Source organism: Procambarus clarkii, chromosome 23, assembly GCF_040958095.1.
Source record: "Procambarus clarkii isolate CNS0578487 chromosome 23, FALCON_Pclarkii_2.0, whole genome shotgun sequence".
Taxonomy (NCBI): Eukaryota; Metazoa; Arthropoda; class Malacostraca; order Decapoda; family Cambaridae; genus Procambarus; species Procambarus clarkii.
Genome location: NC_091172.1, coordinates 25,324,899 through 25,396,987, shown reverse-complemented (window position 1 = coordinate 25,396,987; position 72,089 = coordinate 25,324,899). Strand labels below are relative to the sequence as shown.

The window sequence follows — 72,089 nt, the reverse complement described above, 5'->3', positions numbered from 1 at the left end:
GCAGCTAACGTAGTCCCGATATACAAGAAAGGGGATAAACAGGAGGCACAGAACTACAGGCCAGTGTCCCTAACCTGCACACCATGCAAGCTGATGGAGAATATTGTGCGAAGAAAGCTAGTGGAACATCTGGAGCGAAGGAACTTTGTAACACAGCATCAACATGGGCTCAGGGATGGCAAGTCCTGCCTCACAGGGTTACTTGAATTCTATGACCAGGCAACAAAAATCAGGCAAGAAAGAGAAGGGTGGGCAGACTGCATATTTTTGGATTGTCAGAAAGCCTTTGATACAGTACCACACAAGAGGCTAGTGAAAAAGCTGGAGATGCAGGCTGGAGTGAAAGGGAAGGTACTCCATTGGATAAAGGAGTACCTAAGCAACAGGAGACAACGAGTCAATGTGAGGGGTGAGGTCTCAGATTGGCGAAACGTTACAAGTGGAATACCGCAGGGGTCAGTCCATGGACCTATACTGTTTCTGATATATGTAAATGATCTCCCAGAGGATATAGACTCGTTTCTCTCAATGTTTGCTGATGATGCAAAAATTATGAGGAGGATTGAAACAGAGGATGATAGTAGGAGGCTACAAGATGACCTAGACAGACTGAATGAATGGTCCAATAAATGGCTGTTGAAGTTCAACCCGAGTAAATGCAAAGTAATGAAACTAGGCAGTGGAAACAGGAGGCCAGACACAGGATACAGAATAGGAGATGAAGTTCTTAATGAAACGGACAGAGAGAAAGATCTAGGAGTTGATATCACACCAAACCTGTCTCCTGAAGCCCACATAAAAAGTATTACGTCTGCGGCATATGCGAGGCTGGCTAACATCAGAACAGCGTTCAGGAACCTGTGTAAGGAATCATTCAGAATCTTGTATACCACATATGTAAGACCAATCCTGGAGTATGCGGCCCCAGCATGGAGCCAGTACCTTGTCAAGCACAAGACGAAGCTGGAAAAAGTTCAAAGATATGCCACTAGACTAGTCCCAGAACTAAGAGGCATGAGTTACGAGGAAAGGCTGCGGGAAATGCACCTTACGACACTGTAAGAAGAGTAAGGGAAGACATGATCACAACCTACAAAATCCTCAGGGGAATCGACCGGGCAAACAAGGATAAACTATTCAACACTGGCGGTACGCGAACAAAGGGACACAGGTGGAAACTGAGTACCCACATGAGCCACAGGGACGTTAGAAGGAACTTTTTCAGTGTCAGAGTAGTTAACGGATGGAATGCATTAGGCAGTGATGTGGTGGAGGCTGACTCCATACACAGTTTTAAATGTAGGTATGATAGACCCAGTAGGCTCAGGAATCTGTACACCAGTTGATTGACAGTTGAGAGGCGGGACCAAAGAGCCAAAGCTCAACCCCCGTAAGCACAAATAGGTGAGGACACACGCGTACGCGCGCGCACACACACACACACACACACACACATTGAGGGCATTGAGATTGAGGGCGGTTACGGTGAGGAGTGAGACCTCATATTGGCGTGAAGTCACTAGTGGAGTCCCACAGGGCTCTGTAATCGGACCTATCCTGTTTCTGATATACGTAAATGATCTCCCGGAGGGTATAGACTCATTCCTCTCAATGTTTGCTGACGACGCCAAAATTGGGGTATGAGGAGCGCCTGAGGGAACTGTGCCTTACGACACTAGAAAGAAGAAGGGAGAGGGGGACATGATAGGAACGTATAAGATACTCAGAGGGATTGACAGAGTGGACATAGACGAAATGTTCACACGGAATAGTAACAGAACGAGGGGACATGGATGGAAGCTTGAAACTCAGATGAGTCATAGAGATGTTAGGAAGTTTTCTTTTAGCGTGAGAGTAGTGGGAAAATGGAATGCACTTCAGGAACAGGTTGTGGAAGCAAATACTATTCATAATTTTAAAACCAGGTATGATAGGGAAATGGGACAGGAGTCATTGCTGTAAACAACCGATGCTCGAAAGGCGGGATCCAAGAGTCAATGCTCGATCCTGCAGACACAACTAGGTGAGTACACACACACACACACACACACAGGCGGGGGTGGGGGGAAAGGTCCTAGAATGGATAAGGAACTACCTAACAGGAAGGAGCCAAAGAGTTACGGTAAGGGGCGAGAAGTCGGACTGGCGAACAGTAACAAGTGGAGTACCACAAGGATCGGTGCTGGGACCAATTCTATTTCTTGTATATGTTAACGACATGTTTACAGGCGTAGAGTCCTACATGTCGATGTTTGCGGATGATGCAAAGTTGATGAGAAGAGTTGTGACAGATGAGGATTGCAGGATCCTCCAAGAGGACCTGAACAGATTGCAGAGATGGTCAGAGAAATGGCTACTAGAATTCAACACGAGCAAATGTAAAGTTATGGAAATGGGACTAGGAGATAGGAGACCAAAGGGACAGTACACAATGAAGGGGAACAGCCTACCTGTAACGACGCGTGAAAGAGACCTGGGGGTGGACGTAACACCTAATCTATCTCCTGAGGCACATATTAATAGGATAACGACAGCAGCGTACTCTACACTGGCAAAAGTTAGAACATCATTCAGAAACCTAAGTAAGGAGGCATTTAGGGCGCTTTACACTGCCTACGTAAGGCCAGTCTTAGAGTATGCCGCCTCATCATGGAGTCCCCATCTGAAGAAGCATATAATGAAACTGGAAAAGGTTCAGAGGTTTGCAACGAGACTCGTCCCAGAGCTACGAGGGATGGGGTATGAAGAGCGCCTGAGGGAACTGTGCCTTACGACACTAGAAAGAAGAAGGGAGAGGGGGGACATGATAGGAACGTATAAGATACTCAGAGGAATTGACAGAGTGGACATAGACGAAATGTTCACACGGAATAGTAACAGAACGAGAGGACATGGATGGAAGCTTGAAACTCAGATGAGTCACAGAGATGTAAGGAAGTTTTCTTTTAGCGTGAGAGTAGTGGGGAAATGGAATGCACTTCAGGAACAGGTTGTGGAAGCAAATACTATTCATAATTTTAAAACCAGGTATGATAGGGAAATGGGACAGGAGTCATTGCTGTAAACAACCGATGCTCGAAAGGCGGGATCCAAGAGTCAATGCTCGATCCTGCAAGCACATATAGGTGAGTACATATAGGTGAGTACACACACACACACACACACACACACACACACATACACACACACACACACACGCACACACACACACACACACACACACACACACACACACACACTTGTATGGTAAGGTAACGAAAATAAGGCAAGACAGAGAAGGATGGACAGATAAGCATATTTCTGGACTGTCAAAAAGCGTTTGATACAGTACCACACCGAAGAATACAATCTTGAGAAGCAGGCGGGAGTAGAAGGAAACGCACCATCATGGGTAAGGAATTACCTGACAGACAGGTGTCAGAGAGTGACAGTGAGGGGGCGAGGAGTGGGACTGGCGTAGAGTAACAAGCGGGGTGCCTCAAGGAGCGGTGCTGGGTCCCACAATATTCCTGATTTATGTAAATAACTTGACTGCAGGAGTCGAGTCCTTTATGTCAATGTTTGCAGATGATGCAGAACTAATGAGGAGGATTGAGACAGATGGGGATTGTAAGATTATCCAGAATGACTTGAACATGTTGCAGAGATGGTCCGAGAAATAGCTGCTAGAATTCAACACTAACAAGTGCAAGGTGATGGAAATGGGGACAGGAGCCAGGAGACCGAAAGGCCGATATACGATGAAGGAAAACCACTTCCCTATAACAACTAGAGGAAAAGACCTGAGAGTGAACATAATACCGAACCTAACTCCAGAAGCTCATATAAATATAATATCGTCAGCCGCATACTCTAGTCTGACAAAAGACAGAACATCCTTCAGAAACATGAATAAGGAGGCTTTTAGATCACTGTACACTGCCAACGTGAGGCCAGTCTTTAGAGTATGCCGCCCCATCCTGGAGCCTCCCATCTTAAGAAACTTTAGGAAGCTCAAAAAGGTGCAGAAGCTTGCAACGAGACTCAACCCGGAGCTGCGAGGGATGAGGTACGAAGACAAACTTGAAGAATTAAACCTGACGACGGTAGAAAGGAGGGAGAGAGAGAGGGGATATGATACAGACGTATAAAATACTTTGAGGGATTGACAAAGTGGAAACAGAGGAAATGTTTACAATGAATAGCAACAGAACAAGGGGGCATGGATGGAAGCTTGAGACTCAGATGTGTCATAGAGATGTTAGAAAGTTTTCCTTTAGGGTAATGGTAGTGAGTAAATGGAACGACCTAAAGAAGCAGATTGTTGAGGCTCACTCCCTTCATAACTTTAAAAGCAGGTGTGATAGAGAAATAGGTCAGGAGTCATTGCCATAGACAACCAACGGCTAGAAAAGCGGGGTCCAAGAGCCAGAGCTCGATCCTGCAGGCACAAATAGGTGAGTACACACACACACACACACAGGGCGTCGGTGGCTGTGTGGATAGCACGCTGGACACGTAATCCTGTGGCCCGGGTTCGATCCCAGGCGCCGGCGAGAAATAATGGGCAGAGTTTCTTTCGCCCTAATGCCCCTGTTACCTAGCAGTAAAATAGGTACCTGGGTGTTAGACAGCTGTTATAGGCTGCTTCCTGGGGTGTGTGTGTGTGTGTGTGTGTGTGTGTGTGTGTGTGTGTGTGTGTGTGTGTGTGTGTGTGTGTGTGTGTGTGTGTGTGTGTGTGTGTGTGAAAAAAATAGTACTGTAGTTAGTAACAGTTGATTGATTGACAGTTGAGAGACGGGACGAAAGAGCAGACCTCAACCCCCGCAAAACACAACTAGGTGAATACACACACACACACACACACACACACACACACACACACACACACACACACACACACACACACACACACACACACACACACACACACACAAGAGAAGCATTTGATGACTGTTGGAGGAATAAACAAGAGAGAAACAAGTTACGAACAAGATAGAAACAAAAAAAAAAACGAGAATAAACAAGACAGAAACAAAGAGGACTTCAGCGATAAACACGAGAAAAAACAAGATAGCAAGAAGAGCTAAACAAGATGTTTAAAACAAGAGAGGAACAAGAAAGAAACGAGGAGATACTTGTGAAAACACCTCGAACCGCGACCCTCAGAGCTCTCTGCCATGACAACCATGTAGGACTCCCATTAGACGCGTCTCGACACGCACCGTTTATGGGGCTCCCGTTGAGTCCTCATAATGGCGCGAATCGGCTGCAATATTGCAAGCATCTTAATGCTTTTGAGGGTGACTTAGCCAATGATATCAGTGAAGCTGTTAGCTTGAGGGCCAGAAACGATGCTTGCAGGGTGTTGCAAAGAAAGTTGGCATATTAGTATTTTTTTTTCAGCGTTTGGTCTAAGTTCGATTATTAGTTAGTTAAAGTCCCCAGACCCATCTTGTGGGTGGCACCTGGTTGATGGGATTCTGGGAGTTCGTCTACTCCCCAAGCCCGGCTCGAGGCCAGGCGCGACTTTTTTGTTATTATTATTATTTTCTACCACAGACGTGGCCACACAGTTACAATGCTAACCAGCATATATGCATTTTCTTCTGTCCTCCATGGACAGGGTGAGAGATGTGTTAAACATATAGTTCAGGGGTTTATTGAACAATCAACCACATAAGGTGATTCGGTGCTTTTAAAATGCTAAGCTAACCTACATACGTAAATACATAGATACACAGATTTACGTATGCCCTACATAAAGAGTTCGATGTGTCTTTTACATAGTGTCATTAATGTGCATTTACAAAGGTGAAATGTAATTCTGATCAGCTTCCATATATACTTTATGCACATACATATACATACACACACACATGATCACAACCTACAAAATCCTCAGGGGAATCGACCGGGTAAACAAGGATGAACTTTTCAACACTGGTGGGACGCGAACAAGGGGACACAGGTGGAAGCTGAGTACCCAAATGAGCCACAGAGACGTTAGAAAGAACTTTTTCAGTGTCAGAGTAGTTAGCAAATGGAATGCATTAGGAAGTGATGTGGTGGAGGCTGACTCCATTCACAGTTTCAAATGTAGATATGATAGAGCCCAATAGGCTCAGGAATCTGTACACCAGTTGATTGACGGTTGAGAGGCGGGACCAAAGAGCCAGAGCTCAACCCCCGCAAGCACAATTAGGTGAGTACAATTAGGTGAGGTGAGTACACATGCATTCACATACATTTGTTACTTTTACTCTGACAGGGTGAGACAGCTGATAGAGAAACTAGTGTGCAATTAAGCACTTAATCACTGAAGGTGATTAAGGTGCTTTTACAAGCTGAGGTTATATAGTTACATTACATACATACATTGTATAATTGATGCATTACATGGTCAATCTAGGGTACAAGTCCAATATATCATCAAGTGTTCCAGTACTCATATAGTAACTACAGAGTTCAGCATACCTTAGCCCAGGAGGGCGAAAGTCAGACAATATGGGACATTCTACAATATAATGTTCAAGAGAGTGCATGTTTTCTCTTTCACAAAGTTGACACATTGTGTACTCGACATTTGGGTTTTGAGAAAGCTGCCAGATACGTCTATATCCCAGGCGTATTCTGGCCACTATAACATCACATTGCCGGGTTCTTGTTCTATTAGTCCCATATGTGAATGTCGCCTCACGATATCTATCATAATATTTAATGCTACAACTTTCCGGTCTTTGTGAATTTGTTAGGTCGGTGAGATCTTCATTAGATATTTGTTTAAGTATTCTCTTTGTCACTGCTAATGAAACACCCATATCAATTTCTACCACTGGTTTTCTACAGGCTGTCTTTGCAAGCATATCAACAGTGTCATGCCTTGAGATGCCAACATGTGATGGTATCCATAGGAATTCTGAATTCTGTGATGGAATCCATAGGAATTCCGCTCCAAGGCTGTTGCTTGGAGCGGCCCGCAGGCCCACATATCCACCACAGCCCGGTTCGTCAGGTACTTGTTGAAGAAAACTATCTAGTTTTCTCTTGAAGATGTCCACGGTTGTTCCGGCAATATTTCGTATGCTCGCTGGGAGGACGTTGAACAACCGCGGACCTCTGATGTTTATACAGTGTTCTCTGGTTGTGCCTATGGCACCTCTGCTCTTCACTGGTTCTATTCTGCATTTTCTTCCATATCGTTCACTCCAGTATGTTGTTATTTTACTGTGTAGATTTGGGACCTGTCCCTCCACTATTTTCCATGTGTATATTATTTGGTATCTCTCTCGTCTCCTTTCTAGTGAGTACATTTGGAGAACTATGAGACGATCCCAATAATTTAGGTGTTTTATCGCGTATTTATAATTTATGTATGCCGTATATGTTCTCTGTACTCCCTCTATTTCAGCAATCTCTCCTGCTCTGAAGGGGGAAGTGAGTACTGAGCAGTACTCAAGACGGGACAACACAAGTGATTTGAAGAGTACAACCATTGTGATGGCATCCCTGGATTTGAAAGTTCTCGTAATCCATCCTATCATTTTTTTCTGGCTGACGCAATATTTGCTTGGTTATGCTCCCTAAACGTTAGGTCGTCAGACATCATTATTCCCAAATCCTTTACATGTTGCTTTCCTACAATGGACAAGCTTGATTGTGTATTGTACCCTGAGTAGCTTACCCTGGGTGAGTAGCATAAAGGTTACAATCACATAATGGACTCGAGGACTGGGTCGCCCAGGTGCTTTAAGTTAAACGCAGCCCAAACGGTTTGGGGTGCGAGATAGATACATGGAGCCAAAACAGTTATCACAGCAGAAACTCATGGAAAAGTCGGAAGCTATTGTAGAGGCAACAGAATTGACTCGTCCAAATAATGATCTAACACCAGTGTGAGATGAGGACAGGTGTCTCTCTCTCTCTCCACACTGAAGGGACTATATTGCAACAAGAAAAGTGACCAGACCACACACTAAAAGGTGAAGGGACGACGACGTTTCGGTCCGTCCTGGACCATTCTCAACTCGATTGTGAACATACTTCAGCCTCGTTATTGTGACTCATCGCCTGCATAAGAAAAGTGAAAATTTTAACTGATATCAGTCCTCTGCGAAAAAAATTTATATTATTTATATATTATTTATATTTATATTAAATTTATATATTTATATATATATATATATATATATATATATATATATATATATATATATATATATATTAAATCGATAGAGCTTTGGCCTTGGCCTCACACGTATGGGGGTTCGAGGTTCGAGTCTCCAAGAGCCCAGGTGAATTGAATGTATATACACAAAGATATTGAGCAAGTTTATTGTTCAAGAACGAACGTGTATACACAACACCTTTTGGCATTTATATTGTTAAAAAAATACTTAAATTACACCATAATGTCTGAGCCAATTACAGGCTCCGGGGGGCGGACGCGGGATGGACGCGCCGGGGTACAGAGGGTGTGCCAATTACAACATATTTAAGAGGTTGTTGAGGACGCGCCGCTAATGTAGTCATTTTAACTGTGGGAAGCATCGCATTTTTTTCAATTTCTTTCTTTATTATGCACCCCATACCCCCACACACCGTGGGCGGTGGTGAAAAGGGTTACAGAGGCACATAATCAGTTCGAGAACTGAGACCCATAGTTCCTTCAGCTCAGCCGACGCCATTTCTTTCAAGATGGAGTATATAATCTTTAGATGGATGGACAACGAACCCCGAACGCTGTCCACTCAGCCGTCAGGCCTCCCCCCTGTCGACCCCACTAACCCCTCCCTCCCTCGCATCCCTCCCATTGGCATATTTTCGGTATGAAACGTCGTAATTAGAAACTGAAAATAGGTGCAGAGAGTCAGAATTCGGCTCAAAAATCACGCTCAGGAGTCAAATTTCCGACATTTCAGACATTTTAAAAACTGCAGGGGGGTTTCGGCAAAATATGACCCATCGCCGTTTTCAGTTTAACATCACTGTCTGCTCGGCCGCTTAATCAAAGTTTCGTTTTTTTTTCATATAAAATTTTTATTCGGGCATTTTCCTGGTTGTAGCTAATTAGGGGAAGGTCTCGTGTTACGGTGCGATGTTCCCGCGCAGGGGGGGGGGGGGGGGGGTTACTGGGGTCGACAGGGGGGGGGAGGCCTGACGGCTGAATGGACAGCGCTCGGTGTTCGTAGTCTTAAGAATCCGGGTTCGATCCCGGGCGGAAATAAATGGGTAGGGGTTTCCTTTACCCTGATGCCTATGTTCACCTAGCAGTAAATAGGTACCTGTGAGTTATAGACAGCTGCTACGGCCTGCTTCCTGGGAATGTGTGTATGTGAGAAAATTAGGATTAAGGACCTAGACGCTACGCGTACCAGTGGCTGAACAAGAATGTAAGAACTCATATATATATATATATATATATATATATATATATATATATATATATATATATATATATATATATATATATATATATATATATATATATATATATATATATATATATATATCAATAAAAACAAACAAACAAAAGACAGTAGTTATGTGTATTCCCTTTGACGCAAGAGCGAACTCCTTCGTGATTAATTGGCCAAGAGTCCCAGCCTCTGATGTAACAGTATTCTTCTTGCGTGATTGGCTGGGTAGGCGACACCCGCAGTTCTCTGACGTCTATACACGTTCAGAGGCTGTGATTGGTTCACTGGCCGGGCCACGTATTTGCGTACCAGCCAGTGATTGGATGATGGAAGAACGGAAAGCTTCTCGACCTTGGAATCCATACGGTCAAAATTGAGAACAAAAAACAAAACACACTAAATAAATATTTTTTGAAGCAAAAATTTTGAAACAAAGGTCCAACAGATGAGCTAAAATATCTATACAACTTGTGGAATATTTCGAATTACTCATTCCCGGTTAATATAACAGGAAAAAACTGATGATTATAGCCTAAATCTATGGGAAGTATTGATGCTAGTGACGATTTTGTTTCTATAATTAGAAAGTCGTTAGTCAAGGTCAGTACAAGCAGGCGGTGGGTCCGTATGCGTGTATAGGAGCACTGGCAATTGTTCTGGCGAACAGTAAACACAGGTTTGTCTTACTACACAGACGCGAGAAGCAGAGTCGTTAGTCATTATAGCTACAAAGACTTGCTTGATGTAGTGGACCCATTAGACCAAGGCAACGGGGGGGTGTCTCGGGTATTGAGTTGGGAGGCTCCCACACTCACACGCTCACTCACACACACTCACTCACTCACTCACATCCTCCCTCACAACTGCTGTCTTGTTTCCGATGCAATGTTGCTAAGCGGAGAATATGGATAATGCCTCATGCAGCTTCATACTGACGCAGGTCTTGCAAAGGTCATGAGAGGTGGTGAGGAGACACCTCACACTCTCCTCACCTGGGGACACCTTACACCTGCCCTCACCTGGGGACACCTCACACCTGCCCTCACCTGGGGACTCCCCTATCCCCTCCACTCCGTTCGTCCACCCAACCCCCACCTCCTCCCACCCGCCTAGCCCGTTTTTTTCCCTCCCTTTCATAAAATACAATCCCTTCCCCTCGTCCTCCCCTCACCTGGCCCTCCCCATCCTCCTCCCCACTCCCAACCCCAGCCTCCCCCACCCTCCCGCCCTTCACCACAACTCTATTGTCCTCTCTACCTCTTCTTCCGTCATAAAACATAATATCCAGATGACCTCCTGTGGGCCATCAAAGCCTCAACCACTAACACTTAATTTTAAATTTTGCTCCGAGGGGCGAGTTTATTGGGCAGCGCCACTCATCCTGCGAGTGGACACACCGCCATAGTGACAGTATTGGGCAGCGCCACTCATCCTGTGAGTGGACACACCGCCATAGTGACAGTATTGGGCAGCGCCACTCATCCTGTGAGTGGACACACCGCCATAGTGACAGTATTGGGCAGCGTCACTCATCCTGTGAGTGGACACACCGCCATAGTGACAGTATTGGGCAGCGTCACTCATCCTGTGAGTGGACACACCGCCATAGTGACAGTATTGGGCAGCGTCACTCATCCTGTGAGTGGACACACCGCCATAGTGACAGTATTGGGCAGCGTCACTCATCCTGTGAGTGGACACACCGCCACAGTGACAGTATTGGGCAGCGTCACTCATCTTGTGAGTGGACACACAACATAGTGACAGTATTGGGCAGCGTCACTCATCCTATGAGTGGACACACCGCCATAGTGACAGTATTGGGCAGCGTCACTCATCTTGTGAGTGGACACACAACATAGTGACAGTATTGGGCAGCGTCACTCATCCTGTGAGTGGACACACCGCCATAGTGACAGTATTGGGCAGCACCACTCATCTTGTGAGTGGACACACCGCCATAGCAGCATGTTCAACACTCCCCAATAGGAAGAAAACCCGCTGGGTTGTTCATCCTGTCACTTGTACCCAGACACAGCTGGGACTTGCTTAACTGTCTCAAGTGAACAGCTCCTCAAACAAGAAGATTAACATCTATCAACCCTTAAAAGCTTACGTTATCTTGCGGGTGCAAAATGGGGAAATCTTTTAAGAATATTATTTATTCACTATTTGTCAATATTTGACAAATAGTGTTTTCCTAACTCAAACAATGTGGGGTTTATTATTCTACACATACTTCTGATGTCTCTCAGGCGTTCACATTCACGTAGATAGTGGTCAAGGCGGTGTCCATCACTCTCACCACAGATTCTGCAACTTCGCTGATAAACTGTTGTTTCCATTCCATATCTCCATGGATATTTGTATCCAAGACAGATTCTCGCTATTACTGATTCTCTCCCTCGTCCTCCTCCTCTTCGGCCATAACGATTGGGATTGCCAGCTGCAACCATGTTGTACCATCGTACAGATTCACTGGTTTGCGCTTCTATCCTCCTTTCCTCAGTTACCTTGTCACGGTGATGTTGCCTGACAATACCTCTAATTTGTAGTAGAGTCTTAGGTATGAAGTATTCAATATGGTCTCCTTCAGCGCCTTCAGCAGCCAGCACATCTGCTCGTTCATTCCCACATATTCCAACATGGGAGGGGATTCACAGAAACTTGATGACTCTTCCCTGATTGGTAAGTACTCTCACAGCTCTCTTAATTTCAGCGACTATTGCAAGATTTTCTGCCCGATTTTTACTGAAGCTTTGCAGTGCTGCTTTTGAATCGGTGCAAATCACTGCACCGTTAGTGTTCCGTTCAAGGAACCTTAACGCCATAACAATGGCAGTTAGCTCTGCTTGTGTTGAAGGGGCATAGTTCTCAATACGTGCTTTTTCTTCATTTCTGCGTTGGAAAGCATTATTCTTAATTACCGTGTATGCTGCACCAGCCCTACCATTGACAGGATTAGATGACCCGTCAGTGTAGATTTGATCTAGTTCATCTCCGGCATCTTTATAAATTTCCTCGAGATACTTGTGCCTTATTTCTTGTGGTAACATGTTGGATTTTTTCGTTGCCATTTCATTGATGATAATCCTGCATGAGTCATCCTCCCAGGGAGGTAACCTCTCTACAGGCAGGAGCTCACGGGCTTGCTCAAGCAGGTGAAGCTCTTCGAGGTAGCAGACTGATCTGTGATGCCATTTTTTGCTTCTCCTGTTTCCCCCTGAAAGTAGCACAGAACTCAGTTTTTTCTTAGCAATATCATTGTAATGGGGATCTCTGGCTGTCCTAATTGCAAGCTTAATATTCAGCTCCTTAATTCTGCTTTTAACACTGGGAAGGGACAACTCCTCTCGTAGATTAGACGTTTTGGCAGTTCTTGGAACTCCAAGAATGATGGTCATGGCTTCATTCTGAATGCTCTCAAGCCTTTTCATATCGCTTTGAGAGTAGGTGCACAGAACTGGTGCGGCATAGTCTATGACGGAGCGCACATAGACTGTGTACATCATTTTAAGCACGGCAATAGAGGCTCCATGCCCATTCCAGGTCATAGCTTTCAGTGCCCTGAGTCGACTTTTGCATGTTCCTATGAGTTGGTTGAGCTCCTCTTTCTTCCCCTTGTTAGAGCCGACAGTGACGCCAAGGTACCGATAGTGGTCAACCCATTCATGCGTTACACCATAAATTTGTAGTTCTTCATTTTCTCTTCGCTTGTGATGAGAGTTTGCTTTTGTCTTGTTTGTGGAGAGAGTGAAACCGAGCTCAATACATTTCCTACCGAGGAGTTCAATGGAGTGTTTAATTTTTCCCAAGGTGGAAGCTTGTATTAGGACATCATCTGCATATCCCACTTGTTGTGTTCCTTCCGGAAAGTCAATATTTGCAATGGCGTTCATAAGTACATTGAATAGTGTGGGGCTTAAGACTCCTCCTTGGGGGGTCCCGAGTTCCATATTCATTGTTCTTGAGATTACTCCATTGAAGCAAACCTTGGCTTTCTTCCCTGTGAGGTAGTCTTCAATTCATTTCATGAGTCTCCCCTTAACACCCATGCATGCAAGCTCGTCCAGGATCGCAATCTCCTGTGCTTTGTCGAAAGCTCCTTTGATGTCGACAAATACAGAGTACTTAGCTGTGTCATTAGCCAGGTAATTAACTATACAATTTGCTGTGCTCCGTCCTTTAACAAATCCATTGACCCCCTCCCCTAACCTGCCTATTTTGTGCAATAGTCGGTTTAGGATGATCTTTTCAAGCATCTTGCAAGTGCATGACATGAGACTGATAGGTCTGTAATTACCAGGGTCATGGGCTTCGGTATGGGAACAATTATTGCATGTTTCCATTCTGTGGGCAACACTCCACTTAGGAATGACTTGTTAAACAGGTGGAGTAGTGGATTCCCAGACACTTCACACAGTGCATTGAGTATGTCGTAGGTGACGCCATCCTCACCAGGTGCTGTACTTTTACCCTTTTTCATAGCGCCCTTTACTTCCTGGGCTGTGATTGGTTCCCCATACTCGTCATCACTAGACAGTGCTCTTGTTATCCTAATCCTTCTGTCATTATGTCGGAGGATCTGTTCCCTGCTGATTTCTGCAGGGAGGGAGGAGGATGCTGCATCACTCCACTTGTGAATTAGTTCTTCAGCCTTGCCCTGGGGGTCTTTGTGAGCCGCAGGCCGGGCTCTGCCCCCCTTACCTATCTGAATTTTTGTCCACACTTGTCTTGCAGATGTTTCTCTTCCAATAGAGCTAGTGAACTCAAGCCATTGTCTTTCCCGCTCTTTAGTCTTCTCTTCCCTGGCTACTTGACACAGCTTTAAACAGCTCTTGGTTGCTGTCAGTGGGATGTCTCCGGTACTCTCTACTCATGCTCCTTACATTTGCATTGAGCATCTTTATGTAGCCGTTCTCATACCATTTTATTTTCTTCTTCTGAGGGTTACTTCGCCCAGGCGTACGGTGCGGAACTCTGAGACAGTGCTCAATTTGGTTATTAAGGTCATCAACAAATGTATCAATGTCTTCTGGGATTTGGTATTCTGTGAACCAGTCACTCATCCTGTTAATGAAAAGCGGCCTCATATCTGGTCCGAGCGATAACCTTTTTCTTTTATTTGTCTCTTTCCTTCTCTTGCACATGTCAACGGTGGTAATCAGTGCCCAGTGGTCACTACATAAACTGTGCACAATGTGTGTACTGGCATCCGTGCCCTGTGCATTCAGCAGGAGAGCATAGTCTAATCTTCCTCCTCTGAGGTGAGTTGGCTGTTCATCACCCAGGACTCTAAGGTTTTCACTTCCCCTAACAGAGTGATAGTTTCCGTCCATTGACATTGGGCTGATGACAGTTGGCACCAAAGTGTGGATGTCTGGCATTAAGGTCACCGACCAGCAGGGTAGGTTCTTCATTAACAAATTGAGGCAGTGTGTCAAGGTCAAGTTCACTCTGTGGCACATATAGGTTGATTATATGTAGAGCATTATTGTTTAAGTGAAGGGTTACTCCCAGTGATTCATAGTGATACTCCATGTGAAGATCATCAGTCATCTGTGCATGTTACGGCCACTCTGGGTCGCAACCGGGTTCTTTGCTGGAGGAACCAAAGTACTAGTATCCGACCCCAAGTCGGTAGTGGCTTTCAAGGAGTTGACTTGGTAATACAAGTAAAACACAAGGGGGGAGTTGAAAGGAATACGACACTTCATCCTTTATCAATATATTCACATATTATTACTTTCCCATCACCGTAAATAGAATCATAAACGAAGTATTACTACACTGATATATACACACATGTGTCTCTCTCATAGGACACTAAGCGCTCCTCGATGCTCATGCAATGCAGCCTTGTCAACTTCCGTGTTTCCTCAACACACAGTACCGTCATCAACCAGTACTGGGAAACACCAACGAGTCTACCCTAGCCATGGGCCAGCCTATCTGCAGTCTCACTAGGTGCTCCTCGTGCACGCCCACAATCACTCACCAGCCTGGTGCTGGCAGAGAACATCAGCCTCGCGCTGCTGGGCCTCTACACGAACAAATACAAGGGTAACGAACCCCTGGCAGGAGCTTCTTGCAACTCGCTGGTTACACTCCTCCGTAGCACCTCACTGTCAGTAGTCTCTTCCTCTAGCCAGTCCCGGGATACACAGAATTCTGTCACTGCCACTTCACAGGCAGACAGCAGATACTACTCAGTTCTTCTCCGGCGGCGGCTCACTGCTCGAGTAAAGCAGAATGGAGTAGAAAGCTATTGGCTGCCCTGGGTAGACTGACTGTCCTCGTACCACTGCAGCCCTACGTCGCCTCTGTGGAAACAGACACGTCATCAGTAAACTGGCCGGTACTTGTGAAACTAGGACATGCCACTTACGGACTCTGACATTGACATACAACTTCTATCACGATGGATGGCGCTGATTTCTAGGAGCCACCTCATCAGATGTCAGCTACAGCGACTCTTTGGGCTGACTAGGGCAGCAATGTAGTCTCTTGCAAGGTATCATACTGCCACCACCAGATGGCGTCGTCCATTTTGTGGGGGTTAAGGGAGCAGACTCACAGATGGCGTTGACGTCGCTGCTCCATGCTCCGACGCTGGAGTCGGGTTCATAACAGTGCAGGCATATAGTTGCTGACATAGGTAATAAGACCCCCGTTTCCTGTCCCCAGAGGGCAGGGAAAACTTGCGATAACCGCTGAACCTCGGGTTGAAGTCATTACCCAGCAGTGTCTCCTGTAGCACTATGACGTTAGTTTGGTGTTCACGAGCGTATTGTATGATGTCATTAAGTCTACCGCGAACGCCATTGCAGTTCCATTGTAGGATAGTGAGACTTTCTTCACCGTGGTTATCCATCGTGGAGGTGTTGGTCATCAGATGTACTGTGCGCGGTGTTGTTGCTGGTGAGTGTGTGCACTGGTGGTGTTGTATGTGGTGTTGCACCACCGTCATGTGCTGGTGGTACTGTTTGTATGGGTGCCAGTGATCAATGGTGGTGTGTACACTAGTGTCGTTGTGTTCACTGGTGTTGCTGTTGGTCGTGTTGTGTTCACTGGTGTAGATGTGTTCACTGGTGTTGAGGTGTTCACTAGAGGTGTTGCGTTCACTGGTGTTGATGTGTTCACTGGGGCAGCGATAGCACTGAGTCTGCTGTTATGTGCCGTGGCTCGTGTTGCATCCTCATGCACCAAGTTGCAACCTGCTGAACTCGCCAGAAACAAGTTCAGGCCCTGCAGAATGTGAAGTATGTCCTCCTGGGTCTTCTGGATTGTACATAGGGTATTCTCAAGTTTATTTTGCTTGCTCATTAATTCTTGCATGAGTGGGTGATTTTTTATCACGTGGGTAATCATTGCTTCCATATCGGGCGGCATTGTTTTATCTGGACCCAGTGAGGTGTTGGCTGGTGAGTGGAGAGGGGGAGTGGTATGGTGGGAGGGAGGGAGGGTCGCCTGAGAGGCGGAAGAGCTGGTTGACTGGGAGGCGTTAGGGGGTATGGGTGATGAGGCAGGAATGGGGTTGTGGGGTGGGGTAGGGTTGGGGTTAGTGAGGGAGATAGGGTTAGGGTTAGTGAGTGGGGTAGAGGTAAATGGGTTTGTGAGAGGAATGGGGTCTGGTTGGGCCTGTGTGGGGTGGTGGTGGGTCACCACCACTACCCCAGGCTGTTGTCTGCCTACTGTAGGCTGGACACTGGCTTGCTGTGGTACTGTTCACGAAGCCATTCCCGCCCCTGTTCACTGGTCCACCTGCTGTCTGCGTCGGCGTCCTTCTCAAGCCCTGCCAGTCAGGCCTCTTGCTGCAATACCTGTTCCAGACATGATGGGGCTGCTTGCAGTTGACACATCTAGGTATTACCCCGCCACCCCCACCCGGTGTTAGCTTGTCCAGACACTGCTTGGTGTCGTGAGAGCCACTGCAACACCCACACCTAATTGGGCGATCACATTGCCACGTTCTGTGATCCCACCGTTGACAGTTTACCACACAAGGACGGGCTGCCAATATACCTCTCCACTTTGCACGCCCTCATGCCTGGTATTTTAATGACTGGGGGCAGGTCTCCCTTCCACATAGCAATTGCTTGATTTTTGGCCAGTCCCCCTGGTCCAGTGTTGCGCTCGACCCAAACAATCTCTTCATAGTCCTTGAGATATGCCACGTCAACATGAATACTATAGTTCTTAATTATAATTTTAGTTTGTCTTGTCTGTGGGTTTGCTTCCAACAATTTAACATTCTTACCTTTATACTCGAGACTGGTCTCTATGAAGTACTTCAGGGCTCTGTGCCCCTGCACCCGTGCACTAACATTGCCACCTACACACCTGCTCTCTATAGGATACTCTGCACTGTGGGCGCGGGCGGCCTCAACAATCCATCTGTACTTCTCTGCTGCTGGCAATCCCATTGCAGGAAAGATTAGGGTGTGCCACTCACTGTCTTCGTCTTGTCGTTGTTGTTGTTGAGGTTGAGGTTGCTGCTGCTGTTGCTGCTCACCCTGTCGCTGTAACCTGTCCCGTTTCATGCTGTTTCTGGCTTGGACTAGTCGGTAGTTACCATCATCCCCTGTTGTAGAGTCACCTGTACCAGTACTGTTGGAGGGCCCCGGGTCGGGATCCTCACTGAAGGGGCCCCGGGTGGGGATTCCCACCGGAGGGCCTCGGGTGGGGATCAGCACCTGCGGCCCCTGGCGGAGACAGGGGCCCCACTCTGCGGGGGCTGTTATGGTTCCCGGGCACACCAGCCATGGTCACTTGTTGTCTCAAAGTCTTACTCCTCGTGTCAACAACCATCTATTTGCTGCGGCTCACTTCATTTGTTGTTGGGTGGTATGTCTTCAACACTGCACTCTACCCTACACACACACATGTACATATAGACACACATCACCAGAACTCTTCCCCACATTCCTAAAGCAGCGCGCGCAACAGGGAAATATACAGACCTTCTCAGGAAAATGAATGAACGATCTAAAAATCTTAATGCTGCAGCCACCATCAAAGCATGGCATAATTTGCTCCTGTTTGGCAACATTTGCTTAGGCGTACCTGCAAGAGGAGGCAAGTCACTAGCCTCATCAGTCACTAGGGCAATAAATAATTTCCCCAGAGCTGACAACTTGATCCCCATCCCTCCTCAACGCAAAAACCGTCGTGGCAGACCCAAGAGTTCCAATGACAATTTTAAGCTTGGAACACAAGTGACCAAAAAAATTGAAGAGGGCAACACAGTAGGAGCAATTAGGTTACTTACCAGCGAAGACACAATCGCCCCTAGAAATACTGCAACTGCCGACTCACTGAGAGAGAAGCACCCTCCTAGAGTACCATGGGAACCCACTGCTCGGGACACAAATGTCCCAGACATGGGACCTCTATTCCTCCAAGCCTCAGAGGTACACAAAGCCATCATGTCATTTCCGCCAGGCTCAGCAGGGGGGTTCACTGGAGTAAGACCTCAGAACCTCAAGGAGATGGTAAACCCAGTTCTCAGCAAAGTTCCAGAGACACTATTGTCAGAGGTCACGAAGTTTGTCAACGACTGCCTCTCTGGGCTGATCCCAGATGCAATTAAACCCTTCTTCGGAGCATCCCTTTGTGCCCTTAAGAAGAAGGATGGTGGAGTCAGACCCATTGCCGTGGGTAACACACTTCGGCGCCTTGTTACTAGGGCAGCTGTCAGAAAAATTAGCATAGACGCTGCAACGATGCTTCGACCCCATCAATTAGGCTTTGGTGTCCCCCATGGCTGTGAAGCAGCAACTCATGCAGTGCGAGCACCTCCCAGGAAATAAAGCATTAATTAAATTAGACTTTAAAAATGCCTTCAACCACGTAAAAAGGGATGTGGTACTGGAAGCAGTTCAAACAAGCTTTCCTTGTCTACTCCCCTTAGTTTCAGCAGGGTACAGTAGGGAATCTACACTGTTGTTTGGGGAACATGAAGTTGTTTCCGCAGAAGGTGTCCAGCAGGGAGACCCACTTGCCCATTTCCTTTTCTGCATGGCAGCTAAACCTTCTTAGTATGTTAAGATAAGCATCTTATTGCTTCTTATTTACAATTATTTCTTAACCTATACCGTTGATAGGTTAAGTAATACTTGTAAATAAGAAGCAATAAGATGCTTATCTTAACATACTAAGAAGGTTAGGTGAGGTCGGTGTTTTCTATGAAGCTTTTCAAGGTAAACTAAAATATTCACAATCAATTAGTATGTCACATATGCACTTATTAAATAACCCAATATTGACTGTAAGCAAGTGCGAGAACGGGTTGCATACTTTACAAGCCAATGAGAAACTTTTATATTCTTTGAATATTTCATCAATTTTAAACATGTGACTTTTTTATGCAGGGATATTCGTGCATGGGCCCTAAGCCTCTGGCTGGCCCACAAAGTGTTACTCGTTTCTCGTTTCTGGCTTTCTTAAGCGGTGTATGACTCGTATGGTCGAGTCAGGAAGGTTATGTCGATTGTGTTTAACAACTTTCTTCTGCTCTGTTAAATGTGAGTTGAAATCTTAATGGGTTTGTAACTGTGCACTGTGTTAGATAATGTTCCAGTGGTCTGTCGGGCATTTCTCCACAGTGCTGACATTTCCTTTCATCTTCTGGAACCTATTTCCTATTGCACATGGGTATCCAAGCCTGATGCGATGTAAGTGCACTTCTGATTTTCTGTTTTTCTATTACTCCCATTCATTAAAATGAAAGTTGCTTCGTAGTTGGTTGCGTTCCTGTACCAACCCACAAATCGTGATGTTGCAGCTGATGCTGTGTTGAAGTCTCTGTTCAATTTCTGCATTGCTCTATGTCTAATTTGCTTAACTGCGCTAGACTCTGTCACATGTAAATGTCTGCATTTCATCTCAAGTTCATCACAAGTTTCATTTGCAAGTTCTACAGCTTTATGTGCAATGTAGATGAAGTATTTCTGTATGACTTGGCACCCAGTTGCCAAGAATTGAACGACCTTGAAGTTTAAGTGTTTGCATTAATGCTTTGACATTTGTGGTCAGATGGATGTTGTCACGTATGTGTTCTTGTTGTTAGGGTACAATGGTAGTTCTTGAACCTGTATGATAACTTGTTATCGACGTTCAGGCAGAGCATCTTCCAAAGCCTTCTGAATGGCTTGTCTCGCTGCCTGTAAAGTTTAACACCCGTTTGATAAGTCTCTATAAGTACGAAATTTCTCTGCCTTTAACGGCAGCTTTGGATTCTTATCTCTGCCGAGCTACTGATCCGTCTGTGAAGTATGTGACGTTGTCAGATGTCAAGTTTGTTTCTGTATTCATCTGTGCAATGTTGCATAGTAAATGGGGGACGAGTCTCATTCTTTTTTATTTCAAGAGCCATAATCGAGACTGCTGGCAGGGATGGTTATCTTGAGAGGTTATCTTGAGATGATTTCGGGGCTTTAGTGTCCCCGCGGCCCGGTCCTCGACCAGGCCTCCACCCCCAGGAAGCAGCCCGTGACAGCTGACTAACACCCAGGTACCTATTTTACTGCTAGGTAACAGGGGCATAGGGTGAAAGAAACTCTGCCCATTGTTTCTCGCCGGCGCCCGGGATCTAACCCGGGACCACAGGATCACAAGTCCAGCGTGCTGTCCGCTCGGCCGACCGTCTCCGGGATACCCAAGGGGCTTGCATAACGAAGTCTGCGTGTATTTCGTCGACTCCGCTCTCAGTGATTGTGTTTGTTATATCGAATGTATTGATGGTGTTTATCGCACAATGGGTCCACCTGTTGCTGTTGGGAGCTCTTCTGTCCAGAGTTAGTGCTCCAGTCGAGCACTGGTCGTGCTCCAGTCGAGCACTGAGGCCTGGTCGAGGACCGGGCCGCGGGGACACTAAAGCCCCGAAATCATCTCAAGATAACCTCTCATCTCAAGATAACCAGTGATTATATCTTTAAGTAAACTGATTCTTAATCCAGATGTTACTTTATTGTAGGAGAGAGAAATTGTAGGCCTATACTCTGCTATTTGCTATATATGTAAGTAAATATACTGATTATGGCTATATGTATATGTGCAAAATATTACAAAATATATATACGTTCACAAGATGCTTATATCCAGTGACTTAGTATAAGAATGGACATAGAGACATAGACAGGCACTGAGAGAGACACAGATTGACCCAGCGCCTGGGGTGCCCGAGGTGCCCAGGTCTCTACCAATGTGATGGGGGTCGCCTTGGAAGCTGCCCATCTTTTAGTGGGAACACTGGGGGTCGACCCCGACCTGTTAATGTTGGTCACTTACCCCTCACCTGTCACCCAGCAAAGTTGGGTGAGGCTAGCTCAAAGCGTCTGACCTCCAATCTTAGACATACTTACATTTCATTTTATTTATATAAATTTACAAATACACACACACACACACACACACACTCACACGCAACAGGGTAACTGCCAGATGTTTGGAAAACAGCTAACGTAGTCCCGATATACAAGAAAGGGGATAGACAGGAGGCACTGAACTACAGGCCAGTGTTCCTAACCTGCATACCATGTAAGCTGATGGAGAAGATTGTGCGAAGAAAACTAGTGGAGCATCTGGAGCAAAAGAACTTTGTAACACAGCATCAACATGGGTTCAGGGATGGCAGGTCCTGCTTCACAGGGTTACTGGAATTCTACGACCAGGCAACAAAAATAAGGCAAGAAAGAGAGGGTGGGCAGACTGCATATTTTTGGATTGTCAGAAAGCCTTTGATACAGTACCACACAAGAGGCTAGTGAAAAAACTGGAGATGCAGGCTGGAGTGAAAGGGAAGGTACTCCGTTGGATACAGGAGTACCTAAGCAACAGGAGACAACGAGTCAGTGTGAGGGGTGAGGTCTCAGATTGGCGAGACGTTACAAGTGGAGTCCCGCAGGGGTCAGTCCTTGGACCTATACTGTTTCTGTTATATGTAAATGATCTCCCGGAAGGTATAGAATCGTTTCTCTCAATGTTTGCTGATGATGCAAAAATTATGAGGAGGATTGAAACAGAGGATGATAGTAGGAGGCTACAGGACGACCTAGACAGACTGAATGAATGGTCTAACAAATGGCTGCTAAAGTTTAACCTGAGTAAATGCAAAGTAATGAAACTAGGCGGTGGGAACAGGAGGCCAGACACAAGATACAGAATAGGAGATGAAGTACTTAATGAAACGGACAGAGAGAAAGATCTAGGAGTTGATATCACACCAAACCTGTCTCCTGAAGCCCACATAAAGAGAATTACGTCTGCGGCATATGCGAGGTTGGCTAACATCAGAACAGCGTTCAGGAACCTGTGTAAGGAATCATTCAGAACCTTGTACACCACATATGTAAGACCAATCCTGGAGTATGTGGCCCCAGCATGGAGCCCGTACCTTGTCAAGCACAAGACGAAGCTGGAAAAAGTCCAAAGGTATTGCACTAGACTAGTCCCAGAACTAAGAGGCATGAGTTACGAAGAAAGGCTGCGGGAAAGAGCTCAACCCCCGCAAGCACAAATAGGTGAGTACAAATAGGGGAGTACTGTATACACATACACACACGTGCGCGCGCACTCTCACAACAGGCTCAAGAACCTGTACACCTGTTGATTGACAATTGAGAGGCGGGACCAAAGAACCGAAGCTCAACCCCCGCAAGCAGAACTAGGTGAGCACACACACATACACATGCCTAGCAAAGACTGATTCATTCATATCCCGTCGCGATTATCGGCATCAGTGATCTATTCTGCTCTCTGACCTGGTCGCCGTCGCCGTCAGACGAACACGTGAATTAAAACAACATTCAGACGGCCGCCATATTGTTTGTTTACCTTCCTGCCGGAGACCCACCGAGTCTTCTGTACGAGTTAATCCACGGGATCATGTTTGTTTCTCTAGAGAGGTACGTACAATTGTTCTTCCCTAGTTCAAGTCTCCAGTTTCTTCACCTATTTTCCCTCTCCTACGTCCCCTCCCTTACCTTAAACCCTTCCCTCCCTACCTCAGCCTCTCCCTTCACTACGCCCGTTACCTCTCCTGGCATCCAATCTTCGGACAGTAATAGCCTCCCTTAATCCTACCCTTCCTTCAATAATTTCCTTCAGTCTTATCATCCCTTCTTTCATCACTTTTTTCTGTCGCTTTCTCGTTTTCTTCTCTCCATCCTTCTCTTCCTCCCTCACTCCCCTCCCTCACCCCCGTTCCCTCACCCCCCCTCCCTCACCCCCCCTCCCTCACCCCCCCTCCCTCACTGGCGCCAGAGGAAAGACGCTGAGTCACTGTCCTTCACGTTTTTGCTAGAGGGCTGGACATAGGGGGGGGGGAAAGGGGGCTAATTGGAGGGGGGGAGGAGGAGGGGAAGATAAATAGTTGGGGAGGGGGGGAAGATGAATGGTGGGGGAGGACAGGTTGGGGGGGGGATGGAAACATCGCTTAAGAGTACATCTGGTTGCTAGGGAGATTCATCTCAAGCTGCCATGGATCCTTGTAGCCTCCTTTCAGAAAGGCAATGTTTCGTTCCCATGGCGCCAGGTATGGTTACCATGGCACCAGGTATGGTTCCCATGGCGCCAGGTATGGTTACCATGGCGCCAGGTATGGTTACCATGGCGCCAGGTATGGTTACCATGGCGCCAGGTATGGTTACCATGGCACCAGGTATGGTTCCCATGGCGCCAGGTATGGTTACCATGGCACCAGGTATGGTTACCATGGCGCCAGGTATGGTTACCATGGGATCAGTTTCAGTGGGATCTGAAGTCAACGTGAAGTTGCTTATAGTGTTTTGCGGTGGAAAATTGAATTGTCAAAGACATGGTGATGACGGAAATGTCGGCTGCAAGATCTACTTAGTTTGTATATTGAGGAAGGAGGAAGAGCTATGCTAACTATAGAATAGCTAAGAGCTATTCCTCCTCCTTGAGGAAGAGCCATGGGAAACCTTGCAGACTTTATATGGAAGGTTGTGCAATTGTTATGGAAGAACAACGTCAATAACACTCTCCTTATAGATCTTCCTGGTCAATGGTGGTGTTCTGTAGGATGGTGTTCACTCTCAACCACAGCGTTCTTCAAGATGGTCTTCTATCACCCCCCCCATCTTCTAAACCATTCCTGATTTTCTTCTCAGGAGCACAATCTAGCGACAACAAATATGAATAACCAATCACAGCCCAGGAAGTAAGGGGAGTGTTGCCCACACAATAAAAACACGCAACAATTATTCCCCACACCGAAACCAAAGGGCTCCTGGTAATTACAGTCCTATCAGCCTCGTGTCATGCACATGCAACATGCTTGCAAGGATCATCTTAACCCGTCTGTCACGTAACATAGGTAGACTGGGTGAAGGGAGTCAACGGATTTGTTAAAGGACGAAGCACAGCCAATTGTGTAGTTAACTATTTAGCTAATAACACAGCTGAGTGTTCTATGTTTGTTGACATGAAAGAAGGCTTCGATAAAGCACAAGAGATTGCCTTCCTAGATAACCTTGCATGCATGAGTGTCAAGGGGAGACACACAAAATAGATTGATTATAAACTGCCCGAAACGCTTTGCGTAATAGTGGCTTTAGGCATTGTATGTACTAGCTCTATCTATTAATCCAACAAACTTTGTAAAATCTCTTGTATGTATGTATGTACCTTACCTAAATAAACATTTATTTATTTATTTATTTATACCTCGCATGGAGGAAGCCAAGGTCTGCTTCAACTGAGCAGACTCGAGAACAATGAATATGGAACTTGGGGACCCCTCAAGGAGGAGTCTTAAGCCCCACACTATTCAACATCCTTATGAACGTCATTACTAATACTAAACTTTAAGAAGGAACACACCAAAATAAGTAGGACATGAAGAAGCTGTCCTAATACAAGATTTCCACCGTTGAAAAATTAAACAGTCCATTCCACTCCTTGGAAGGAAATGTGTTGAACTCTGTTGCACTCCCTCCACAAACAAGACAAAAGCATCCTCGCATCACAAGAGAGGAAACAAAGCACTGCAAATGTGGTTGATGGACACCGCCTTCGTCACTACCTAGGAGACTGGAGCCATCAAAGTGACATTAGAAATGTGTGTAGAACAACACACTCCATATTGTTTGAGGTTGGGAAAACACTTTTTGTCAAATATAGATGCTTTTCTTATAAGATTCCCCCACTTTGCACCCGCTAGATAATGTCACTTTAGGGGGTTGGCAAATGGTAATTTTCTTGTTTGAGGAGCTGTTCACTTGAGACAGTTAAGCAAGTCCCAGCTGTGTCTGGGTACAAGTGACAGGATGAACAACCCAGCGGGGTTTCTTCCTATTGGGGAGTGTTGTACATGCTGCTATGGCGGTGTGTCCACTCACAGGATGAGTGACGCTCCGTAGCGGTGTGTCCACTCACAGGATGAGTGACGCGGCCCAATAAACTCGCCCTTCGGGGCACAAATTTAATTTTCCATACATACTTAATCAAATAAAATCACAAAGCTCACCCGATATTTATTAAAGGAAACTTCTGATAATTATCAGCTGAACCTCGTCCCTAGACCCCCCCCCCCCTCGAACATTGCCTAAGACATTACTGGTGTTTGCCCTCGTGTGTTCTTGATACTCGTGTGTTCTTGATACTCGTGTGTTCTTGATACTCGTGTGTTCTTGATACTCGTGTGTTCTAGATACTCGTGTGTTCTTGATACTCGTGTGTTCTTGATACTCGTGTGTTCTTGATACTCGTGTGTTCTTGATACTCGTGTGTTCTTGATACTCGTGTGTTCTTGGTACTTTACCTATTTCTTCAACTTATGCACCAGCCTCTAATGGTGTAATGTGTCAAAGGCTTTCTGCCAGTCCATGAAAATACAGTCTGTCCGCCCTTCTCTTTCTTGCCTAATTGTATTCGCCAGGTCATAGAATTCATTTAAGCCTGCTATGCACGATTTACCATTTCTGACTCCTTTGTTGGTGGTGTGTTACAAAGTCCCTTCTCTCCAGATGTGCTACTAGCATTTTTCTCGCGATTTTCTCCATCACCTTTGCACGGTATACAAGTTAAGGACACCGGCATTTAGTTCAGTGCCTCTTGCCTGTCAATTTTTTGTTTGTAAATATTGGGACTATGGTAGCTGTCTTCCAATTTTCTGGTAGGCTTCCTGTTTCCAGCGACTTATTATACAGTATAGAGGTGGCAACATAATGCTTCTGCACTCTCTTTATCCATGGAGTGATTCTACCGGGTCAAACAGCCTTTGTCACGTCCAGTTCCAACAGATGCCTCTTAACCTCATCTTCGGTAATTTCAAATTCTTCCCAAGATGTATTTTTCCTTGCTCTATTGCGAAGGCCGTGAATCTCTTATAGAGTTATACACACACACACACACCTCCGTGTCATTCTCTGAGTATCTGTCCTCTCCTTTCCTCAGGTTCATCCTCTTCTCTCCTCACACTGAGGTACTCAGTCCTGGCTCTCTGGTATATCATCCTGCTTTCTGATGTTCCGTTATTTCTGTACTTTCTCCGTGTCTTTGTACGTGATTGCCTTACTTACTTACTTGTTTAATTTAAAAACTGATCCCTCATTTTCTTTTCATATTTTTGTTCCCTTTTGTGCCGAGATAAACTTGTCTGCAGCCTCCAGTCTCATCTCTGTGATGTAGTACATCTTCTACAGTCTTTTCTCTCAGATTTGTTTCCCAGAGTTTCTTGCCTACTAGGAACCTTCTCACCATAATTTTCCTTCCGGTATCCAAATTTTTGGTGTCATTATTTTTATTATCAAACTTGCAAACTCACCTAGTTGTGTTTGCGGGGGTTGAGCTCTGGCTCTTTGGTCCCGTCTCTCAACCGTCAATCAACAGGTGTACAGATTCCTGAGCCTATTGGGCTCTATCATATCTACACTTGAAACTGCGTATGGAGTCAGCCTCCACCACATCACTTCCTAATGCATTCCATTTGTCAACCACTCTGACACTAAAAAGCCTACACAGGCTTGTGTAGTTGCTTGTAGAGGTGGCCTGTAGACCTTGTAGAGTTACTGTGATAACCTTGCAGAGATGCCGTGGAAATCCAGTGTGTGTTGTGTGGCCTTGTGTGAGAGGAGAGGCGCGGTATGGAAGGCGAGGCAGGGCAGGGAGGCTGGGGGAGCCTCGCCGGCATATATGGCCTCGCCACCAGGCCATTTCAAGGTGAGGCTGCCCCCCATGCACCCCCTTGTTCAACTCCTCCCCTCCACTAAAAAATTACTTAATGGTTTCGCTGGCTAGTGGCCCAGTGGTTGTCAGGACGACAGAGGAGGAGGAGGAGGAGGGCGACGACAAGGAAGAGGATGAGGAGAAGAGGGAAGAGGAGAAGGAGCAGCAGGATTGGATAATGTGGAGACGAGAGACAGGTAGGTGGAGGCGGTCGGGACCATTATATCCACCTAAGGGATACCGATGTGGATTTTTTTCCCAAGCCTGGAACACATAACTGGTTCATCCTTCCATTCTATTATTACAAAACGGAGGCCTTACCAGCCGTCAAGCACAGGCGAACGAACCGAAGGAATGTAAGGAAATACTCGTATCTGGAATATACGAATAGAACTTCAAGGTCAGATTCAACAGTTTTCGAATGTCAGGAAAGTCGCATTACAACGCAGACGGTACAACAAGCCAGCATATATGGTCAGCCTTGCTGGGCCAGGTGTACTACAGCTCACGTCCCCGTAGCCACTGTTGTACAAGAACTATTAGTTAGGTACAGCACACGAAGCCTAACGTTTTCACTGCCACAGGACACTCAAGTGATGAGTCGAGTCACAAGACCCAAGAGAATATGCCGTTTGACTTACGGTTGGGGCTCAAAAATATATATTTCACCCCCCCCCCCCCCCCGCCCCCCCCGCACCTAGAGCAAACAGTAGAGCGACGGTGTACCGTTTTCGTTTCATGCAGGTCGGCGTTCAATCCCCCGGCCGTCCAACTGGTTAGGCACCATTCCTTTTCCCCGTCCTATCCCATACCCTTATCCTGACCCCTTCCAAGTGCTATATAGTCATATTGACTGACTTGGCGCTTTCTCCTGATAGTTCCCCCCCCCAGAGACTGGGATATTAATTGTCATTGTTCTCACGTGAACAAAGGATTAAATGAAACTACAGAAGGCCTATTGGTCCACGCAAGGCCGCTTCTATTCACCCAAACTCATTCACACAGTACAGGGTCTCCATAACTTGTGCACCACATTATAAGGCCTAATAAACTCATTATAGGCGATATTATATAGAGGTTTCCGTTAATTATTAACACAACTCTAAAAAATCATTATTTCGCGGTCCATCCATAACAGCCACGACAACAGTGAAGGAGGCAGGCTCACCAAAACTGCCAGCCCGTCCTCCAAACAAAAGGTCAAAGTCCATTCCATCCACCCGCCAAACCCCAGCTGTTTATGAATGAAAAAACGGTTTACACACGACTCACAACTGATGACGTTCGAACACTTCCGGAACAAGTGCTTCACTAACGAGTTTTGTTCGAACCACAACGCTGTAAATGCTTCACCCACGTACTAAAAAATACAAATAATCGCCAACAGAACCTAAACACCTAACCTAACCTAACCTATGCCTATATATGCACAATATGCTAATATATTATAATATTAATTTATATTTGAGAAAATTCGCGTTTTGAATAAACAGCATGTTAAAATTTATGAATGCGTCTGTGGGGTCGACCGCTGGATGTAATGGACTTGAGTCGAGGACGGGTTGAAATGCTTCACCCACGTACTACAATTACAAATAACCGGCAACGGAACCTAAACACCTAACCTAACTTAACCAATGCCTAAATATAGACAATATGCTAATACATAATAATATTAATTTATATTTGAGAAAAGTTCTGTTTTGAATGGACAGCATGTTAACATTGATGAATGCGTCTTTGGGGTTGACCGCTGGATGGAATGGACTTGGTCTGAGAACGGGTTGAAAACTGAACTGCATAATCTAAATGTGGGTTTAACAAGAACAAAATATAATTTAAGAATAAAGTTAGATGTCTTAGTGCTAACGCTCCTATAAATAAAGCCCGGTAATGTTATTTGTCTTAATCCATACATCTACCCATTTATTGGTTGGCGGAGCGTTTGATATTTCCCGCGTTCAGGATTTTGAAATTTCGTCAGTTACAGCCCCGCTCCTGTGCCAGGTAAGTCTACTACGGGCTCACCATCGCCTGCGTTACTTGGGAACGTTTGTTCCCAGTAGCTGAATCTAAAACAACATTAGTTAGTTTAGTTTAGTTCATTTATTATGCACCCCATACCCATCTTGTGGGCGATCAACACCCTTAAATTTCGTCACTGACCAGCTGATATCTGGCAACTATCATCGTTACCAATGTTCAGAAGCCTTACCAATGCCTTTTTCAGCACTAGGCTGCAACTCCCAATCTTTCGTATATTTTAAAACACAATCTAGATATCGTCGTGAAGCTATTTTCATTCTTTTTTTCCCCCGAATTTACGCCCTGTCCTTTTTTTGTATCTAAGGATATATAAGAGTTCTGTTCATAGAGTTACAGGTGTTTTTGGCGTCATAATAACGCCATTTTCCGCGCGGGAAACTGTCACGGCATCAACTTGAGGATCTACCGTCTCCTTACCTAAGGCCGCTACATATTTCACTATAAGCACTTGACAGTTTAGACGTGGCCGTTCTAACAGAGATTATAGAGCACTTCAAATAAGAGCATAATTTAGTGTTATCGTTACCTAGGTCCAAGGGGGGTAATTAATAAAATAAGTAATTGTTTAGGTACCGCTGGAGCTGTAATAATATTCTCGGCTGGTTGGGGTACAGCAGTGCACTGCCTCTCCACCAGATGGCATGCTGCCATAATTGCCACTCATGTTCCTCTAACACCCAGTAAGCACTAACCACGCGCACGCTCGCACACAGGGGGCCCCCCCTCGAACCACGACTGAATTCCTCTGGTCAGAATGAACTTTTCATAGACACTTGGCTGGCAGTACGAGTTCTGTCTCCCTTGTTTGTGTCGGACTAGAGGAATTAAGGCAGGGTCAGGCAGGGCGGGCGCCACACTACACAGCACCACACACACAGTGGCCGGCCAGCGCACATCTCCAACATCTGTGACAAACAGTAAGTCATGTTGTTGCCCCAGAGAGCCCATACTAAAAGTTTCATGAGTTCTTTTAAACTAGTTTTTTATATATTTGCCACGGCAACGTCGTGTAAATGTTGGTATTTGGTTGCATAAAATTTACGCTCCAATAGCACCTTTCTCAAGTCACTTTCTTGCAGTGATCTTTTACTTAAGACGGCATCTTCATCTAAGACTTAATTTTAAGGCAGTAACTCCAGTGGAATGATTTGTTAATTGATGAGCCTTTTCGACAACATAATTAAATTTGTTAGGGATATTTATTTGTATATCTATTTACACAATAATATTTATCTATTTACACAATAAAATTTAAACTAAATTATGTGTGGTCAATGTTACTATGAGGTCCAGCATCAGTTTCAAGACCGTAGCTGATACTTTCAGGCAGGTTCCTTCAGGCGCTGCTTTAAAAGGGATATATCATGAAATATTCACAATCGACTGAGCATCTAATTAGAACACATTTGAGCAGAAAGTTTACGGGAAAAACAGATAAGAGAAACCCCTTATCTTCTGGGAACACTAAACAGCTGTCTCTGATACGATTACTCATCCTGTCTGAACAGATGAAGCAAGGATGGTAAATCATCTCACTCATCAGCGGCATGTGATAGATTGACCAACATCAGAATTGAATTTAGAAACTTGTGTAAGGAATCGGTCAGGTCCTTGTCTACCACTTATGTCAGACCAATCCTGAAGTATGCAACTCCAGCCTGGAGTCCATACCTAGTTAAACACTAGACAGAGTTAGAGAAGATTCAGAGGTGTCACCAGACTGGTCCCAGAACTGAAAGGTATTAGCTACTGTGTGGGCCGGTGTGGTTGATGTCCGGCCAGAGTGCCAGGGTCATCAACCACGCCCACCAGAGTGCCAGGGTCATCAACCACGCCCCACCAGAGTGCCAGGGTCATCAACCACGCCCCACCAGAGTGCCAGGGTCATCAACCACGCCCCACCAGAGTGCCAGGGTCATTAACCACGCCCGCCAGAGTGCCAGGGTTATCAACCACACCCACCAGAGTGCCAGGGTCATCAATCACGCCCACCAGAGTGCCAGGGTCATCAATCACGCCCACCAGAGTGCCAGGGTTATCAACCACGCCCCACCAGAGTGCCAGGGTCATCAACCACGCCCACCAGAGTGCCAGGGTCATCAACCACGCCCCACCAGAGTGCCAGGGTCATCAACCACGCCCCACCAGAGTGCCAGGGTCATCAACCACGCCCCACCAGAGTGCCAGGGTCATCAACCACGCCCCACCAGAGTGCCAGGGTCATCAACCACGCCCCACCAGAGTGCCAGGGTCATCAACCACGCCCCACCAGAGTGCCAGGGTCATCAACCACGCCCCACCAGAGTGCCAGGGTCATCAACCACGCCCACCAGAGTGCCAGGGTCATCAACCACGCCCCACCAGAGTGCCAGGGTCATCAACCACGCCCACCAGAGTGCCAGGGTCATCAACCACACCCCACCAGTGCCAGGGTCATCAACCACGCCCCACCAGAGTGCCAGGGTCATCAACCACGCCCCACCAGAGTGCCAGGGTCATCAACCACGCCCACCAGTGCCAGGGTCATCAACCACGCCCCACCAGAGTGCCAGGGTCATCAACCACGCCCCACCAGAGTGCCAGGGTCATCAACCACGCCCCACCAGAGTGCCAGGGTCATCAACCACGCCCCACCAGAGTGCCAGGGTCATCAACCACGCCCCACCAGAGTGCCAGGGTCATCAACCACGCCCACCAGAGTGCCAGGGTCATCAACCACGCCCACCAGAGTGCCAGGGTCATCAACCACGCCCCACCAGAGTGCCAGGGTCATCAACCACGCCCCACCAGAGTGCCAGGGTCATCAACCACGCCCCACCAGAGTGCCAGGGTCATCAACTACGCCCACCAGAGTGCCAGGGTCATCCACCACGCCCTACCAGAGTGCCAGGGTCATCAACCACGCCCCACCAGAGTGCCAGGGTCATCAACCACGCCCACCAGAGTGCCAGGGTTATCAACCACGCCCCACCAGAGTGCCAGGGTCATCAACCACGCCCCACCAGAGTGTCAGGGTCATCAACCACGCCCCACCAGAGTGCCAGGGTCATCAACCACGCCCGCCAGAGTGCCAGGGTCATCAACCACGCCCGCCAGAGTGCCAGGGTCATCAACCACGCCCCACCAGAGTGCCAGGGTCATCAACCACGCCCCACCAGAGTGCCAGGGTCATCAACCACGCCCGCCAGAGTGCCAGGGTCATCAACCACGCCCACCAGAGTGCCAGGGTCATCCACCACGCCCCACCAGAGTGCCAGGGTCATCAACCACGCCCGCCAGAGTGCCAGGGTCATCAACCACGCCCACCAGAGTGTCAGGGTCATCAACCACGCCCCACCAGAGTGCCAGGGTCATCAACCACGCCCGCCAGAGTGCCAGGGTCATCAACCACGCCCGCCAGAGTGCCAGGGTCATCAACCACGCCCGCCAGAGTGCCAGGGTCATCAACCACGCCCCACCAGAGTGCCAGGGTCATCAACCACGCCCCACCAGAGTGCCAGGGTCATCAACCACGCCCGCCAGAGTGCCAGGGTCATCAACCACGCCCCGCCAGAGTGCCAGGGTCATCAACCACGCCCGCCAGAGTGCCAGGGTCATCAACCACGCCCGCCAGAGTGCCAGGGTCATCAACCACGCCCCGCCAGAGTGCCAGGGTCATCAACCACGCCCGCCAGAGTGCCAGGGTCATCAACCACGCCCCACCAGAGTGCCAGGGTCATCAACCACGCCCCACCAGAGTGCCAGGGTCATCAACCACGCCCGCCAGAGTGCCAGGGTCATCAACCACGCCCCGCCAGAGTGCCAGGGTCATCAACCACGCCCCGCCAGAGTGCCAGGGTCATCAACCACGCCCGCCAGAGTGCCAGGGTCATCAACCACGCCCCGCCAGAGTGCCAGGGTCATCAACCACGCCCCGCCAGAGTGCCAGGGTCATCAACCACGCCCGCCAGAGTGCCAGGGTCATCAACCACGCCCCGCCAGAGTGCCAGGGTCATCAACCACGCCCCGCCAGAGTGCCAGGGTCATCAACCACGCCCGCCAGAGTGCCAGGGTCATCAACCACGCCCCGCCAGAGTGCCAGGGTCATCAACCACGCCCCGCCAGAGTGCCAGGGTCATCAACCACGCCCGCCAGAGTGCCAGGGTCATCAACCACGCCCCGCCAGAGTGCCAGGGTCATCAACCACGCCCCGCCAGAGTGCCAGGGTCATCAACCACGCCCCGCCAGAGTGCCAGGGTCATCAACCACGCCCGCCAGAGTGCCAGGGTCATCAACCACGCCCCGCCAGAGTGCCAGGGTCATCAACCACGCCCCGCCAGAGTGCCAGGGTCATCAACCACGCCCCGCCAGAGTGCCAGGGTCATCAACCACGCCCGCCAGAGTGCCAGGGTCATCAACCACGCCCCGCCAGAGTGCCAGGGTCATCAACCACGCCCCGCCAGAGTGCCAGGGTCATCAACCACGCCCCGCCAGAGTGCCAGGGTCATCAACCACGCCCCGCCAGAGTGCCAGGGTCATCAACCACGCCCCGCCAGAGTGCCAGGGTCATCAACCACGCCCCGCCAGAGTGCCAGGGTCATCAACCACGCCCCGCCAGAGTGCCAGGGTCATCAACCACGCCCCGCCAGAGTGCCAGGGTCATCAACCACGCCCCGCCAGAGTGCCAGGGTCATCAACCACGCCCGCCAGAGTGCCAGGGTCATCAACCACGCCCGCCAGAGTGCCAGGGTCATCAACCACGCCCCGCCAGAGTGCCAGGGTCATCAACCACGCCCCGCCAGAGTGCCAGGGTCATCAACCACGCCCCGCCAGAGTGCCAGGGTCATCAACCACGCCCCGCCAGAGTGCCAGGGTCATCAACCACGCCCCGCCAGAGTGCCAGGGTCATCAACCACGCCCCGCCAGAGTGCCAGGGTCATCAACCACGCCCCGCCAGAGTGCCAGGGTCATCAACCACGCCCCGCCAGAGTGCCAGGGTCATCAACCACGCCCCGCCAGAGTGCCAGGGTCATCAACCACGCCCCGCCAGAGTGCCAGGGTCATCAACCACGCCCGCCAGAGTGCCAGGGTCATCAACCACGCCCGCCAGAGTGCCAGGGTCATCAACCACGCCCCGCCAGAGTGCCAGGGTCATCAACCACGCCCGCCAGAGTGCCAGGGTCATCAACCACGCCCCGCCAGAGTGCCAGAGTCATCAATCCACGCCCCGCCAGAGTGCCAGGGTCATCAACCACGCCCCGCCAGAGTGCCAGGGTCATCAACCACGCCCGCCAGAGTGCCAGGGTCATCAACCACGCCCCGCCAGAGTGCCAGGGTCATCAACCACGCCCCGCCAGAGTGCCAGGGTCATCAACCACGCCCGCCAGAGTGCCAGGGTCATCAACCACGCCCGCCAGAGTGCCAGGGTCATCAACCACGCCCCGCCAGAGTGCCAGGGTCATCAACCACGCCCCGCCAGAGTGCCAGGGTCATCAACCACGCCCCGCCAGAGTGCCAGGGTCATCAACCACGCCCCGCCAGAGTGCCAGGGTCATCAACCACGCCCCGCCAGAGTGCCAGGGTCATCAACCACGCCCCGCCAGAGTGCCAGGGTCATCAACCACGCCCCGCCAGAGTGCCAGGGTCATCAACCACGCCCCGCCAGAGTGCCAGGGTCATCAACCACGCCCCGCCAGAGTGCCAGGGTCATCAACCACGCCCCGCCAGAGTGCCAGGGTCATCAACCACGCCCGCCAGAGTGCCAGGGTCATTAACCACGCCCGCCAGAGTGCCAGGGTCATCAACCACGCCCCGCCAGAGTGCCAGGGTCATCAACCACGCCCCGCCAGAGTGCCAGGGTCATCAACCACGCCCTGCCAGAGTGCCAGGGTCATCAACCACGCCCGCCAGAGTGCCAGGGTCATCAACCACGCCCCGCCAGAGTGCCAGGGTCATCAACCACGCCCCGCCAGAGTGCCAGGGTCATCAACCACGCCCCGCCAGAGTGCCAGGGTCATCAACCACGCCCGCCAGAGTGCCAGGGTCATCAACCACGCCCCGCCAGAGTGCCAGGGTCATCAACCACGCCCCGCCAGAGTGCCAGGGTCATCAACCACGCCCCGCCAGAGTGCCAGGGTCATCAACCACGCCCCGCCAGAGTGCCAGGGTCATCAACCACGCCCGCCAGAGTGCCAGGGTCATCAACCACGCCCCGCCAGAGTGCCAGGGTCATCAACCACGCCCCGCCAGAGTGCCAGGGTCATCAACCACGCCCCGCCAGAGTGCCAGGGTCATCAACCACGCCCCGCCAGAGTGCCAGGGTCATCAACCACGCCCCGCCAGAGTGCCAGGGTCATCAACCACGCCCCGCCAGAGTGCCAGGGGAGGGGCCACACCGGCTACCATACGTGAACGTCATCTCAACGTACTCTGGCACACATAATAGTACTTACCTATCAGTGACTACGGGGAAATGAGGACTATAGCTTGTGGCTTGCCTCCTAACCTTCCTTTTTTTTCAAAGGTTTGTCAAATCTGGCTTTACCTGGAGCATACCTGGAGAGGGTTTCGGGAGGTCTTCTACTCCCCGAGCCCGGCCTGAGGCCAGGCTCGACTTGTGATAACTTGGTCCAACAGGCTGTTGCTTGGAGCATCCCGAAGGCCCCCATATATCCACCTCAGCCTGGTTGGTCCGGCACGTCTTACAAGAACTTGTCCAAGTGCCTCTTGAATACCTCCACCTTCGTTCCGGTAATCTTTCTAGTGCTTGCTGGGAGGGTGTTGAACAGCTGTCGACCTCTGATGTTAAGTCAGTGCTCTCTGACTGTGCCTGTGGCACCTCTACTCCTCTGTTATGCATTTCCTTCCGTATCTTTCGCTCCAGTATGTTGTTATTCTATGTGCAAATTTGGGACCTGGCCTTCCAGTGTCTTCCATGTTTATATTATTTGATACCTTTCTCTACTCCTTTCCAGAGAGTACATTTTGAGAGCTTTGAGACGGTCCCAATAATTCTGATGTTTTATCGTTTCTATGCGAGCCGTATATGCTCTCTGTATTCCCTCTAATTGGGAGATCTCACTTTTTCTGAAAGGTGAAGTGAGTACCTTACCTTGAGGTTACCTGGAGTACCGATACTTGTACCGATCAATACTCAGGACCGGACAGCACCAGTGATTTGAATAGTGTTACCATTGTTGTGGGGTCCCTGGATTGAAGCTTTGGATAGATAGATATGGGTCTGAATCAGCTTAAAATCCTGATAGAAGAATTACGCAGGAAAAATAGAGACAAACTGCCGACTTCCTGCCCCCGTCAAGGTCACTAGGGAGACAGTGGTCTTAAGGAAACTTCAGATACAAAGAAAAATACACGCAAGGAGCGAGTGATAATTATGAGCGCGTTCATGAATATTAATCCCTTCTTGGAAGACGAATATGTTATTGGCATATCACCCTTATAGTATATACGCTTGTTTGTGTGGTGTTGCCAGCCTACCAGCCGGGAGAGGATGGGTAGGTAGGTGGCCTGACTGTAGGTCAACCAAGTTGCCAAGCGGTCAAGGTCAGGTGGAGGGAGGTGGCCGAGGTCAAGTGAAGCTCTGCAGCCTCCACTAGCATACTTGGACGCGTAGACCGTCAGTCTCTGAAAGATATCAAATTCTTAGTAACCATGAGCTCAAATAATGGTTGTCTTAGGAAGAAATACACACATCAGTTCTGCATGACTCACAGCGTGGGGTGCTTGGACGGGGACCATCAGCAGGTGACTGATAACTTTCTTTCAGGGCCGTATCACTGACCTGGTCACATGAAGTCCTGCCCTGAAGGACGAGGAGATACCCTGCGGGCAATGCCACAAAGGGCACCTTATACACGGTGTTCTGAGGCTGACAGGATAAGGTTGACCACAAAGCTCATGTAGATATTATAAAGTATCCCCCTGAGCCCACCTGGGGGAACTATTTTACGACCTTCGTTAGAGGGAGGTGAATTTCACCCGGCCTAAGAGTGCTCAGACATTTGGTAGGGCAGTGAATCAGTCCTCATGCAGGCGATGAGTCACAATAACGTGGCTAAAGTATGTTGACCAGACCACACACTAGGAGGTGAAGGGACGACGACGTTTCGGTCCGTCCTGGACCATTCTCAAGTCGATTGTGAATGACAATCGATTGTCGATTGACAATCGACTTGAGAATGGTCCAGGACGGACCGAAACGTCGTCGTCCCTTCACCTTCTAGTGCGTGGTCTGGTCAACGAATCAGTCCTCACTTAGCATAGACGTCATGAGGAAGTCAGGGAGGAAGAGGAGGTGGAGGCAGATTTCAGACAGAATTAGTGCATAACATTAACGCAAACGCTCAAATGCCACGGTCATTGTATACTTATGAACTGGCTGCCACGTCGTGAAGGATTACCAGGAAATGCCACTGTTAGACGAAGCTCCAAAATCTGTAATTAAGAGGAGTAATGCGGATATTGTCATAACAAACCACAGAGTCTAGCATAGATAAGCACCTTATTAGAGCAACACGGAAGATGCACAGTGACCATTATACAGTGGCTGTAACATCAGGACGGGAACCACTTGTTTTGATGACAGGGAACCACAGACGGACACGAGTACATTTCCACCGTATCAGGCTTGGATACCCGTGGGCATTGGAAATGAGCTTACAGGATCCAGAAGAAGAAGAGAGGAAATACCAGCACTGTGGTTTTCCACCATTCCCCCCCCCCCAACCATTTTGGGTGGACGGTAGAGCGACGGTCTCGCTTCATGCAGATCGGCGTTCAATCTCCGACCGTCCAAGTGGTTGAAGCACCATTCCTTCCCCCCCCCCCGTCCCTTCCCAAATCCTTATCCTGACCCCTTCCCAGTGCTATATAGTCGTAATGGCTTGGCGCTTTCCCCTGATAATTCCTTCCTTCCCCCCCCCCCCCCCATGCACTCAGGCTCTGTCAACCAAATAGTTTTCCCCTCTGACAACTTCCCTAGTAGTACTTCACTACTACTACTGCCCCCAACCTGCGGGCAGTAGACAGCCCTCCAGGTTGTAATTCTTATATACCATGTCGCGGTACAGTTGACTAGAGCGCGTCTGGGAGCATCCAACGCCTAGGTTCGAACCCTCATCAATGCCCTTGTGGTTCAGTGATGATAATGATAATCACATTATAAATGATAATCATCATACCAGCAATATGAAGCATCAAACAGGTGACTGAGGTGAGGGAGAGGACACGACCAGGGCCTCCCAGAGTGCCTGTGGCGGCGGCCGTCACTCACTCACCGCCCGGGAGTGCCTCTTGAAGGTCGCGAGTGAATAATGTCGTGCTATGCGATCAGTTTCTTGCTGCCTTGGACCCGTTTACGATGACGAGGCGGAGAAACAGCAGCGTTCTCACCTGCGCTCTCAAGGGCAGCAGCAATCAACACACTTATATCTAGAAGTGTGTATACCTCAACACACTTACATCCAGAAGTGTGTATACCTCAACACACTTACATCCAGAAGTGTGTATACCTCAACACACTTACATCCAGAAGTGTGTATACCTCAACACTATTACATCCAGAAGTGTGTATACCTCAACACTATTACATCCAGAAGTGTGTATACCTCAACACACTTACATCCAGAAGTGTGTATACCTCAACACACTTACATCCAGAAGTGTGTATACCTCAACACACTTATATCTAGAAGTGTGTATACCTCAACACACTTATATCTAGAAGTGTGTATACCTCAACACACTTACATCCAGAAGTGTGTATACCTCAACACACTTACATCCAGAAGTGTGAGTATATACCTCGCTCCTCCGAGTACATACAACCGGTCCTCCTTATAGAACGTCGCATTTTTGACGTATAGTCTACCTAAATTACCAGAGGACCCAAAACAGAAAACGGGACAGTACGTCACTTTCGCCAGCCGCTTCCAATTTCAAGTACGACAATTTTTGGCCTGATGTAAATAAAGCCTACGAGCGAAATGCGACTTTCTTTCAAGGAGGACAGGTTGGTACAGCCACCCTTAAGAGGAAGGAAGGAACTATCAAGGGAAAACGCCAAGCCATTACGACTATACAGCACTTGGAAGGAGTCAGGATAAGGGCTGGGGATGGGCCTGGGGGGGGAAGGGGGGTAGGGAATGGTGCCCAACCACTTGTGGACGGTCGGGGATTGAACGCCGACCTGCATGAAGCCAGACCGTCGCTCTACCGTCTAGACCAAGTGGTTAAAAGGAGGAAGAAACAGGTTATGATGTTGTTCCTGTTTTGTCCTTTGTAAGTGGTGAAGCGAGAAGCTGCATCTGTCGACATTGTCTGCAAGACAGAGTTGCTTTCACCCTGATGCCCCTGTTACCTAGCAGTAAATAAGTACCTGGGAGTTAGAAAGCTGCTACGGGCTGCTTCCTGAGGTGTGTGTAACAAAAAAGGAGGCCTGGTCGAGGACCGGGCCGCGGTGACGCTAAGCCCCGAAAACATCTCATGATAACCTCAAGATAAGGACACAATCAACCATGTGATCTGTGACAATAACAGCTAGGCTTGCATCACAAACAGCTATGGCATATGCAACTACTATGCAACACACTATGCAACACAAGATGATATAGAACATAAAAATCAAGAAAGTAAAAAATCTACCACTTTTGACTTTCTTCTCAACGTCATCGCGTCTCCCTACATATGTCGTGGTGCAGTCATCGGGAGGGTGAACCCTTCATGCAAACTGCACCTATTCTCAAGAAGAAGATATGCAACTAGACCTATATCACACATCATACGAGACATGAGCTTAGCTGCTAGGCTAATAATAAATACACTCATTTCAGCGCATGAAATGTTCAGTCACTTTAAGCTGGCCATCCATCAAGCGGACGTTCCTCGCTCTCTACACCAAGGTCAAGGGAGGAACACTTGCTACATCTTCATGTCCGCTGTTCCCAGCACGAGACAAGGACGACCATTAACCGAGCGGAGTTCGGAGAACCGTTGCCATTAGCGTCAATAAACAGGAGTCAGTCGCTGCGTTTAACGTCCCCTTGATCTGTTTAGCCACATGTGTGTTTAGTCACGTGTGTGGCTCCCGGCCCGCGCGCCTTGACCCACATTCACCCCACAATATATACACAATAACTTTAATGGGTTTTAATTATGTTGTCACATATATATTGATTTTTATGTTGTCATCTTGTGTTACCTCTTTAAGGAAAACTGTGTGTACATGAGTTGTGGTGATTAGGTCTTAATATATCATTACAGTTTGACTTGTTAGTATGCTTAGACTTTGTGCTTGAGGTAGTTCATCTAAAGCTGTACCCCTGGTAGTTTTACCTTGGAACGCGATCTGCCAAGTGGTTTACAACCAGCTCCTAAACCAGGGGGTGACCAGGGGGTGAAGAGTTAAGCATTATTACCCAGTTATTCGACTTGAGAATGGTCCAGGACGGACCGAAACGTCGTCGTCCCTTCACCTTCTAGTGTGTGGTCTGGTCAACATACTATAGCCACGTTATTATGACTCATCGCCTGCATTACCCAGTCGTCCATCCTTGCCCAAGGTTCGAACCCAGGCAGAAAACGGGATGAAAGTTCAGACATTAAACTATGATCTGCTTGTTGAGAGTTGGTTGGGGTTCAGGAAGTTACCCAGCTATGTGGGTATATTTAGAGTTGAGACAACTCTGTGCACAGTGAAATGTTGTCCACAGATATAACTTTCCCTTTATACCTCTTATCTGTTATTTGATTTGATGGACCAATTAAATTTTATCAAATTAATGTAGTTAACATTATTAAGCTTGATCATTTAGACTGAAAAACTTAAGCATGTAGCTCATGCAAATTTGCATACTTGCATGAGCTACATTTCTTGGATTTCCTCCAAGTTTCAATATGAAGACTACAAAATTATTTTGTTTACTTTTGCAGTGAGTGACAAAGGAGCACAAGATGAGCTGGAAGACTTCGAGAGACCTCAACCGCAAGTGGAAAAGAAATCCAGTCCTTTGACAGAGGCACAGGTGAAGGCAGCTCTGAGGCAGGACAAGGGCAGTGGGGCCACCCTGCTCTCGTGGACCACTCAAGACCTCACTAAGAAGGGCGACAACTTTATGGGCACTCTGAAGCGTCTCAATGTGTCTTTCTCTCAGGATGGCCAGAACCTCGAGGTGGCATACGTCGTGAAAGCTAAGCAAGAATTTGTGGATGGCATGAAAGAATTAAATAACATTATGTTTGAGAAAGAGTGTCTGTTCTACAGTATCCTGGTGCCATTGCTCAATGCTGAACTGCAGTCTGCCAACCTAGAGCCTTTACGACTTCCTCGGTACAACTTCCACAGTCTGGAGGAGAATGCTGAGGTGCTCATTATGGAGGACGTCACCCAACTTGGGTTCAAAATGGTTGATCGTAAAAATGGCCTTGATGCCGCCCATGCCGAACTGGTCTTCCTGGAGCTCGCAAGACTTCATGCCGCCTCCTACCTCCTTCAGACCAAACTCCCATCTGGAAACCTGGCGGAGGAATACTCCTTCCTGACGAAGGAATGGTTTAACTTCTCCGAGGGGGCTGAGAGGGAAATAGGTCCATTGTTCCAGAGCGATGTGAACATTTTAGTGAAAGTGGTGGAGACAGTCGATGGATATAAAGAGGTCCTGACTTGGCTGAAGGCTCTGGCACCCAGGACTGTGGATGTCTTCAAGGAGCAGATGAAGACGCAGGATCCGTTTGCTGTCATCTGTCATGGAGACTGTTGGACTAACAACTTCCTGTTCAGGTGAGCCACGCCATGTTTAATTATAATTTGTTTCTTAAAAAATGCATAAAAGCCTTTGCTGGACCTGTGATATAACAGTACAATGATAAAACAACATTGTTCATAAACGTTACAATGTTGGTGGTTCTCATTACCACGAGCTGAGCCATCAAATAAGGATTAACCTGAATTCTACCAATCTATATCTGTCAAACAGCATTTCTGTGTGTCCCAAGTTGGAGGCCAGGGGGCAGATTCCCGAAGTAGTTTCGCAAGTACTTACGAACATATATATCTTTCCTTAATATTTAACGGCTATGGTTACATTTATTAAAGTTTACAAGCATGAAAACTTGCCAATCAACTGTTGCTATTGTTATAAACAGCCTCCTGGTGCTTCAGAGCTCATTAACTGTTTAATAATTGCAAACAAAGCCGCCAAAGATTGAGAAAAGATGTACAGGTTCGTAAGTGCTTGCGTACCTGCTTCGTGAATGCGGCCCGAGATGTTTTTGCAGGGTGACTAGTGTGGGGGAGAAAGGTGACTGACATCAGTGGGTCGGGGTCATTATCCAAAAACCGGTAGTTAAAGAGGTTTTAAAGCCCTATTAACACGCAAAAATGACGTTAGTGAAGGTTCGACCCCCCCCCCCATGGAGCAACCTTTTGGGGGTTGCCCTAGGCCCTACTGGGTACCTCATTTAGTATTGATTTACTATTTAATAACACAAGCCACATACAGCTGCGTATTACCCTTAACACCATCTACACTACAGTGCCCCTAACTACTCTCTGGCTATCATTCTTAATAGTTATATGCAACAAGCATTTTCGATAATTTGTTGACATAAAACATTCTTGTTGCCACGCTACAACACGTCTGAGGTAAAGTACAAGCCTGGCCCCTGAACAAGAGGGGATCACATTAACGGCTGTTGGTAATAAGTGCCACTCTAATGGCAGTTGGTAATGAGTGCCACATTAACGACTGTATGTAAAGAGTGCCACGTTCTTTAATGGGAAGGAGGGAGCAGGGTGAGGGGGTTAGGCCTGAATGACTCAATAGCATATGCATAAATAGGAAGTAATAACTAGGAAGACCTTCACTAACTGTCATGTCACCGCGAGTTATTCGTGCCTTACTGCCCGCTTTAACTACTGGTTTCTGGAAATGGGAGCAAGATAACCTTACTCACTCTGCCGCACCGTAAACTACAGGGACATAAGTGATCATAAGCACAAGGGCCAAGAATAATAACAATAATAACAGGGGAAAACAAGGGATAATAATAATAATTGGAAACAAGGGAGAACTGACACTCTGGAGAAATTTACTTTAACTTGCTCAAGATCAAACTTAATTGAAGTACAAACAATAAAGATTCCTAAGTTAGTAACTTGAATGGAATTTGTCTATATTTACAAACACTTAGCTATAAAATACAGGGATCTTACTTTTTCCCTGGCATCCTCTGCAAGCATTATCACCAGTTAGCAGATGACAGAGCCTACAGTGGTTGTAGTGGAGGTGAAGTGTTGTCACAGCAACAACACTCACCTGAAGTGTCTCACACTTCCCAGAACCCGGTTTCCACTGTGGGAACCGGTGGTCAACCGGTACTGAGGTAAGGTTACATGTGATTAAGGACTGGGGTTGTTCCAAGGAAATAGGACTGATTATGAGGTTATTTGAGGTTTTGGGGCTTTTTTTTATTTTATTTGGGTGTATTTTACGTGTAATACAAGGGTCTGGAGGCTGTAGATTGGACTGTATTCGTACCATATATATACTAAAGCTACAGGATGAATTGGCGATTTACTAGCTTGGGGTTAAGTGTATTTCTCTATAAAACAACAGTGTTTTAAATACATTAGAAAATATATGGATATTCGTGCCATGCTGTAAAGTGACTTGTGGGGCAGGGAATGACAAGAGCTGATCTGATGATGCTGAATGGTCATATTATTTTGAATTTTGTTAAAGAAACTCACTGAACAGCTGTAGAACAATGGACCATTGTTGCACGATAACAAGAATTAAGAACAGCTTCGAGAAGCAGGATAATGTGCAGTAAAATCATTGAATGTCCGTTAATGTGTAACACGATAACATGTCCATTAACCAAAATGTGGACTGAGAGATTTCCAGTAAAATACCGAGCCTGGATATATTACGTTAAATATGAGAGTCTTAACTCCAGTCATAACGTGATCTTTGTTTACACAGGTATAACGAATCAGGTCGTCCCATTGAGGTCGTTCTCGTCGACATGCAGTTGTGTCGTCGAGGATCACCGGCCCTCGACCTCAACACCGTCGTTTACTCGAGCATCAGCGGAGAGGTTAGGTCAGCCAGCTTCAGCCACCTCCTGCATGCTTACTTCGCCTCCTTCACCAGTGTCATGAAGGCACGGGACGCCGCTCTCCCCTTCACCTACGACGCGCTCCTGCAGGAGTACCACAAGAGAAACATATTTGGCCTGCTGGTCGCCGCTGCCTATCTACCAACCGCTTTGGTCGAGGCAGACGACACCCCAGACTACACCCAGATGGGGGAGGAGTGGATGAAGCAGCGGGAGGAGACGATCAAAACTATAGTGACACGATGCCCTCTTCTGGTGACGTGGATGTGTAGTACGCTCGATGATATGATAGAGTTTGGTGTTGTTGGGAATGGTAGTCACCAGGCAGATCCAGTATGCCAAAAGTTGCAGGTGGAAGAAAAGTTAGATCAGGTGACAGAGGCACAGGTGAAGGCAGCTCTGAGGCAGGACAAGGGCAGTGGGACCACCCTGATCTCGTGGACCACTGAAGAGTTCACTAAGAAGGGCGACAACTTTATGTGCACTGTGAACCGTCTCAATGTGTCTTTCTCTCAGGATGGCCAGAACCTCGAGGTGGCATACGTCGTGAAAGCTAAGCAAGAATTTGTGAATGGCATGAAAGATTTTGCTAACATGGCATTTGAGAAAGAGTGTCTGTTCTACAGTATGCTTGTGCCATTGCTCAATGCTGAACTAAAGTCTGCCAACCTAGAGCCTTTACGACTTCCTCGGTACAACTTCCACAGTCTGGAGGAGAATGCTGAGGTGCTCATTATGGAGGACGTCACCCAACTTGGGTTCAAAATGGTTGATCGTAAAAATGGCCTTGATGCCGCCCATGCCGAACTGGTCTTCCTGGAGCTCGCAAGGCTTCATGCCGCCTCCTACCTTCTTCAGACCAAACTCCCATCTGGAAACCTGGCGGAGGAATACTCCTTCCTGACGAAGGACTGGTCTAACTACTCCGAGGGGGCTGAGAGGGAAATTGGCCAGGTGATGCAGAACGACATCAACATTCTAGTGAAAGCAGTCGAGACAGTCGATGGATATGAAGAGGTCCTGACTTGGCTGAAGGCTCTGGCTCCCAGGATTATGGATGTCTTCAAGGAGCAGATCAAGTCGCAGGATCCGTTTGCTGTCCTGTGTCATGGAGACTGTTGGACTGGCAACTTTCTCTTCAGGTGAGCCACGCTATATTGAATTATAATTGTAACAACACTTGCAATCAGGATAACAAATATTAATAATAAACATTAGAATGTTCAGTCAAATTATGAGGTATAAAGAATAACTATAACTATACCAATATTTAATAATACAAACCACATATAACAGTTCATTACACATAACATGATCTACTGTGTCTCCAAGAGCTCTGGCAATAATTCTTTATTGGTTACATAAAACAACTATATAAGAGAAAACATCTACGGTTTTCGAAGGTTGGCGGCCAAACTTGAGGCGAGCCTTACCCATAGGTCGGGAGTCAATACATTAGACAACCGACAGTTAGAATCAAGGGGTCCAAGAGCTAGCAGTTGGATTCTGCGGGCACAAGTAGTGAATACACACACACACACACACACATACAGTGATTAATTGACAGTTGAGAGGCGGGCCGAAACAACAGAGCTTAACCCCCGCAAGCACAACTAGATAAATACACACACACAGTCCGACAGTGGCACCAGATAGATTATGATAGATTGGATAAGTTCACCGACACGTTCACAAATACATTTACGAACTAAGGGGGATACGTTCACCGTTTCATATTATTTTAACTTTGAGGAACATAAATTCACACAACAGAGAAAGAACATTACTTAAAATTAACTTGCATGGGGATGGGGGTGCCTCTCTGAACACTTGAAAATGGAGAAATCATATACATGTACCCTCATTATTTTCACAATAGACACTTCAGTTGCCAAAATGCAAAAAGTGGTGATTTACTGTAAAATACTTTAGCTCGGATGTGATGTTCGTGACAAGAATGTTTTATGTCAACAAATTATCGAAAATGCTTGTTGCATATAACTATTAACCGGATGCATCAGGTTAAATCAGAGCTTTGACGCCGGTCGTGACGTGATCTTTGCCTCCACAGATACGACGAATCAGGTCGTCCCATTGATGTTGTTCTCGTCGACATGCAGTGGTGTCGTCGAGGATCACCGGCCCTCGACCTCAACACCGTCGTTTACTCGAGCATCAGCGGAGAGGTCAGGTCAGCCAGCTTCAGCCACCTCCTGCATGCTTACTTCGCCTCCTTCACCAGTGTCATGAAGGCACGGGACGCCGCTCTCCCCTTCACCTACGACGCGCTCCTGCAGGAGTACCACAAGAGAAACATATTTGGCCTGATGCAGGCCGCCTCTGTCCTGCCCACTACTCTGGTCGACGCAAGCGACATGCCAGACTTCACCCAGGTCGGGGAGGAGTGGATGAAGCAGCGGGAGGAGAAGATCAAAAGTATGGTGGCCCGATACCCTCATCTGGTGACATGGATGTGTAGTGTGTTGGATGATATGGTGGAGTTTGGTGTTGTTGATAAGGCTTCTCACTAGGCTCCTGGCCATAGTGAGGCAAAGTAGCCTAACCATCTTGATTCACGGGAACCAACAACCAAGCTTGACATAATATAACAAATGCCATATAAGAGGCTTTTAGAGGTCCTTTGGGATATATTCTCAAAATCCATCTCAATAAAATGAAAAGTATATTTCGTTTCATATATTGTCCTTATCTTAACAAATTAAATATTAAATAGTGTTTTGTCTGTATCATATTTTCTTCGTCAGACGACGCCTGATATTAACAAAGTGCTAAATATCATCAAATAATATATATAATATGTTAAACAAACTCACATTATCACTCTACAGGAACTGGAACCACAATAATATAACATTAAAAGACATTCATGTAGAATGTAATTTGCAAACACAATGATTAAACTAAACATTTCATGAACCTGCTTCGTTATCTTTCCATCTCAAAATACATGTGTAGTGTTGACCAGACCACACACTAGAAGGTGAAGGGACGACGACGTTTCGGTCCGTCCTGGACCATTCTCAAGTCGACTTGAGAATGATCCAGGACGGACCGAAACGTCGTCGTCCCTTCACCTTCTAGTGTGTGGTCAGCATACTTTAGCCACGTTATTGTGACTCATCGCCTGCACATGTGTAGTATTAAGCCTTCAGGTGTTATATTTATATGGGGGCCATTTCCCTTAGACTTGTTTAATTTTTTAGAGAAAATAATTAATCCTAAAAATAAGAAAGAAAATAATTGTACAAAACAATTGTAAATGCTATGTTGTTGTTGTTTTAGATTCAGCTACTTGGAACAAAAAGTTGTAAGTAGCACGGGATATGGTGAGCCCGTAGTGGAGTTTAGAGTTTTTCCAACTATAGAACATATTCAAATATCCAACATAAGTCCTATCATGGCCTACGCGACTCCAGAACAGCCACGCATTCAAAGTTTCCCGGATTGTAGGTGTTTAAAGTTGATGGAATTTAAGCGCGTGTTAACAGCTACACGATGACCATACTTATCTTTTCACACATAAATTGCACTAAATTTATTAAACTCCTCTAATAGCTATCGCAATGCCTCAAGAATAATGTTTAGTAGAAGGAAGTAAACAGATAGACATCGAAACTAGAAAATGTATGTGTGTGAAAAGTTGAAGAAACTCCAACGTGTTTCCCATTTTTGAATCATTACTTAATCTTCAGAAATCTGCTCAGCTAAATTATTAGCCGTAAATTCAGTTTATTAAAAAGTATTTAAAAACGAATGAATTATCTGTATTATTATTATTAATTAACAATCAAAGGAAATTACAATCGAAACCTCCGTTACTAATGTACTGGACCTCAATTAGCTTTATTAAAGAGAATCAATTAATTGTGCATTAAACACAATAGGCAGCCGGGAGCAATAGATCTTCGTCACTCTCCCCTAGAAGAAAGAGGAGAGTGTTGCATCTCTCTCCAGCCTGTTAACAAGAACACTGCTTAGTGTTCTTAAAAAAAAAATAACTTGCGCCTAGCATTGTCCTATTTATTTATAGTCATATTTTTTTATTGTGTGTCCAGAAGAAAAGATCTCCTTAGAGAAAATCCCTCAGCAAGATAAGTCAGCCAAACCAGAGGATACTCTGACCGGTGTCTGGGGGTCATTCCACATTAGCTACAACATACAGGTCAGCTTAAAATCAATGAATCATTGATACCAGGTTTTTTGGGAGGGGATATTTACCATGACGTAACTGTGACACTTATTATGAAGCAGGATAACGTCAAAACATCCAATGAGTAATACTCAAAACCTCGGATTGTTAAAAAGGAGAGAACAATGAAACATTCACTGCTTTATCTTCTGAAAGATGAATCACTGAGTATGGAGAGAGATATACTGTTGCATCAAATGTTAAATTTATGCGACGAGTTTTTTTAGGTGAATTCTAAGTGAGTGAAGACCGGTCAAGGGCAACAGTTGCCTCGCTTCTAATCCAAACCTTGAGTTTCCACAGTGAGAGGCAGAGAAAAGCTTGGTTAACCTGCAGGTCCACTGCATTAACAAAAAAAAAATTACTCTTAAACAAAATACTTTTTTCTCGTGAAATTACATAAACAAACAACAAATAATAAGGAAATTAACATTTATTGTAAGCAAAAAAATAACTATTATAATGTGGGTGCTAGACGCTGAAAATGGTATTTTCTTTTCGTAGCCTCCTAACACAAGGATAACATTAAGAAATCTTACTAAGCTACATAATGATATACAGGGAATAGACTTTTGCTTATTATTTCACTATTTTGCTTTTGACGAGATGGGAAAGTAGGAATTTCCTCCTCCCATAAAAAAGGAGGAATGTTTTAATTGTTCCGACCACAGTGAAACCCCCAAATGATTTCTTTCTATATCGAATAGAGCATATGACTCACCCATATAATACTACTATTCAAGTTCAATACAACTCTGGGACCTCTTCTCTTATCAACCCTACACAAATGATATTTGCAAAGTTTCGACAATGACTAAACCATACTTTTTTGTTGACAATACTTTATATATCACAGTCAAAAACTGTGACATTACATTACAACACGTTAATTACAGAATTAGATAAAACTTCCTAAATAGTTTGTTGTCAATAGGCTTTCCCTAAATATTAGCAAGACTTAATGTATGATACTCAGCCTGTCAAAAACAAAGGCCAAATGCTCATTAATCCAGCTGCCAAACCCCTTGTTTATGAATGAAAAACACTTTACACACGACTCACATCTGATAACGTTCGAACATTTCTGGATCAGTGTTTCATTGACGACTTCTGTTGGAATCGCGCATATATATAAATGCTTCACCCGGTGGTGAGCCGGTGGCTGAGCGGACAGAACACTGCACGCGTGATCCTGTGGTCCCGGGTTCGATCACGGGCGCCGGCGAGAAACAATGGGCAGAGTTTCTTTCACCCTGATTCCCCTGTTACCTAGCAGTAAATAGGTACCTGGGAGTTGGGCTGCTTCCTGGGGGTGGAGGCTTAGTCGAGGACCGGGTCGCGGGACACTAAAGCCCCGAAATCATCTCAAGATAACCACCCACGAGCTTCAAATATATACATATAATTGCCCTCAGAACTAACAAACCTAACCTTAACTTATCCTAGGCCCTAACTATACATAAAAATATATTACACACTAATTAATATTAATTTATATTTCAGAAACTGTAGATTTGGTTACACGGTACATTAAAATTAACGACTGCATCTTTGGAAGAGCGTCGCCTGAGGCTGGGCAGGTAATATCACAATACAGTCAACATGAATATATGCAACAGAGTCCCAAGGATATGTGGAAAATCCCAACCACAACTATATTTAGTATGACAATATTGCACATCATGTTACTGTAATCTCGTAAAATTATAACAAGAACCTTTTCACCTCACAGTATGTATACATATAATTTCTTTAGCGGCAGTTTAAACACGGCAAATCTATATTATGTTATGATATTCCTAATTGTTAACTTCTACCATTAGATAAACAACTTCACTAAGGATACGAGGATATTCCTCATTATGCCAATATTATATTATTCTTTATCTCAGATGCTGTTTAGCATACCTTCTACCATTAGAAGGTATGCTAAACAGATATGTTTAGAACAAACAGATAGCTATGAACATTAGAAGATATGTTCATACATTGTGTAGGAATCATGGGTAACCCACTATTGTATTCCTGTTTTAGTTCAGGAATACAATCTGTGTCTGTTGGAACACGAGAGATATTTCGTACCTAAAGATTTACTATACTGTTCCCAAGCCTAATACAAAAAAATATTATATATGGTTTATATAACTCACAATAGGCTTCGTCAAAAATATTACTAAACCGAATCTAAATAAATATTTGATATGCACCTGGGGAAAAATTTATTTAATATGAAAAGAGAATATAAAATATCAGTACTTGCCACACCTGATGGAAGGGCCGTGATGGGACGCCGGGGTCCTTCAGGTGATGGGACGCCGGGGTCCTTCAGGTGATGGGACGCCGGGTTCCTTCAGGTGATGGGACGCCGGGGTCCTTCAGGTGATGGGACGCCGGGGTCCTTCAGGTGATGGGACGCCGGGGTCCTTCAGGTGATGGGACGCCGGGGTCCTTCAGGTGATGGGACGCCGGGGTCCTTCAGGCGATGGGACGCCGGGGTCCTTCAGGTGATGGGACGCCGGGGTCCTTCAGGTGATGGGACGCCGGGGTCCTTCAGGTGATGGGACGCCACCTAACAGCTCGATAGCACCACGGATACCAAGTCCACTACGGGCTCACCATAGCCTGTGCTATTTGGAACTTTTTGTTCTAGGTAGGGAATCTTAAACAACCACGGATACGTTTATGCCCTCGTAATCAAGGGTAAATCATTCCCGGCACTATGCACTGCACTTTTGTTTACAATCTTTACTTTCATTTATGTGTCCTCCTGCTTGTTCTCTTCGCAAACAAGGAATCAATTCACGACACTACTCGACTGCACTTTCTTTATAGCACGTCTATTGACAGTATTAAATTCTGTTATTGTCACGCGCTTAACAATGAAGCAAACTCGTCGTCCGCAGTGGCCGAACAATCACTGAAACAGTAGACTAACCACCATTATCCTCGTCACGTAGGGCGACTGTCTTCCCCGCAAAGCTATTTACAGAAGGTCAATTAACACACATTCCCCGCGACAGCTGAGAGAATACTGAGGCGCGAATATTTTCAAACGCAGGAAATAGGCCGCCAGAGACCTCTGTTGTCAATATCCATAAACAAAATTTGTTGAATTCCACAGTTTCCCAGCTGTCAGAGCACTCACAACTGTGGCCCAAACTCCTCGAGCACCGTCCATAATGAAAGGGTTAAGAGAGAGAGAAAGAGACCAGTTCGCAAACCCTTGGATTCAGAAGAGGATTATCTTCAATGCAAAATGTGTCATTGGCTATTAGGTCACTTAGAAGTGAATGAATGTGTGCTAGAGACTAGGCTCAGGGCCAGATGCTGGTAAATGAATCATTCAGCTCTCGACTATAGGAGACTGGGTGCTATTCTACATGGCGTCTGCCATATCCACAGAAGAATAGGTATTATGGCAACGCTACGTGGTGACTGCCATATCTTAAGAACAAGGCTTGAGAAAGAATGGGGCATGTTTCGGGGGGGGGGGGGGATGTAGAAATAGCCTAAGCTACTCTATCCTTTTCTTTTTTCAGATGTAATTTTTTCTTGTCTCAATAAACATACTTGAACTTGAGGCATGTTTTAGTTGATGGTGAAGTAATATATTTTTTTCTTCGATAGCCTAATTATCTCCTGCTTATTCACATACCCTTTTAAATATGTTGTTAGTTAAATATGGACCCCCCCCCCCCCCTTGAAGACTTAAGTTTAAGTGAAGCTACCTGTTGAGCCTCACGTTAGACTCGTGTTTGCCCCCAACACATGCTACGGGAAGCCACCTGTTGAGCCTCACGGTAGACTCGTGTCTGCCTCCAACACATGCTACGGGAAGCCACCTGTTGAGCCTCACGGTAGACTCGTGTCAGCCCCAACACATGCTACAGGACGCTACCTGTTGAGCCTCACGTTAGACTCGTGTCTGCCCCAACACATGCTACGGGAAGCTACTTGTTGAGCCTCACGGTAGACTCGTGTCTGCCCCAACACATGCTACGGGAAGCTACTTGTTGAGCCTCACGGTAGACTCGTGTCTGCCCCCAACACATGCTACAGGAAGCTACACTGTAGAGCCTCACGGTAGACTCGTGTCTGCCCCCAACACATGCTACGGGAAGCTACTTGTTGAGCCTCACGGTAGACTCGTGTCTGCCCCCAACACATGCTACGGGAAGCTACTTGTTGAGCCTCACGGTAGACTCGTGTCTGCCCCCAACACATGCTACAGGAAGCTACACTGTAGAGCCTCACGGTAGACTCGTGTCTGCCCCCAACACATGCTACGGGAAGCTACTTGTTGAGCCTCACGGTAGACTCGTGTCTGCCCCCAACACATGCTACGGGAAGCTACTTGTTGAGCCTCACGGTAGACTCGTGTCTGCCCCCAACACATGCTACGGGAAACTAAATGTTGAACCTCACGGCAGACTAGAGTTTGCCTCTCAATCCACAGGTTAACCAAGGCAAAAATCGATATAATAATAATAAAGACGCAATAGAATAAAATATAAATAAAGACATTGATGCAATGGTCCGAATATTAGCATCAATGAATCGGCAAAAGGCCACAAGTGGCCCATGCGAGAAACATCAATATTTTCAGAAAGACCAAAGCCCCAAAGCATCTCAATGTAAAAAAGAAAACACGACTTTATCTAATTTAAACATAGACTGTTACAAAACCTCTCGCACCTCGCGCCTCTTACTTAACAGACCGTCGCTGTGGGCTCATTAACAAGTCTTTTAGTACTGTAAAGACTCAGGGGGATTAAGGGATGCCTCAAATAATGTGTTCATCGCTCTGTTGGTTTTTACTAATAGTAATTACTTTTACTAATATCGTGGTTTATGAGTTTCGCCTGAGCTTTAATGACCACTTAGAGGCTCTTGCTGATCCTCTAATACAGGATTCGAAGCCCTGGTTTACTACACTCCGTTTTTATGTCTGTTGTGGAAGATCTAACACAGATGATGACCAGACCACACACTAGAAGGTGAAGGGACGACGACGTTTCGGTCCGTCCTGGATCATTCTCAAGTCGATTGTCTAACACAGATATCTGGTCAGTTTTGTTTTGTTGAGACGGTGTGAAGATATACATTGTGCTTAATTATGTACTGAGAGATGTGCCCTACTTCTTGGTGCATAGTCACTGAGAATATACCGTAGTCCTGGAGTATGTTCAGGTCTAAGGTACTTGCTACGAGGTCAGTAAGCAAGTGTGGTGGCCTTAATAACCCTTCAGACGTTGATAGGCCCGTAGCCTAAGCCAAAGTAAATCTTTTATGAGGGGTACCATGCTTTGCGGTGTATATTGAGTTTAGTTCTGGATTAAATTCAGGAGTAACTTATACGTGCTGGTTGGCTCGCTAGCCTCATCACCTGCTTGTCCCACAACCCGTTCTCGCACTTTCGTATTATACCTATATATATTATAGGTTATTATACCTATTATAGGTATAGGTTAAGTAATAATTGTGATTACGAAGCAATAAGATGCTTATCTTAACACACTAAGAAGGTTAGGTAAGGTCGGTGTTTTCTATGAAGCTTTTCAAGGTAAACTAGTATGTCACATATGCACGTATTTAATAAGTCAATATTGACTGTAAGAAAGTGCGAGAACGGGTTGTGTCCCAGCACGCTCGCCCAGCATCATCACCATGTATGGAAAACCCTCATGAACAATATATTTATGAACCAAGAACGAGGTCAATGGCCGTCTGTCTCGCCTCTATAGTACTAGATTTTTTTTGCGTGTCAGGTGTGAGTTAAGTTTTATTTATCTATCGGCTGTTATATGATTCTTGTGTATATTTGATTAACGTGGTGAATGAGCTAAATATATACTAAACATATATATTTACACAAATTACAGTACATGTTACATAACTGGTGTGGTTTATAAAGTGGCCTCTTATTACACTCAGCGGGATGGGTTATAGTGGGTGTAAATCATCGTTGGTTGTGAGGCAGACGCTGTCACGTACCACAACGAGGGCCGCTGGTGTACTGATCCGGCGTCCATTACGCTCTTGACTTTTCGCCATACTCGGACCATGACGTCACGGTCGCCACATTTTATATGGTGGTGTACGGTGGACAATGACGTCATGGCTGACACATTTTGTATGGCGGTAAATGTATGTTCTCCCCGAGCATTGCCATGTTTAGTCGGCTCAAGACGGCGGTGAGGGATGTACTACGTAGCGCGCCTGATGTTATCATAACACTACTTGGCTATTTCAGGCAGTGAGCTATAATTTTTGCAGCACAAAAGAATTAAATTCAACTGTTATTCAAATGAAGACTCTGTACGACAATTGCAACCAAAAGGACGGGCAACTGCCAGTCGTACGACAGCCTAGTACTCTTACCGGGCCTGGATAAATCATCATTGATTTTTGTTTTATTTGTTTTGAACCATTCAATTTGGTCAACGTATTTGTTTTTATTTATTTAATTAAATTTTTAATATATCTCAAACATATTCTGATGTTTGGTCAGAACATCACTGACCAAACTTTTTTTTCCTCTGGGATCTACAGTCTGAACTGACCAGATTTGTCAACGATTTTGTCTAATTGTGAACAGCAGATTCATAAAAATATATTGAGAAGGTCCCAATAATATATTTGCTGGAGTCTTGCAAGAATGTAAGAAAAACTCAGCAGTTCTTCATCAAGAATGTTTAATTAACAAATTATATCTTGTGTTGTTCCTGTGACTTTGAGGCTCACTAGCCTAGTATTGACTCCTGAAACGGGAGAACATTTGTCCTAACTACTGACCAATTAGCCTAATATTAGTTGTTGATTAGTTACCTGAAGCAATATCAAGTCCAACCCAATTAAGTTTTAACACCATTTAAAGCAATACTCACAAACATCAATATTTTACTGAAGTCGTGAGACTTATTGGATAAAATCACCGCGAACAAGTCGGAAGGTAAATGAACAAATCAGGGGGGTAGAAATAGCCTAAGCTACTCTATCCCTTTGAGATGTATTTTTTCTTGTCTCAATAAACATACTTGAACTTGAAATGAACAAATCCACAAGGACCGTGACGAGGATTCGAACCTACGTCCGAGAGCATTCCAGACGCTGCCTTAATCGATATTAATGTATATTGATGCTCTTAATCGATGCTCTCGGACGTAGGTTCGAATCCTCATCACGGCCCTTGTGGATTTGTTCATTTGATGCATCAGGTTATTGTGATATCTGTGTAAAGTCGGAAGGTAGTTTCGTGGCCGGCGAGTGGTCTAATTGCTACCTCGAAGCACTGGTTGAGACAGTGGCGGGAAATCGGTGGCCATTCAGCGCCACCGACCCTCCTTGACCGAAGTGAGGTTCGCCTGGGTCACCAAGCCTGGAGCAGTACTCGAGCCCCTCTGCAAGAATGCTCACCTGCTGCTGGGCTCACCATAGCCCGTGCTACATGGACATTTCGTTCAGAGTAGCTTAATCTAAAACAACAACAACATTCCTCATCATATTGCGGGCTCACCATAGCCCGTGCTACATGGACACTTCGTCCTGAGTAGTTAAATCTGAAACAACAACATTCCTCATCATAATCGACTTGAGAATGGTACAGGACGGACCGAAACGTCGTCATCCCTTCACCTTCTAGTGTGTGGTCTGGTCAACAGCCTTAGTATATATCCGTCAGGCCACTCCATCGGTTGCCAGTATATATACGAGAGAATGTCTGTCCGAGGTTAAAAGCCATACTTTTGCAATGAGCATCTTGCAACTTTTCTTGGTGAATTATGAATGCGTGGCAAGTGACATGAGGTGGTAGGGGGTCGACTCCTATGCCCCTCCTTAAGTAGGATTGACTCCTATTGTGGCAATGAACGATCCTTATGAAGCCTGAAATGTAGGTTTGATTGTCCATGGTGCTAACAATAGCTTTTCCAGCTGTTATCAACGCCGAATCAACGAAGATAACGATGATTAAGCGTCGATAATGTTGATTCATCATTACTCAGGCCAGTTTCTCCCACTGAAAGAGAACGGGAGGGATAAGGGGAGAACGGGAGGGATAAGGGGAGAACGGGAGGGATAAGGGGAGAACGGGAGGGATAAGGGGAGAACGGGAGGGATAAGGGGAGAACGGGATGGAGGGAGACTACAAGGAAGGGAGAATGGGAGGTAGAGAAGGGAAGGGATTATCAAGGGAAAGCGCCAAGCCATTACGACTATATAGCACTGGGAAGGGGTCACGATAAGGATTTGGGATGGGACGGGGGGAAGGAATGGTGCCCAACCACTTGGACGGTCGGGGATTGAACGCCGACCTGCATGAAACGAGACCGTCGCTCTACCGTCCAGGTAACCTATCTATAAAAGAAAACGCTTGTCAGTACAATCTTGAGATCTTGAGGTTATCTTGAGATGATTTCGGGCTTAGTGTCCCCGCGGTCCGGTCCTCGACCAGGATCTCCACCCCCAGGAAGCAGCCCGTGACAGCTGACTAACTCCCAGGTACCCATTTACTGCTAGGTAACAGGGGCATCAGAGTGAAATAAACTCTGCCTATTGTGTCTCGCCGGCGCCCGGGATCGAACCCGGGACCACAGGATCACGCGTCCAGTGTTCTGTCCGCTCAGCCACCGGCTCCAAAGGACGGCCGCATGCTTGTGTGAGTCCTTACACAACTTTGCATGGTGATTGGTGGATTTATATAGTCTCGCAGGGTGATCGGGCCCAGCCTCTATGGTACCATGGAAGGGGTAATGGGCCTCTGCACCCCTTCACTTAGTCGGCGGAAATATAACGTTCAGCCAAAAAGAATTGAGTTCATCAGTCGTTTAAATATTAGTACACTCTAATATTGACATGCAAAACTAACGTTGAGATAAGAGGTTGGCGTCCTGGGCACAGCTGGGTGGTTACAGTGATGTAGATAGTGTGTAGTGAAAATGGTAACATGGAGAGTGTGTGTGTGGTGGAGGAATACCTGTAAGAGTGTGTGGGCAAGACCTGGGTACAGGCTCAACCCGGGCATCGTTTGGTGCCCCATCACACTATACATATACATACAGAGTATGTGTGTGTACACTAACACCAGCACCCTATAGTGTGGCCACAATGACACAGATCTATCTTACCCATTCACTCGCTACACGGGCCAGACAAATGATGCATTTATGGAAAGCCTGAGTCTCCCTGTTTGTACCCCAGATCCCTCCCTCCCAGCCCCTTCCCTCTCTCTCTCCCACCTTCCCTCTCCCACCCTCCGTCCCTCACATCATAAAAATGAATGGTGATAAGGGCGGTCAGTACGAGCCAGGGAGCCCATTACTCACGCAGCGTTGAGTCAGTGTATCGAGGTGTTCCTCCGTACCGTCATACCATAAAGGGGACCATAGTCCGACTCTCTCTCTCTCTCTCTCTCTCTCTCTCTCTCTCTCTCTCTCTCTCTCTCTCTCTCTCTCTCTCTCTCTCTCTCTCTCTCTCTCTCTCTCTCTCTCTCTCTCGGCCGACCACTCTCGCTCTTCCTAACACACACAAACAATAATAATAATAACAGTCACGTTTGTTATTTCTGACCAAACATCGGCGAATGCGAATGGTGTTCTGAAGCCATTTGTCGAGAGGCGTTTATTGACATAGGATAACTGGGGCGGTGCCTGGACCCTGGGGAATACTCCGCTTATGGTAGGCTGGGGTGGGGATTTGAGTGTGTTTGGTGAGGGAGTGTTTGGTGAGGGAGTGTTTGGTGAGGGTGTGTTTGGTGAGGGTGTGTTTGGTGAGGGTGTGTGTTTGGTGAGGGTGTGTTTGGTGATGGAGTGTTTGGTAAGGGTGTGTTTGGTGAGGGTGTGTTTGGTGAGGGTGTGTTTGGTGAGGGTGTGTGTTTGGTGAGGGTGTGTTTGGTGATGGAGTGTTTGGTGAGGGTGTGTTTGGTGAGGGTGTGTTTGGTGAGGGTGTGTTTGGTGAGGGTGTGTGTTTGGTGAGGGTGTGTTTGGTGAGAGTGTGTTTGGTGAGGGGGTGTTTGATGATGGTGTGTTTGGTGAGTGTGTGTGTTTGGTGAAGGTGTGTTTGGTGGACTGCGGATTGTATTGGGATTTAGTGGTGCTTTAATGGTAATTTAGGGAGAACTGGGCGATTGTCAGCTGGGGACTGAGTGGATGATGTTGGGGATTGCTGGGTGGATACACAGGTGCCAGATAGAGTTGGTTCTGGCCTCGCGGTCAAGCAGCCGGCCCCTGAGAGAGCCGTGACGAGCCGGCTGAGAGAGCCGAGACGGACCGGCTGAGAGAGCCGAGACGGACCGGCTGAGAGAGCCGAGACGGACCGGCTGAGAGAGCCGAGACGGACCGGCTGAGAGAGCCGAGACGGACCGGCTGAGAGAGCCGTGACGAGCCGGCTGAGAGAGCCGAGACGGACCGGCTCTCTGCCTACCAAGCCAAGATGGAGGCAGAAGAAATACTGAGAATATTATTTATCCTGTATATTATTTTTTCCTTCACATCTCCGTCTCTTTACCCTCCTATTGTCTCTTTCCAATGTTATTGTTTTTCTTCCATATTTCATCTTTAGCACAGGAACTTGCACTAGTGGAGAGACAGTCTAGAAATCTGCTATAGTACATAGATGCCACAGGGACATGCTATAGTCAATAGACTGATAGATGGCACTAACCAGGATGACCGGGTAGGCCTACCACTGACCACGATGACCGAGTTATCACTCAAAAAACAACGTTAATCACAAAACGTATGAGATTGGGAAAAGGATTACTGATGATTTGGGATTGTAGTGGATGAGGCAGTGGGTACCCATATATGGGGCTTGGGGATTGTGCAGTGGGTACCCTGGTATGGGAGGAAGGGAAGGGGGAGGGGGAGGGAAGATATCATGGAGAATGACGCCGGAAAAAAAGGGTCTTGGGCCTATAGCATAAAAAGTAACTTAGATTGTAGTGACAGGCGGGTGAGGCAGCGCTTGACAGATTGGCGGTGTCAACAGGGAGGCTGCGACGAGGGCGGGAGACCGGAGTGGTCGTATTATATGGACGGTCCGCCAAGAGGGGTCAGACGTCGTGCGACCATATGAAGGAAAGGCTTCCAAGCCGTGAAGGGTTACCTTGAGGTGCTTCCTTACCTTGAGGTGCTTCCGGGGCTTAGTGTCACCGCGGCCCGGTTGTCGACCAGGCCTCCTGCCTGGTCGACGTATCTACTCCCCTGGCAGGGGAGTGGATACACCCGCCATATCCTGGGAAGACCCGGGGATGAGGACGGTGCCCAGAACACGGGCAAAACAAGAACAGAACAGCGAATAACAGTCATAAATCAGGCAGAACAAAGAACACAGCCAGAACTGTAGAGAAGACAAAGCACTACACAGCCTGAGAGGTTATCTTGAGATGATTTCGGGGCTTTTTAGTGTCCCCGCGGCCCGGTCCTCGACCAGGCCTCCACCCCCAGGAAGCAGCCCGTGACAGCTGACTAACACCCAGGTACCTATTTTACTGCTAGGTAACAGGCTGAGGCTGAGAGTACCACAATACCCTCGTTGGCGGTCATACCATCCTGTGCCCTGTTGATGGACAACCAGTAATTTCCCAAAAAAGAAAAACCTGATGAAACAATAACAATAATGAACTTAAAGCAGAGGAAGTCCTGTTGCGTTCGTGTATATAGTTTTTAATATTAACAAAAGAATATAATACAGTGACTTACACCACTCCTGCCAGATATAACAGTGGACAAATATAATCCATTCACCATATATAAAGAGGTTGAGTACCGCTGTATCTAATTAATCTAATTAGATCTAATTATCCGTTGTCGTATTAACTGGGATTTGACAACCTTGTTAATACGACAAACAGCTTGTCACTGAAGTTGAGACCAAGAGTTGCCACTCCCTCTGATTAATGAACTTCTAATTACTTTTGATTAATTACTCTAATATCTTTTGATAATTACCGGTCACTGGTCATGAAGGAAAGCCATTGATTATAACTGAAACTGTCTGACCTTCGGCAACGTGGGACTATAGTCCTAGAGAGACAACGTGGGACTATAGTCCCAGAGAGAGACAACGTGGGACTATAGTCCCAGAGAGAGACAACGTGGGACTATAGTCCCAGAGAGAGACAACGTGGGACTATAGTCCCAGAGAGAGACAACGTGGGACTATAGTCCTAGAGAGACAACGTGGGACTATAGTCCTAGAGAGACAACGTGGGACTATAGTCCCAGAGAGACAACGTGGGACTATAGTCCCAGAGAGACAACGTGGGACTATAGTCCCAGAGACACAACCGACATTAATTCACCCACAATAATTCGATTAATATGAACAGGATTACTTGGATATTCATTGGAAAATAATAACAAACCACGAAGACCTTCAAGGGCCTTTACTGCCTCGCTAAGTAATTAAGACAACCTGTGGGATCAACTAATACAGATCTTAGTTATCTGTCTAGTGTTTATTAATGCAAATTATATGCTAACTAAAATGGTTCCTATTAAGGCAAATCTGACAATGTTCAAGATGTTGTGAACATGGAAACAAGGATTTATCTTCTATGTAGCTGATGGAATCCATGAATTCCTAATGGTAGGGTTGTCGTAAGAAAAGAAACCCGCCCCAAGAGTCCCGAATTGTCTGAAAGCGTAGTTCACACATTCTAGTTCTACTCCCTGGCATTATATTCCCCTGAAGCCCCGCCTTCTTGGCACCACCGGGAGCCTATCCCGAGGACAGAGGACGACTAGGTCTACCTTGGCCACGAATCACTAAGGATGGCCCTGCCCCTAGTCTGGGCACTGTTCAGAAACACCCTGGCACTGGGGCGTGGTCTCCCAGTGGTAGGCTAAAGCGAGGCAAGTTCACCCTCTCATTGGCTGGCAGATACTGATTACCCGCCTCTCCAATTAATCTCCTCTGACCCTCTTGCCCTAACAAGGCCTGTTCTCGTCTCATGGTGTCAGCTATTTCAGGAACTCATCCTGTCACCCCCAGTCATAAACTTTGATAGCTCGATGGTCCTTCTACCCACTGCCTCAGGGCTGGCTTCCTAAAGTATTACATCTGACCCCTGTCCCAACCCTGATATATGGGGGGGGGGGTCTCTCTGGGTCCCCTCTAGACCTTCCTCTAAGTGCCCAAGACAAGAACCCTAGAGGAAATAATTTTTCCTTTTCTGGAAAGTTTTCAAAAGGAAAGTATATACATGATTCTTTTTGCCAATTTCTCAAGAAAAGGGAGATTTTTGTTTTTGGTCACTTTAATTGTAGATCAAATTAAGCACCGTTTCACAACGTTGCTTTATGGAGGCAGTTCTGCACACTGCTGTTTCCTAACATAAGCTGCTTACCATTTATCACCTCTTTTGATGGTATACAGTCTTTCTCTTTATGATTCTCGAGAATCTCTCTGCTGCTTCCCTCAGTTCCAAAGAACAACCAAGATTAATACTTTGATAATATACACATGGAAAATACTGGAAGGCCAGGTCCCAAGTCTACACAGTACAATAACAACGTACTGGAGTGAACGGTATGGAAGGAAATGCAGAATAGAACCAGTGAAGAGCAGAGGTGCCATAGGCACAGTCAGAGAACACTGTATGAACATCAGAGGTCCGCGGCTGTTCAACATCCTCCCAGCGATGTTGAACTCCCAATATTTCTTGAGGAAATATTGCCGGAACAAAAGTGAAAGTCTTTAAGAGAAAACTGGATAGTTTTCTTCAAAAAGTGCCAGACCAACCGGGTTGTAGTGGATATGTGGACCTGCGGGCCGCTCCAAGGAACAACCTGGTGGACCAAGCTTTCACAAGTCAAGCCTGGCCTTGGGCTGGGTTTGGGAAGCAGGAGAACTCCCAGAACCCCATCCACGTACAATCCAGCTAGTTAAACTTTTTTCTATCCTTGTTGAGTTGGCATTCTCAACAATTTGAAAAGGTTAAATACACTGAATAACATGCTTTTAATATTGAAGTAGTGATTGGCCAGTCACTTCTATATAAATCAAATAGTATCAAATTTTACAGTCTCCGTGGTGTAGTGGTAAGACACTCGCCTGGCGTTCCGCGAGCGCTTTGTCATGGGTTCGTATCCTGGCCGGGGAGGATTTACTGGGCGCAAATCCTTAACTGTAACCTCTGTTTAACCCAACAGTAAAATGTGTACTTGGCTGTAACAACGATTCTTCGCGGCAGGGGATCGTATTCCAGGGACCTGCCCGAAACGCTACGCGTACTAGTGGCTGTACAAGAATGTAACAACTCTTGTATATATCTCAAAATATATATATATATATATATATATATATATATATATATATATATATATATATATATATATATATATATATATATATATATATATATATATATATATATATATATATATATATATTTACGGCGAAACAAATATATATTTTTTGGAGTTCCTAAACTACATTTTTAGCTTTATTATCATTAAATATGCAGTATCGACTCACAATCAACAGACGAAAAATATAAGCAGAGTGGAGCCTATGTCAACCATTTGCTCGCATCATGCAGTGAGTTCAGAACCTTCTCCTCCAATGTCACATGTTCTTACATGTGCCCAACTGGTGCCAAACTGGCGTGAGACATTTGAGAAAACCGCATACACTCTTCCAGGTTTGTACAACAACAACACATAAAAATTCCGTTTCTTCAGTTAGCAGTAATGATAATGTTTATATATTTAAGGAATGAAGGGCTGACACGATATGACGCGTGCCAGCACAAGTGGTTCGCGTGCCACCCTTGGCACCCGTGCCATAGGTTCCCCAACCCTGCCATAGGAGTTACTAGGAATAGACGAATGAGGGAAAACTACTGGAGGTTTAGTGACAAAGAGAAAAAGGTGAAATGGAGATGAAACGTAAGAGCAGGAAAAGCAAAAGAGCATAATTGGGCGGAAGCTCAGTAAGCTCACGCTTGTTAAGGAGGCGAGAGCAGTTAACTACAGCATGACAATAGCAAGAACCAACAGCAACAAAGTTAAGACTCATGTTGGGCATGTTGGGTATGAGGGTCCGCTGTTGTGTATGAGGGTCCGCTCTTGTGTATGAGGGTCCGCTGTTGTGTATGAGGGTCCGCTGTTGTGTATGAGGGTCCGCTGTTGTGTATGAGGGTCCGCTGTTGTGTATGAGGGTCCACTGTTGGGTATGAGGGTCCACTGTTGTGTATGAGGGTCCGCTGTTGTGTATGAGGGTCCGCTGTTGTGTATGAGGGTCCGTTGTTGTGTATGAGGGTCCGCTGTTGTGTATGAGGGTCCGCTGTTGTGTATGAGGGTCCGCTGTTGTGTATGAGGGTCCGCTGTTGTGTATGAGGGTCCACTGTTGGGTATGAGGGTCCACTGTTGTGTATGAGGGTCCGCTGTTGTGTATGAGGGTCCGCTGTTGTGTATGAGGGTCCGCTGTTGTGTATGAGGGTCCGCTGTTGTGTATGAGGGTCCGCTGTTGTGTATGAGGGTCCGCTGTTGTGTATGAGGGTCCGCTGTTGTGTATGAGGGTCCGCTGTTGTGTATGAGGGTCCGCTGTTGTGTATGAGGGTCCGCTGTTGTGTATGAGGGTCCGCTGTTGTGTATGAGGGTCCGCTGTTGTGTATGAGGGTCCGCTCTTGTGTATGAGGGTCCGCTGTTGTGTATGAGGGTCCGCTGTTGTGTATGAGGGTCCGCTGTTGTGGATGAGGGTCCGCTGTTGTGGATGAGGGTCCGCTGTTGTGTATGAGGGTCCGCTGTTGTGTATGAGGGTCCGCTGTTGTGTATGAGGGTCCGCTGTTGTGTATGAGGGTCCGCTGTTGTGTATGAGGGTCCGCTGTTGTGTATGAGGGTCCGCTGTTGTGTATGAGGGTCCGCTGTTGTATATGATCAACTCCACAAGATGGCGTCGGATGGGAGAGAGATGATAGAGGCAGGAAAGATTAGTTTAGAAGACCAATCTATAGGGTGATTAGAGTCCCTATTATGACAGAAAGGAGCATTATTCATTCCAACTAACTTAACCCTTCTTTTGTATTCATTTTCACTCAAATTTACTGAATCTTTTCGTATTTACACGATGAATAATAAGTTGAGGAGAGAGGATAATATAGAGTGTGTCAAGAACACACTAAGTCAGACCAGCGTCAACAGCGGCCATTGTAAACAACTCAGTTAAGTTTTTTGTCGACTGTTTATTGTGTCTTCGTGTATCTTGGCAATTCTTATCAAGGTCAAAGGTTTACAGAGAGAGAGAATGGAGACAGATGGAGTCTCAGTGGCCCAATGGTAACACACTCGCTCCGCACTTCGCCAGCGATCTGGCCTGGGTTTGTATCCTGGTTGGGGAGGATTGACTAGGTGCCAGTCCTCAACTGTATGCCTCTGTTCACCCCAGCAGTGATTGGGTACCTGGTTGTTAAACAATTGGCGGGTTGTGTTCCAGAGAAAACTTGTAGGCTTGGTTTACCATGAGTTATGGGAAGGGAAAGCTCTCAGGCTGCTAACAGGAGTCAGCAGGCGTCTACTCCTGTACCCACCGAGGACAAGAAAGAGACGGAGCCAGACTGACTGTACTAAGCGCGCCCCTGCAGGGTGGAGCAGTAAGACGGACCAGAGATATGTCTAAAGTGTGCTGACGGCCGTCAATCACTTTACTAATTGGTGAGCTTACTCACCCTTCCTTGTTCTCTTCAGTACACACTTGGAAGGCTGAACGCTTCCAGCCTTCCAGTTTCATACGTGACTGGTCTTTTGGAGTTTTCCAGCTTCATATATGGCTAGTCATTTCCAGTTTTCCAGTTCCAAACATGGGTACACAGCCTTCCAGTCCTGTATATGTCTGTAATATCCCACACATTAGTTTCCGTATGCAACCAAGTGATAGTCACACACACACACTACGACTGACAGGATGAACAACCCAGCGGGTTTTCTTCCTATTGGGGAGTGTTGTACATGCTGCTATGGCGGTGTGTCCACTCACAGGATGAGTGGCGCTGCCCAATACTGTCACTATGGCGGTGTGTCCACTCACAGGATGAGTGGCGCTGCCCAATAAACTCGCCCCTCGGGGCAAAATTTAAATTGATCAGGAAAGAATCTACAGGGTTATTAATTAACGGATGAGGACTATACTGCTCGTCCAGAGTGGTTACCTTGAGGTGCTTCCGGGGCTTAGCGTCCCCGCGGCCCGGTCGTCGACCAGGCCTCCTGGTTGCTGCACTGATCAACCAGGCTGTTGGACGCGGCTGCTCGCAGCCTGACGTATGAGTCACAGCCTGGTTGGTGTGGTGCCTCTCTGAGTTAACCTGAGTATGTTAACATTTGATTTCGAGTTTACAAAAGTTTTCTGTTACTTCCCTCAGCGTTTCTCTCTAACCTCTCACCGATGATGTTTTTATATCTCCTTCATTCATTCCAGTGACACCGCAAGAACAATCTGGTTTATACTATAAGGGAGAATTACACACAGAAATCACAATAGCGTGATGCATCAAATGAACAAATCCACAAGGGCCGTGACGAGGATTCGAACCTACGTCCGAGAGCATTTGACCATGTCGTAGCTCAGTCGATTAAGGCAGCGTCTGGGATGCTCTAGGACGTAGGTTCGAATCCTCGTCACGGCCCTTGTGGATTTGTTTATAAGGGAGAATGTTTGTTCAAAGTAGGAGGCCATAGACGCTTCACCAAAATTTGCAGGGGGAATGGTCTAGGGTACAGGAAGGACATAGGATGGCCAGGATCGCCAGAATTCTAAAGGAAACAGCGTGTCAGGGTCACAGTCTAACAGTCACGCTGATTTTTTTTTACACTCTCTGCCGGCTACATCTCTCAAAATATTTTGACAACTAAAATAAAAAAATCTTATAGAAATCAGTACCATTATTCAGTGATCTCGAGAAAGGTAACATAAATATGCCCCTACCATTAATTTGGCCATAATAGCATAAAGCAGACGATCATTCCGCTGCTTCAAAGGCTTTCTCAAGTCCTGCTCCATTTTCAAAGCAAATGGATAACTATTTTGTAATATTTTGTAATATTTCACAAGGCTAAACTCCTCCCACTGGCGAACCATCCACACGGCAATGGTAGACAATTATATTATTTAAGCGAGAGAAAGAGAGGTAAGATAAAGAGACAAAGATAGAAATAGATAAAGAAAGAAAAAGATATATATAGCGATACGGAGAAAGAGTTAAGACAGACCTGACCAACCCCGGGGTAACCCCCGCTAGCATATCTACAAAGATAATGTTTGTTTATCTGTCCAAGGTTAGAGGCCAGAGGCTTGCTGTTAGCCTCCAGCTACTGTAACTTTCACACAGCTTTCCTTGGTGATTTGTGATTGTATGAGGGAGTGTAATAGTGGGCTCAGGGTCGTCCCCAACACCCCTCCTTAAGTAAGATAGGCTCTTATTGCGACATTTCACGACTCCTATGAAGTCTAAAATTCTGGTTTGGTTTCCATAGAGTTTTCCAACATATTTTCAGCTGCTCATCAAACACACAACGTAGCTTAACAAGGTTGTTACAATGTTGTAGTACAGCAACAATAGCAAAATATAATGTTGTGGTTATGTTGTGTGTTGGACACGTGAGAGAATGGGAGGGAGGGAGGGATGGAGAGCAGAAGGGAGGGAAGGAGAGAGGGAGGAAGAGATAACTAGAGAGAGAGAGAGAGACCCGGGCGCTGCCGGGTACCCTATATCTAGTAGAACATAAGAAATTGTGAAACTACAGAAGAACTGTTGTCCAATGCGAGGGATAATTTTCTGCTCCTATTTATAACAACTCAAACTCATTCATACACACGTCCAACCACTTGGGCAGGACGGTAGAGCGACGGTCTCGCTTCATGCAGGTCGGCGTTCAATCCCCGACCGTCCAAGTCGTTGGGCACCATTCCTTCCCTCCGTCCCATCCCAAATCCGTATCCTAACCATCTTCCCAGTGCTAGATAGTCGTAATGGCTTGGCGCTTTCCCCTTGATAGTTACCTTACCTTCTTTCATACACACGTCTCACTTCCTCTTAAACAAATCTACCAATAACCTGTATGTTATGTTAGCGGGTTGTCTGTTCCAGTCATTACCAATTTAGCGAATTCCATACCAGTATTTATCCATATTTTTTCTGAATATAAACTTGGCCAGGATTGTATTAATTGTTATGTGTTCAATTTTGTGTGTTAACATAATTAACACAATATATATCGCCCTTATTATACTGTGTCATTTATTTACGTTCCTTTGTTCTGCTGCAAGACTTATAGAACTTTCAGTCTCGCCCTGTCTACAAGATTTTATATGTAGTGACTATGTCTCCTCTGTGTCTTAATTTCCCAGCATTGAGAGATTCAAGTTCTTTCAGCCTTGTAGCTCGGTGGGTCGGGTTTCAACTCTTGTACCCCGTCTCTCCAACTATTACCCTTCTAATATAATGACTCCTGACCAATGTGGTATATCTTATTGGCTTAGGACATTGTATGCATGAGTATGTGTACGAGTACATATAACATGAATAATTGTGTAACTAGCGTCAAAAGATTATTATTTGCTTAGCTAAACGAACTAGAGGGTTGTTCCTGAACCGATTATGTGCCTCTGTAATCCTTTACACCACCACCCACGGGATGGGTATGAGGCGCATAATAAAGAAAGAAATTGAATTAGGACATTGTTTTTAAAGCGGATTCTAATATCTAACAGTTTCCTTACATCTACAGCTCGCCTCCAGCTGCCAAACATGTCCTCTTGTTCTCTAGTTCTTCACCGTAAACATTTCATCCTTTTTTCCAGCTTGTAAATTTTCCAAAGTATTTGATGTCTTCCTCGCGTGTTCTCTCTTCCCCTTCTTTAGCGCCGTTATACAGAATTCCATCGTCTTTATCACACAAAGTTCCGGGACGAGGCTTGGTGTGAACCTCTGTATCATTTAAAGTTTCTTTGCTTTATGAGGTCGAAGTTTCAACACAGGGCTACAGAAATATATTAATACACAACTGTATATTAGTATAGAAAAGACCATTATGCTATGAGAGGAAAAAGGAAATAATGTGTTTTCTTTATTTCTTTAATAAATACATATTGCAATAATAATAATAATAATTATAATAATATAATATTTGACAGGATATTGCACAGGGCTCTATTGTGCCAGTTAAAGCGATTTGGGATTGATGGAGATTTTGCAGCTTCATAAAAATTACCAAAGGAACTGAGTGTATCAGGCAGTCATGAACACTATACACCCTGTGAACAGGGTATAGAAGCAAGTGTACCCCAGGGTAGTGTACCCCAGGGGTAGTGTACCCCAGGGGTAGTGTACCCCAGGGGTAGTGTACCCCAGGGGTAGTGTACCCCAGGGGTAGTGTACCCCAGGGTAGTGTACCCCAGGGGTAGTGTACCCCAGGGTAGTGTACCCCAGGGTACTGTACCCCAGGGTAGTGTACCCCAGGGTAGTGTACCCCAGGCTAGTGTACCCCAGGCTAGTGTACCCCAGGGTAGTGTACCCCAGGGTAGTGTACCCCAGCCTAGTGTACCCCAGGGTAGTGTACCCCAGGCTAGTGTACCCCAGGGTACTGTACCCCAGGCTAGTATGCTTGGACCATGGCGTGTGTGAAACAATTACCTAGTCGACACGATGATGACAAGTTGCAGTCAAAGGCTATGAAGACCATTGCACACTCAGTCTTGCAAGAAAGTGAGAGAAAACGAGACTTATAACAATGAAACATCATCATATCTTTAGGTCAACCATGGCTAGTTACTGTTGCCCGAGACAAAGGCTCAAATATACCGTATATTAGGCAAAGAGATTGTTGAAAATCTCTCCTCTATTAGACATAGGAGATATATATTGCAACTAAACCCATCTGGAACACTGCATGGTTGCACATTACCTAGATGCAATGTGGCGTATAATGCAAGAACTCTCACACTAGATAAATCACACATTACTCGCTTCTGATTTAGAACTCGATCTTGTCCACAAACAAACCAAACCTGCCAGACACAGAAGGCGTGGCCACGGAACTAGAGAAAACGGAACTTAATTAATCCACCCGATCCAGTGCCTTGCACTCACCCTGGTTTGTGTTATATTTCCACACCATGAACACCCTGCACTTCCCTACCACTTTCCTGCACCTCAGGGGTAACACACCACACATGAGCTGCAACAAAAGGCAACCAGATGGTTCTGTTCGCTCTGGGTGAACAGAACCACTTCGTTTGTCGCATTATTAGAAATACACAGAATTTCTAAGCTTCTTTTGCCAATAGCTTGGCGAATCCAAACTTGTAATCACTTCAAGAATACAAATATATTTTACATGAGTGGCTAACAACATGTAGAGGTATGCAATAAACAATGAGCAGAGAACCATGACTACAGATAATTGTACAGAAACAGTTCAGTTCTATTTTTCTGCCACCAAGTAGTGTAACGAAAATGACCAATAAAAATAATAATAATAAAAATAATAATAATAATAATAATAATAATAATGACAAAAATGAAAATAATCCTACAGAGAAAAAGAGAAGTTTTAGTTTCTTAATAACATTATGATTTAAAAATGTAAATGTTATCAATTATAATTTATATTTTGGTAGCAGCAGTTATACTAGCAATAATATTGATAATAAAAATGATGCTATTAGGTAACCTTAGAATAAATATTAGGAATATCATGAGGTTTTTCACAATTTGTACGAGAAAGACAGACAGACATCTTGCCAAAAAAATTCAACATAGTGATGCGCACACATAATGGCGCCAACAGTGGCACATATAATGGCTCTTGCCCCCTCCCTCTCTTTCGGTCTCTAGGCCGAGGCCTGGGTCTACGCGAATGTCTGAGTCGGGGCGTGGGTCTACGCGAAGGTCTGAGTCGGGGCGTGGGTCTACGCGAAGGTCTGAGTCGGGGCGTGGGTCTACGCGAAGGTCTGAGTCGGGGCGTGGGTCTACGCGAAGGTCTGAGTCGGGGCGTGGGTCTACGCAAAGGTGAGGCCGCAGTGGGTGCAGCGTCTCTCCATCATGAGGAAGCAGCACAAGATGCCCAGCGGGAAGAACAGGACGGCTATCCAGATGCCACAACATGTGAAGTCGTTCCTGAGGATCCCGGCCTGTGGGAGAGAAGAGTGAGGGCTGAGAGGTGGCAGGGGGTAGCAGGGTAATTATCAAGAGATAGAATATGTCTATACATCAGAGTGCAGGGTGAGAGTATGAAGATCCTCACACTAAAGGAAGTTCAACTACAGTCTACTAGAAACCTTAACTCGCTTCAAATTCAAGTATGTTTACTGAGATAAGAAACACATCTCAAAGGGATAGAGTAGCTTAGGCTATTTCAACCCCCCCCCCCCCCCCCACCCCATTAACTCGCTTTTATTTATAAAACAATGAACAGTGAAATGGACTTTTAATACGTATCAAGACCGTGGAATAAGGGTGCACTGTTCAAATGAACTAGCTTGGCCTTGGCCTTTGTTAGGGGACGAAGTTGAAGAGGATGAATCTTTGTGTGGACGTGAATGTTATCAGCGGGTTGTTGGCAACATTAGAGCAATGTTGTAGGGAGTTGTGAACAAGGCTTGAAGGACTAGTACTGACATTCAGTGAACATGGCAGAACAACTGATGTGAAGAGAACAATAAGAAATTATATTTGTATTTATTTCCTATAATGTAAAAGATTAGTGGGGGGGGGGAGGTAGAAATAGCCTAAGCTACTCTAACCCTTTGAGGTTTTTTCTTGTCTCAATAAACATACTTGAACTTGAAAATGTAAGAGGAGACACTGTTAACTTGAAGCTAGATTGGTATACACTCTCACGTCACCAGTGTTACGGGATGAATCACAACAGTGTTTCTGGAAACACAACACGTACGAGTCATAAACACTCATCCAAGGCCTATGTAAGACTGACTTGAGTAACAGCGAGCCAGCCAGATGGCTTAGGCCCCGCTCAGAAATATCACAGAATAATAAAATACTTTTCAAAGAACTGAAAAACTTTTTCCGGTTTCCTTTTTTTCCAGGGATCTCTCATCTTTTCGGGGATTCCGGAGTTTCTACCGGAAGCCGTTGAGGGAGCGTAACGTGAAGTCCGTAACTTATTCAC

The 72,089-nt window shown here is 46.4% G+C and overlaps 2 protein-coding genes across 2 annotated transcripts in view; one reads left to right on the top strand and one right to left on the bottom strand.

Annotated features, from left to right (window-relative positions):
• Positions 1-30,237: 30,237 nt before the first annotated feature.
• On the top strand, positions 30,238-47,439 carry LOC123763926 (uncharacterized). The gene is made up of 4 exons (XM_045751243.2): positions 30,238-30,553; positions 41,565-42,411; positions 44,618-45,895; positions 46,825-47,439. Coding segments are annotated over exons 1-4 (2,586 nt in total). The 5' UTR covers positions 30,238-30,552; the 3' UTR covers positions 47,285-47,439.
• Positions 47,440-69,020: 21,581 nt separating this feature from the next.
• Positions 69,021-72,089, bottom strand: part of LOC123763927 (membrane protein BRI3) — a 15,825-nt gene continuing 12,756 nt past the window's right edge. Inside the window, exon 4 of the mRNA XM_045751245.2 lies at positions 69,021-71,091. Coding sequence (XP_045607201.2) covers positions 70,960-71,091 — 132 coding nt within the window. The 3' untranslated portion in view covers positions 69,021-70,959. The remainder of the gene's footprint in view (positions 71,092-72,089) is intronic.

Coding starts and splice junctions, on each gene's coding strand:
- LOC123763926 (XM_045751243.2), top strand. Junction 42,412..44,617: donor ACTAACAACTTCCTGTTCAG/GTGAGCCACGCC, acceptor TTGTTTACACAG/GTATAACGAATCAGGTCGTC. Junction 45,896..46,824: donor ACTGGCAACTTTCTCTTCAG/GTGAGCCACGCT, acceptor TTGCCTCCACAG/ATACGACGAATCAGGTCGTC.